The 70970-nt window shown below is 52.6% G+C and overlaps 1 protein-coding gene across 1 annotated transcript; it reads left to right on the top strand.

Annotated features, from left to right (window-relative positions):
* Nucleotides 1-24028: 24028 nt before the first annotated feature.
* Nucleotides 24029-65566, top strand: fgf17 (fibroblast growth factor 17). Its single transcript, XM_085970890.1, has 5 exons — nt 24029-24225; nt 24373-24409; nt 50662-50839; nt 51639-51745; nt 64991-65566. Exons 1-5 carry the CDS (start codon nt 24194-24196, stop codon nt 65282-65284), a joined length of 648 nt encoding a protein of 215 aa, XP_085827016.1. The 5' UTR covers nt 24029-24193; the 3' UTR covers nt 65285-65566.
* Nucleotides 65567-70970: the final 5404 nt, after the last annotated feature.

The raw sequence follows: 70970 nt of genomic DNA, 5'->3' as shown, positions 1-70970 counted from the left end.
TACTGAGGGAGTGCCGCACTGTCGGAGGGGCAGTACTGAGGGAGCGCCGCACTGTCAGAGAGGCAGTACTGAGGGAGCGCCGCACTGTCGGAGGGGCAGTACTGAGGGAGCGTTGCACTGTCAGAGGGGCAGTACTGAGGGAGTGTCGCACTGTCGGAGGGGCAGTACTGAGGGAGCGCCGCACTGTCAGAGGGGCAGTACTGAGGGAGCGCCGCACTGTCGGAGGGGCAGTACTGAGGGAGCGTTGCACTGTCAGAGGGGCAGTACTGAGGGAGTGCCGCACTGTCGGAGGGGCAGTACTGAGGGAGCGTTGCACTGTCAGAGGGGCAGTACTGAGGGAGTGCCGCACTGTCGGAGCGGCAGTACTGAGGGAGTGCTGCACTGTCGGAGGGGCAGTACTGAGGGAGCGTTGCACTGTCGGAGGGGCAGTACTGAGGGAGTGCAGCACTGTCGGAGGGGCAGTACTGAGGGAGTGCCGCACTGTCGGAGCGGCAGTACTGAGGGAGTGCTGCACTGTCGGAGGAGCAGTACTGAGGGAGTGCTGCACTGTCGGAGGGGCAGTACTGAGGGAGCGCTGCACTGTCGGAGGGGCAGTACTGAGGGAGCGTTGCACTGTCGGAGGGGCAGTACTGAGGGAGTGCTGCACTGTCGGAGGGGCAGTACTGAGGGAGTGCCGCACTGTCGGAGGAGCAGTACTGAGGGAGCGTTGCACTGTCGGAGGGGCAGTACTGAGGGAGTGCTGCACTGTCGGAGGGGCAGTACTGAGGGAGTGCCGCACTGTCGGAGGGGCAGTACTGAGGGAGTGCTGCATTGTTGGAGGGGCAGTACTGAGGGAGCGCTGCACTGTCAGAGGGGCAGTACTGAGGGAGTGCTGCACTGTCGGAGGGGCAGTACTGAGGGAGTGCTGCACTGTCGGAGGGGCAGTACTGAGGGAGCGCTGCACTGTCAGAGGGGCAGTACTGAGGGAGTGCTGCACTGTCGGAGGGGCAGTACTGAGGGCGCACCGCACTGTTGGAGGGGCAGTACTGAGGGAGCGCTGCACTGTCGGAGGGGCAGTACTGAGGGAGTGCCGCACTGTCGGAGGGGCAGTACTGAGGGAGTGCTGCATTGTCGGAGGGGCAGTACTGAGGGAGTGCCGCACTGTCGGAGGGGCAGTACTGAGGGAGCGCTGCACTGTCAGAGGGGCAGTACTGAGGGAGTGCTGCACTGTCGGAGGGGCAGTACTGAGGGAGTGCTGCACTGTCAGAGGGGCAGTACTGAGGGAGTGCCGCACTGTCGGAGGGGCAGTACTGAGGGAGCGCCGCACTGTCAGTGGGGCAGTACTGAGGGAGCGCTGCCCTGTCGGAGGGGCAGTACTGAGGGAGCGCTGCACTGTCAGAGGGGCAGTACTGAGGGAGTGCTGCACTGTCGGAGGGGCAGTACTGAGGGAGTGCTGCACTGTCAGAGGGGCAGTACTGAGGGAGTGCTGCACTGTCAGAGGGGCAGTACTGAGGGCGCACCGCACTGTTGGAGATGCCGTCTTTCCGATGAGACGTTAAACCGAGGCGCTCTCAGGTGGAGGTATAAGATACCCATGGCCACTATTGTGAAGAAGAGCAGGGGGGAGTTCTCACTGGTGTCCTGGGGCCAATATTTATCCCTCAACCAACATCACCTGAAACAGATTATCTGGGCATTGCTATTTGTGGGAGCTTGCTGTGCATGAATTGGCTTTTGCATTTCCTACATTAACAACAGTGACTGTGCTTCATTGGCTGTGAAGAACTTTGGGACGTTCTGAGATTGTCAAAGGCGCTGTAGAAATGCAGGTTCTTTCTTTTATCACCCTGTGTGACCAAACCCTGTGTTTTATTTAATTCATTCACGGGATGTGGGCGTCGCTGGCGAGGCCGACGTTTATTGCCCGTCCCCTAGTTGCCCCCTTGAGAAGGTGGTGGTGAGCTGTGGGTGAGAATGTAGGTTCAATCCCCGATCCAGGAGCGGAGCACGTAATCTAGCCTGACAGTGCAATGTAATACTGAGGGAGTGCTGCACTGCCGGATGTGCCGTCTTTTGAAATGGAGCTTAAACCTGTTCAGGTGGATGCTAAAGACCACGTAGAACTATTGGAAGAAGCTCCGGGAGTTCTCCCAGTGTCCTGGTTGATATTCCTCCCTCAAACACAACGAAAAAAAACAGGTCAACTGGTCATCTGTTCACTCGTGGTTTTGTGGGCAAAAAAAGAGCGGCATGTCCCTCGAGGCACTGATTCCACTTCATAAATAATCCATTCGTTGCAGAGCGCTTTGGGATATTGTCAGTGCGAGATCCTTCTCTCTCGAGTTTAAACCTGGCATCGGCAGAAACCTGGGAGCAGGTGAGCTGTCTGCCTGCTTACCTGGAGAGCTATAGGAGAATGAAGACAGGCGGACAAAACTTAAAAGAAAATACTTGGGCTTTCACACTTGAGGGGGCTCTACAGCTGTGAGGTATCAAATTCAGAAGTTCTAACACTGGCTCCTGGAGGTCAGAGGTCACACAGAAAGTGGACAATGCCGCCCTTTTCCTGCTGAAGGTTGTCCAATTGTTGAAAGCGATGCCTTATCTTATTTACAATTGCCCAAACAGCTCCACAGGTGAGAGACCGTTAAAGGACCCAGCACAATCCAGGGCCATTCCTCAGGTGACATGGTCACCTACAATCACAACACTGTTGGAAATTAAAGCTCGGGTTTAGATAAAGAGCATTAGATTAGGTCAAAAATGTGTTTTGAGAGCAGGGGATTAAGGCAACCGGCTGTAAAAGGAGAACATGGAAGGAAGGACCCTATTCTTGCGGCCTTTGAGGAAAGGCTAGTTTGTCAACATCAATAGGTCAATAATTTTGTGCGTGTGTCTCTGTTTCAACCCCCTTCTCTCTCTCTCTCTCTCTCAACCCTTTCTCTTTCTCTCTCTCTCCTCCTTTCTCCATTCTACCTTCCCATCCTATCTGAAAGATTTTGTTTGCTTTCAAAACTCAACTTTTTGAAAAAGATAATGAAGGTAGATAGATTATAGATAGAAACATAGAAGATAGGAGCAGGAGTAGGCCATTCGGCCCCTCGAGCCTGCTCTGCCATTCAATGAGATCATGGCTGATCAACCAAATTCAGTACCCTGTCCCTGCCTTCTCCCCATATCCCTTGATCTCCTTAGCCTTAAGAAATATATCCAACTCTTTCTTGAATATATTTAATGAACTGGCCTCCACCGCCCTCTGTGGTAGTGAATTCCACAGGTTCACCACTCTCTGGGTGAAGAAATTCCTCCTCATTTCAGTCCTAAATGGCTTACCCCTTATCCTTAGACTATGACCCCTGGTTCTGGACTCCCCGGCCATCAGAAACATCCTTCCTGCATCTAGTCTGTCCAGGCCTGACAGAATTTTATAGGTTTCGATGAGATCCCCTCTCAATCTTCTAAACTCCAGTGAGTATAAGCCCAATCGACACAATCTCTCCTCATATGTCATTCCTGCCATCCCAGGTATCAGCCTGGTGAATCTTCGCTGCACTCCCTCCATGGCAAGAACGTCCTTCCTCAGGTAAGGCGACCAAAACTGCACACAATACTCAAGGTGCGGTCTCACCAAGGCCCTGTACAACTGCAGCAAGACATCCTTGTTCTTGTACTCGAACCCTCTTGCTACAAAGGCCAACATACCATTTGCCTTCTTAACCGCCTGCTGCACCTGCATGCTTACCTTCAGTGACTGGTGCACAAGAACACCCAGGTCTCTTTGCACTTCCCCTTCTCCCAATCTATTGCCATTCAAATAATAATCTGCCTTCCTGTTTTTGCCACCAAAGTGGATAACCTCACATTTATCCACATTATAGTGCATTTGCCATGTTTCTGCCCAATCACCCAACCTGTCCAAATCGTACTGGAGTTTCACGACATCCTCCTCACAGCATACCCTCCCACCCAGCTTTGTGTCGTCTGCAAATTTGGAGATATTACATCCAATTCCCTCGTCCAGATCATTAATATATATTGTGAACAGCTGGGGTTCTAGGACCGATCCTTGCGGTACCCCACTAGTCACTGCCTGCCACTCGGAAAACGACCCGTTCATTCCAACTCTTTGCTTTCTGTCCGCCAACCAGTTCTCTATCCAAGTCAATACCTTGCCCCCAATCCCATGTGCCTTAATTTTGCATGCTAATCTCTTATGCGGGACCTTATCGAAAGCCTTCTGAAAGTCCAAATATACCACATCCACTGGTTCTCCCTTATCTATTTTACCAGTTACATCCTCAAAAAATTCCAGTAGATTAGTCAAGTATGATTTACCTTTTGTAAATCCATGTTGACTTCGTCCGATCCTAGATAGATTATAGATAGAGCTTTTTTAAGAGGGTTAGATTGTAGATAGCTAGAGAGATAGATTATAGATGGAGAGAAACAGCTAAATTATCGATAGAGAAATATTATAGAGACAGATTATAGATATAGGCCTAGAAATTCAGTTTGGGCCCGCCAGCTGGTTTGCGCCCAAAAGTTAGCGCTGGGCGGGGAGCCATTTGCGACCATCAGAAATTCAGTTTTTGCGCCCCAAGTCGGAACCGGGCGCTATTCCAGGGTGTCGCCGCCCCCGCTTGGGGCGCTGAAACTGAATTTCAGCGCTGTAGGCGCCGCTGCGCCACCCGATGCGGTGCGGCAGGCTGCGGTACTGCAGGCCTCCTCCTTCTCTTAAGGTGGAGGTGCCTGCAACGGGGAGATCGCCGCTGGATTGTGCTGGCAAATGAGCCCGGCACCACGGAGAAGTGCCGGGCTCGCGGAAAGCAGCCGGCAATGCCGTGGGGGGGGGGATGGTGGAGGAGGCCGGGGAAGGAGGTGCGGGCAGGCGGCCGCCGAAAAAGCGGCCGGCCGCACCTCCACCTTTATGCGCCCCACTAAGGCTGCAGTAAGGCCCTGGTCTCCGGATGTAAGTAGCGGCCGCCACGGAGGAGGCGGCGGCAACTGAATATGGGATTCGGGCCGGCATCGGGGCGGAACCGGGGCACTGCGCACACCGATGATGTCATCGGTGCCGGCGCAGCGCTACCGGCTACCGCCGCCATTACCGCAGCGCTGAATATCAGCGCGAACTCCTCTATTGGCGCAAAAGCCCTCTTTGGGCGAAAACTGGGCGCAAAGCCAACCGAATTTCTAGGCCATAGATTATAAATTGGAGAGATAGATGTAGATGGATGGAGGGATAGATAGATGGACAGATAGATTATAGATGGACAGATAGATTATAAATGGAGAGAGATGATGACAGATTGCTGGAAATCACTCAGCATCCAAAAAAAACAAAAACATTTTGGGTGTAGACCCTTCATCAGAATTGAAAACCTTTCATTTATCGAGCTTTGTATCACACCTCAGAAACATCTCAAAACTCAAATCCCAAAAGTGCAGTTATTATACATGTAAATATGGTAGGAATTTTGTGTAGAGCAAGACCCCACAAACAGCAATAGGAAAGATGGAGAGTTTATCTGTTTCATTTGAGGAAGGAATAATGTCTGGAGACCTCCTTGCTCGTCCTCAAATAGTGCCACGGGATTCTGAACATTCACCGGAGCAAGCGGCCCAGAAAGACAGGGCAGCCCTGTTCTGTCCCCCCGACAGTGCAGCGCTCCCTCAGTACAGCTCCTCCGACAGTGCAGCGTTCCCTCAGTACTGCCCCTCCGACAGTGCGGCGCTCCCTCAGTACTGCCCCTCCGACAGTGCGGCGCTCCCTCAGTACTGCCCCTCCCACAGTGCGGCGCGCCCTCAGTACTGCCCCTCCGACAGTGCAGCGCTCCCTCAGTACTGCCCCTTCGACAGTGCTGCGCTCCCTCAGTACTGCCCCTTCGACAGTGCTGCGCTCCCTCAGCACTGCACTGGAGTGTCAGCCTGGATTATGTGCTCAAGTCTCTGGAGTGGGGCTTGAACCCACGACCTTCTGAGTCAGAGGCGAGAGTGCTACCCACTGAAACAAGGGAATTATTTCAAATTTGAAGTATTACCCTGATATATTTGTTCTATATTCACTATTTCCCAATTATGCTCTCTAGCTCTGCTTTTAAGTTTTTTCATTTGAATTCCTGGGATGTGGGCGCCACTGGCAAGGCCGACATTTATTGCCCATGTCTGGTTGCCCCTTGAGAAGGTGGTGGTGAGCCGCCTTCTTGAACCGCTGCAGTCCGTGTGGTGAAGGTGCTCCCACAGCGCTGTTAGGGAGGGAGTTCCAGGATTTTGACCCAGCGACGATGAAGGAACGGCCGATATATTTCCAAGTCAGGATGGTGTGTGACTTGGAGGGGAACTTGGAGGTGGTGGTGTTCCCATGCGCCTGCTGCCCTTGTCCTTCTAGGTGGAAGAGGTCGCGGGTCTGGGAGGTGCTGCCGAAGAAGCCTTGGCGAGTTGCTGCAGTGCATCTTGTAGATGGTACACACTGCAGCCACGGTGCGCCGGTGGTGGAGGGAGTGAATGTTTAAGGCGGTGGATGGGGTGCCAATCAAGCGGGCTGCTTTGAGTGCCGGTATGGCAACTGCACCGCCATAGACCGCAAGGCTCTACAGACGGTAGTGAAAGCTGCACAACATACTATAGGAATTAAACTACCTGCTGTGCAGGATATCTACCCCGAGAGGTGCCGGGGGAAGGCCCTGAGAATCACCAAAGACACGAGCCACCCCAGCCACAACCTCTTCGCCCTGCTCCCGTCCGGTAAGAGATACCGAAGCATACGGTCTCGTACCAGCAGGTTTCGAAACAGCTTCTACCCCCAGGCCATAAGACTCATGAATGAATAATTTATTATTATTTATTACTGTTGTTTTATTTATTAATACTGTATTTCTATTAGTATTTTTATAATTGTTATGCCATATTTATTCCAATGTTGGGAGGACTCGTAAAAATCAACATTTCATTGTGCAGTACACACGTCTGCTGCATATATGACAAATAAAATTGAATTGAATTAAATTGAATTGGATTGAGTGCTGAAAGGGTTAACAACTCAAAGAAGCCCTCTCGATTTTCCATATTGAGTTCTGCAATATCCTTTGTTTCTTTTTTAATCTTCTGCGGAAGTGGAAGTGGTGGTTCTCATTTTCAAATCATTTCACCGCCTTGCAGTATTTTGCTGGGTTACAGGAAGGGCTCCTCTCGATGAATGAATTCCTGACAGATACAAAGCTCGCCAGCGCTGCGTAGGAGTCGCCAACTCTGATTGGACATATTCCTGGAGGCTTCATCACACGACCTTTAACCCTCAAACAACCTTCCCCCCCCTCCCCCCCCCATCTCCAATATTTCTATAAATATTAAACCAAAATGGAAAGTGCGCTTATTGCCCCGGTGATTTTTCTGCCGGGTTTTTGCTGGCGGCCGGTGTCCCGGAGATTATCCTTCAATTCCTGGAGACTCCAGGCCAATCCTGGAGGGGTGGCAACCCCTAATCACGGCACTCAACGCTGCAAGTCGGCAGCCCAGTGGCACTTAAAGAGTTAACGGAGTCACAAGAGGAGAAACAGGAGCCGAAACTCGACAGGTCATCCCGTACACCTCCTCCCCCCTCCCACCCGCACCTCCCACGTGTCACTTGCAGAGACTGAGCTCCGCTAATTTGTCCCAGGGTGCCCTCTGACCTCCCCCAGAGCAGACCTCCCATCACCCTGGCAAGCGGCAGCTCGCTGGGCTTGACTGACAAGTGTGCGGATACCTGCCTGGAAATGCCGTTTATACAGCCAGAATATACAAACAGATTGGGCCAAGAGATTCCCTTTATCTAAATACATTCTTTCTGGCTGTCTGTCACCACACAGACTGTGGATTCGCACTTTGAAGAGGGGTCCCCTTCCTGGCTTGAGGGACAGGTGAGATGAAAAGGAATGGAGGAGGAGGGGGGTGGCTGGGTGTCGCGCTGGGAATTTACAGCACGGCCTGCTGAGTCAGATTGCTGCCATACTTTCTGTGGAGGGTCTTCCATCTCCTCCTTCCCATCTCCCTCCCTCCCCTCCCCTCGTCACCAAACCAACTGCCCGATCCCGTGGAGCCTGTCAGTTCTGGATTGAAAGTAAATCAGCCGGCAAGTGGAATTAAAGCAAGACCCCCACCGCACCACCCCCCACCCCACCCCGGCCGGGGAGCAGGATGATCTAAAGGGGTAAGCTCCAAATAGCCAAGAAAGATGAGGGCAGCAGGTCCATGGTGGGGTGGCAGGGGCAATCAGGCTAATCCCCCCACCCCCAACCATCTGTACCTCAGCTTCTCTAACTTTGTTTCCCTGGCAGGAATCTGACACGCTCCAAATCCACTTTAAACAGAACTTCAGATCTTGGTCTGTGAAACCTTCTCTAAAGTAGTGTGTATCGCACTCACACTCACACTCACACACACCCACTCACACTCACACTCACTCACACTCACTCACTGACTCACACTCACTCACTGACTCACACTCACTCACTCACACTCACTCTCACACTCACACACACTCACTGACACAAACACACACACTGACTTACTCACACACACACACACTCACACACACTGACACACACACACACACGCTCACACTCATTCACACACTCTCACACTCACTCACACACTGACACACTCACTCACACTGACTCACTTGCACACACACTCATTCGCAGACTCACTCACGCACGCACACACTGAAACACTGACACACACACTGACACACTCACTCACACACACACACTCACTTGCACACACACTCACTCACTCGGGCACACACTCTCACACACTTACTCACACACACACTGACACACTCACTCTCACTTGGACACACACTGACTCACTCACTTGCACACACTCACTCGCACATTCACACACACACACTTGCACACTCACTCGCACATTCACGCACACTCACCTCACACTCATACACACACACTGACACACACACACACGTGCGCACACACACGCATACACACCCTAAGAAACCTTGCGGCTCACTTTTGGAGAAATGCAGTCATCTGTAGCTCGGTCTCCTTGGTAACAGTTTCTTGCAATTCAATAACACTCCTCACCTGTCGACATCGCAAAGCACTTTACAGGGAGGTGCTAGCAGGATGGGGGAGCGGGTTGGAAGCGGGGGGCTGTCTTGAAACCCCCACCACAAATTCCCTACCCGTTACTGATTTCAACCCCTCCCCGGCTACTGTCTGAGGCTCATCCAGACCTCACAATCTTGGTGTCCTATTTAACACTGAGCTGAGCTTCCACAGATACACACACGTCAACAGGAGGAGGCTATTCAACCCCTCGAGCCTGCTCCGTCATTCAATCAGATCATGGTCGATCTGCACCTCAATTCCACCTCGATACCCTTACCTAACAAAAAGCTATTGATCTCAGTCTTGAAAGTTTCAATTGGCCCTCAGTATCCACGACCTTTTGAGTTCCAGATTCCCACTGCCCTTTGTGTGAAGAAGTGCTTCCTGATTTGACCCCTGAATGGCCTGGCTCTAATTTTAACATTGCCTGCTTGTTCTGGATTTACCCACCAGAGGAACACACAGTAGACAGGAACTCTGCAGCGCTAAACCCTCCTCGCCCAAGTGCGAATGAGGGTGGGTGGGTAAACATGGCACCTGATGTGACACCGAGCGCTGGAGACCGGGAGCTGGGAATGGGCTACATTTCCTCCTTTGTGTGGAGTTGGGCCACTTCAATGTTCAGTGGTCAGAGGTCAATGGTCAGTGGCCAGAGGTCAATGGTCAGTGGCTCCTCTTCAGCCAGCCCTCTGGATGTGAACTGGGATGATTGTCGGACATGGTCATGGTCCCCACCTTTGCAGCCAGTGAACCCACCAAGTCCTAGAGAGTCAGCGGCTGCACAAAAGAAGGGATAGAATAAAAAGACGAATGAAATGTTGGCCTTGATCTCGAGGGGGCTGGAATACAAAGGGGAGGAAGTGATGTTGCAGCTGTACAGAGCCTCGGTCAGACCCCACCTGGAGTAACCGCGTTCAGTTCTGGGCCCCGCCCCTCAGGAAGGATATATTGGTCTTGATGGGGGGGGCAGCGCAGATTCACCAGAATGATACCCGGGGCTAAAAGGGTTAAATTACGAGGACAGGTTGCACAGACTGGGCTTGTATTCCCTCGAGATTAGAAGATTAAGGGGCGATCTAATCGAGGTGTTTAAGATGATTAGAGGAGTTGATGGGGTCGAGAGAGAGAAACTATTTCCTCTGGTGGGGGGAGTCCAGAACAAGGGGGCAGAACCTTAAAATTAGAGCCAGGCCATTCAGGGGTGATGTCAGGAAACACTTCTTCACACAAAGGGTGGTGGAAATCTGGAACTCTCTCCCCCAAAAAGCTGTCGAGGCTGGGGGGGGTCAATTGGAAATTCCAAAACTGAGATCGATAGATTTTTGTTGGGTGAGGGTATTAAGGGTTACAGAACCAAGGCGGGGAGATGGAGTTAAGACACAGATCAGCCGTGATCTAATTGAACGGCGGGACAGTCTCGAGGGGCTGAATGGCCTCCTCCTGTTCCGGTGTTTATGTTGCCCTGGGATTTTAGGTCATTCTGTAGTGGGGGTGGGGTGGAGGAACTGGGAGAGGGGGAGTTGAGTCAGTAAAATTGGCAGCATTATGTTTAAAGATGGATGTAAATGGAAGGGTGCAATGTGATCGGGATTGACTGACATCCCAGAAAAGCTGACCTGATAACTGAAGTTATACTGTTCAAGAGCTCAAATAAACTGCATGAGGGATAATTGTCCAGGCCCGGTGTGCTGCAAGAATGAAATCTATAAGATCACACGGTGGGAAGAGGCGGTGGTTGGAGAATTCGGATCAAACTGCTGCCTGCTTAGTAAGGATTATACCACTGACGTCATTCCATCACAAGGCCTTCGACAGAATGCCTCCAGTTCGGGCAATGGACATGGCAGCCATGGTAACAGGAGCCTTTTCCAGCCTGCCCAATGGAGTGGGCCTGGGCCGGGGCCTGAATCTGTTCCGATCGGGGACTGCGAATTCCTGAGGAGTGAGTACAATTTCCACAAACACTCTCGCAGCTCCAGCCTCCTTGTCATGTGCATCACTGACGTCAAAGTCCTATATTCAGCGGAAGGGTAGGGGTGAGTTCGAGTCACACAGTCGCCGTGTGCCTCTCTCTCTCTCTCTCTCGCTCTGTCTCCCTTCTGCACATTCTAGCCGCTCCCCCCACTCTCGTCTGACTGAGCACCCCCACCCACACGCCCCAGCCCCCATCCCTGCACAACTCTGCCTCCCACAACCCTATCCCCTTCTCAGGAGCAGGAACCCTGGCATTTCCCCTCTCTCTAACCCAGGGGCCACTGACAGTGAACAAGAGAGGGACAGAGAGAGAGAGAGACAGAGGGAGAGGGAAAGTGGGAGACAGAGAGAGAGAGAGACAGAGAGAGAGAGAGAGAGACAGAGTGAGAGAGAGAGACAGAGTGAGAGAGACAGAGGGAGAGAAAGTGGGAGACAGGGAGAGACAGAGAGAGAGGAAAAGTGGGAGACAGAGAGAGAGAGAGAAAGTGGGAGACAGAGAGAGAGAGAAAGAGAGAGAGAGACAGAGAGGGAAACTTAGCCACAACAGTTTTGAGTCCCATGGCGATGTATATTTGTAGATTTGTTGTGACTGCTATTCCCTTTTTTGGGACAATCTCTCTTCTTCTGACCAGAGATTGGCTGCGTCACGGATTTTTTCCTTTGACTCGCATTTTGTGTGTGGCTCCCGCAGCATATCCGGCTATTTTAGGCCGCCCCAGTTATTTGTCAGGAATCCCATTGAGGAAGCTGTTTGATCCCAGGGAATGAGCCCGGGTCACTGCATTCCCTGAAGTGAAATTAAGCGACGTTTTCTTTTAAGATTCCCTCTGCCCCCCGCCCTCTAACAAGGGGAAGGGAAGGGTCCATCGCCTCCTGTCCCTGGCCCCTTTGCCACTCGGTCTCTCTCAGCCCCCGCCGTAGAAAATGCAGCGTTCCTGCCTGCTCTTTGGGATCCCTGGATAGGAGACAGGAGGCGCGGCTGGGAGGCGGTTGTGTTCCCTCTGATGATAAAGTGCGCGCGGTGGAGTATCAGGGCACAGTGGTACAGTTCCACCACCCACTGACAATCCCGCGACGGTGTGGGCAAGAGCCAGCGGCCATACTTCAGAGGGTGGCTGGGCAGAGGGCAAGATGAAGGCCCATTGGCAGCTGTGCATTCCTGTCAATAGGTCAGAGTCACTTGGAGTCAGCTTCAAATGATGTGAGATTCAATTGCTTTTCTGTTCCCCCCCCCCACCGCCCCCCCCACCCCCCCCCCCCCGTCTGCTTGTAGAGTCTTTGAAGATACAGCGAGGGGGGAAACAAGATTTAACAATGCTGCCAATCTACTGGAAGACAGCCCAAAGGAGTGCCCTGCAGGCTCCGCACCCGACCCCTCTCCCATTGGAGGATCTGAGGAAGGGGCATAGGTAGGGTGCAGAGGAGATTCGCCAGGATGTTACCTGGGCTGGAGTGCTTCAGCTATGAAGAGAGACTGGAGAGGCTGGGGTTGTTTTCCTTAGAGCAGAGAAGGGTGAGGGGGGACCTGATTGAGGTGTACAAAATTATGAGGGGCATAGATAAGGTCGATAGAAAGGAACTTTTCTCCTTAGTAGAAGGGTCAATAACCAGGGGGCATAGTTTCAAGGTAAGGGGCAGGAGGTTTAGAGGGGATTTGAGGAAAAACGTTTTCACCCACAGGGTGGTTGGAATCTGGAACTCACTGCCTGAAAGGGTGGTAGAGGCTGGAACCCTCACAACATTCAAGGAGCATTTAGATGAGCACTTGAAACGCCATAGCATACAAGGCTACGGACCAAGTGCTGGAAAATGGGATTAGAATAGACAGGGCTTGATGGCCGGCGCGGACACGATGGGCCTCTTTCTGTGCTGTATAACTCTACGACTCTAAGTACATAGGAACAGGAGGAGGCCATTCAGCCCCTCGAGCCTGTTCTGCCATTCAATGAGATCATCGCTGATCTGTGACCTAACTCCATATACTCGCCCCATATCTATTGGTTAACAAAAAGCTATCAATCTCCGATTTAAAATTAACAATTGACCCAAGCATCAATTACCGTTTGCGGAAGAGAGTTCCAAACTTCTACCACCCTTTGTGTGTAGAAGTGTTTCCTAATTTCACTCCTGAAAGGTCTGGCTCTAATTTTTAGACTCTGCCCCCTAGTCCTAGACTCCCCAACCAGCGGAAATAGTTTCTCTCTATCTACCCTATCTGTTCCCCTTAATATCTTGAAAACTTCGATCAGATCACCCCTTAACCTTCTAAATTCCAGAGAATACAACCCTAATTTGTGTAATCTCTCCTCATAATTTAACCCTTGGAGTCCGGGTATCATCCTGGTAAACCTACGCTGCACTCCCTCCAAGGCCAATATATCCCTCCTAAGGTGTGGTGCCCAGAACTGCTCACAGTGCTCCAGGTGTGGTCTAACCAGGGTTTTGTACAGCTGCAGCTTAACTTCTACCTGGGCAACAAGAGGATTGGCTCAGCCACCATCAGGCCTGGTTTGTGTTAGGCCTTTAACTGATGGCCGTTCCAGCTGACCTCGTGGGCCCGGAACCGAGGTTGGATTTTCACCTTCTGGGTCAAAGTGCAAGGGTGAGTTCTGCATGGTGTGGGGGAAAGGGAGGGAGGAAGCAAAATCACCCCGTAGACCATCAAAAGGGAGGGAGGATTTGAAACAAAACCTTATTTCCATAAAATCTCTCTGGCACTGTTGCACCTCAATAAAGAAAGACAGAACTTTCTATCGTGCTGGAATCTCACAGTTAATATCATAGCTAAGGACAGAAGATCTGACTTCACATGTGAAGTGTCAGCCCGTGGCTCAGTGGGCAGCACCCTCGCCTCTGAGTCAGAACGTTGTGGGTTCAAGTCCCCACTCCAGAGACTTGAGCATAACATCCAGGCTGAGGGAGCGCCGCACTGTCAGAGATGCCGTCTTTCAGATGAGACGTTAAACCGAGGCCCCGTCTGCTCCCTCAGGTGGACGTAAAAGATCCCACGGCACTATTTCGAAGAAGAACAGGGGAGTTCTCCCCGGTGTCCTGGGGCCAATATTTATCCCTCAATCAACATCACTAAAACAGATTATCTGGTCATTATCACGTTGCTGTTTGTGGGATCTTGCTGTGTTCAAGTTGGCTGCTGTGTTTCCACATTACAACAGTGACCACACTTCAAAGGTACTTCATTGGCAGTAAAGCGCTTTGGGGCATCCTGAGGTTGTGAAAGGCGCTATAGGAATGCAAGTTCTTTCTTTTCTCGCATTTATATTGTGCCTCTAACATAGGAAACGTCCTAAGGTGCTTCACAGAAGATGGCAGTGTTAGGAGAGATAGCCCAAAAAAGCTCAGTCAAAAAGATGAGACGGAGGAGGGAGAGGCGGAGGGACTGCTTAAGATGACAGAGGGCTGGAGGGGATGGAAGGAAGGGAGAGGTTGCAGGGAGGTTGCTGGTTGAAGCCTTGGAGTCAACAAATGTCGGCTTATTCTGTTGACAGTAAAAGAAAACAGGAATCAGCGTGGTGTAGATTTGGATTGATGCACTGGAATCTTGAATACATCTGGTATGAGACCCATCCCAAACTCTCCCCCCCCCACCCCCACCCAACTCCACCCACCAATTAAAACAGGAAGAAATTAAGCATCAGGACTTAGCAGAAGGTAACGTAAGGTCATTTCCTCTGGATCCTTAAGCCATACCTGTGGAATTTCTGGTAAGCCCTGTGACCTGACCCTATGAGACAGTCATTACCTGGCTGCAAAAGTCCACAGCCATTTCTCATCTTGGCCCCTTGTGAGACTGCAGATGGACACAAGGCCCTGTCTCCATGACTGACCAGGTGAATGAGAGCCTTCAAGTGGTAAAGAATGGCTGATCCCAGGGCAGGGCAGGTCGTGTAAAGTGATATTGGATCAAAGGGGAGGTTTGTGTGTGTCACTTATTCTTGGTCTTTGATTGAAAAGATGAACTTCTCTTGGTGATAATAGAAGCTGAACGGTTACAGTGACTTCATCAACAAGAGCAACAGCACATCAACATCTGCCACAGCAACATCTGCCACGTCAACATCTGCCACGTCAACATCTGCCACAGCAACATCTGCAACAGCAACATCTGCCACAGCAACATCTGCAATAGCAACATCTGCAAATTCAACATCTGTAACATCAACATCTGCAATAGCAACATCTGCCACAGCAACATCTGCAACAGCAACATCTGCCACAGCAACATCTGCAATAGCAACATCTGCAACATCAACATCTGTAACAGCAACATCTGCAATAGCAACATCTGTCACAGCAACATCTGCAACAGCAACATCTGCAACAGCAACATTTGCAACAGCAACATCTGCAACAGCAACATCTGTCACATCAACATCTGCCACATCAACAACTGCAACATCAACATCTGCAACATCAACATCTGCCACAGCAACATCTGCCACAGCAACATCTGCCACAGCAACATCTGCAACAGCAACTTCTGCCACAGCAACATCTGCAACAGCAACATCTGCAAGATCAACATCTGCCACAGCAACATCTGCAACAGCAACATCTGCAATAGCACCAATAACATGAACTGCAACAACAGCATTGAGTAAGCAGCACGAACTCGCATTTACAGATGGCCTCTAGTCTAGTCCCCTGCTGATTCACAGAGAAATGGCAGATGTTGAGGAGTGTTAGGAGAGATGGCTGAAAGCATGGGAGGAACAATGGGTTTGGAGGAAGCTTTTAGAAATGGTAGTTGGGTGGGGGGGTGCGGGGCTAGGGGCGGCAGTGGTAAACCTGAGGGGTTTAGGCAGGGAGCACAGGAGAGTAGGGCGGAGATGATTGGAAGTGAGTTAATGGCACAGAGCCAACAGCATATTCGATTCACACGGCGGAACTGCTCCTAATCCTGACTTCATGGTGCATACCTCGATAGATGTTTGAGGTACAACGTTTGGAAAAATGTGCAAAGCTTAGGCCCCTCCATGGCTCCATGGTAAATGCATTGGACATTAAGGTACTCAGCTGTGTAGACCAGGAGGGTCCCAGCTTTCATTCCTAGGCTGTGCCAGTCTCAGGTGATATGGCAGTGGGCTACTACACTTGGCCACATAGGCTAGAATGGGTAAAACCCAACCAGGACCGCTGCTTCTGATGGTGGTTAGTAACCTCTGCTGAAAGTGTGTGCTAGGCAAGGGCAGGGTTGGGCCAGCTGTGATGGCTCCCGAAGTCAAACAGCCACTAACGCTTGCTGTCTAGAATGAAGAGTGGTCACTGGTGTGAGGTGTCAGAGAACCATGGGTTATTATGCATTCTCGGGATGTGGGTGGTCGCTGGCAAGGCTGACATTTATTGCCCATCCCTAGTTACAGCCTCACTGTAGCAGCAGAATAATACATGGTATAAAATGCCTGTCCTCGTAAAACTCACTACCAGACTTACCGTGTGCAATGCCATGGAAGATCCCAGGCATGAAACTTCACCATAGATGGAAAACAATCTTTAAAAGAAGAGAGAAAGAACACCAGTCATTAACCTGCAGACTTAAATTTACAGCTGCAATTACTCTCACTGACCTCGGATGTTGATAAATAGCTCTAAATATTTCGAGCATAGGAACACAGGAACAGGAGGAAGCCATTCGGCCCCTCGAACCTGTTCCGCCATGCAATTAGATCATGTGTGTCTTAACTCCATCTCCCCGCCTTGGTTCTGTAACCCTTAATACCCTTACCCAACAACAATCTATCAATCCCAATTCTGAAATTTTCAATTGACCTCCGGCCTCAACAGCCTTATGAGGGAGAGAGTTCCAGATTTGCACCACCCTTTGTGTGAAGTGCTTCCTGACATCACCCCTGAACGGCCTGGCTCTAATTTTAAGGTTCTGCCCCCTAGTTCTGGACTCCCCCCACCAGAGGAAAGAGTTTCTCTCTATCTATCCTATCGACTTCTTTAATCGTCTTAAACACCACAATTAGATCACCCCTTAATCTTCTAAACTCAAAGGCAGAAGGGATGGCTACTGTAGGACACGGAACAACAACAACTTGCATTTATATAGCGCCGTTAAAGTAGTAAAGGAACAGGCTAGAATTGCAGCTGGGCATAAAAGCCATTCTCCAGATCCCAGTGAGCAAGAGTGGAGGCAAGTGTCAAATTCACTTTGAAAATTATCCACTTAACAAATTGGAAGATACTCATTTTGCAACTTGAGTTGCCATGGAGATTCAATTCTTAAACCAAGGGTTAAATGAAGACAACGTTTTTGCCGCTTAGTTTGGTAACCTGATGGGTCCGATCTCACGCCCTTTATAGAATCTGCCTGATCTTCATTCGACTGATTTCAGCGCCAGTGGGATGGCGATGACATCTCCCTTGGCTCCAAACCCACAGTTGGGTCCCCAACGCCACGCTCGACCCATAATGAGAATCATTGAGCAGCTGCATCCAATGCAAGCACAGTTTCTCAGAGATGCCAACAGACGTTGCGACGTTACACCGAGGCCCCCCCGGCTCCACTAGGTGTATTGAGGTGGCTCAAGCACGTGGGGCGATCCCGTCCGAGCTTTCCCCCGTTCGGACGGAATTCCTCATCGGCGCCCAGCCCCGAAACTCCCCTCGGGAACCGGCGCCTCACAACTTGAGCCGTCTCGAGGAAATACCCTCCGTGCCTTTTCATTCCGCACGGAGGTGTTTCCTGTACGGGCTGCTCCTGCACACTCTCCACTTTGCCATCTTCGCCTGCCGTCCGGACACGCCTTGGCGTGCCATCTTGTCGTCCGGCGGAGGCAGAGGTCCCCAATGGAGGGCTCTCTACGCGGGAGTCCTCCCTTGTTCTATCGGGGACTTGGCCTGGAGGGTGTTGCACGGAGCGGTCCCGTGCAATATGGTTTTAGATAGGTTCACGGACTCCCAGGCCGCCTGCATTTTCTGCGGCCTGGAGGAGTCCGTGTTTCACGTTTACATGGAATGTGAGAGGTTGCAGCCCCTCTTTCATTACTTGAGGGGGCTGCTCCTCGATTTTTGGCTGCACTTCAGTCCCACGCTCTTGATCTACGGTCACCCGGTGCGGAGGGGAGCGGGCTGGTTGGAGGACCTCCTCGTAGGACTGCTCCTGGGCCTAGCTAAAAAAGCCATCAATTGGTCCAGGCAGCGGGCGGTCGAGGGGGTCGTCCAGCCAGATTGCCTCCCTCTCTTCCGCGGCCATGTTCGCGCCCGGGTGGCCCTGGAGATGGAGCACGCGGTGTCCGCCGGCACGCTTGAGTACTTCCGCGACCGGTGGGCGCCGCGGGGACTGGAGTGCATCATCACCCTGACCAACACAATTTTAATTTAAGTTGTTAAGGTTCATTTAAAGTTTTATTAGTTACAGTTTATTTGTTTAAGCACCAAATCAAAAGAGTACACCGAGGCCCCGTCTGCTCTCGGGTGGACGTAAAAGATCCCACGGCCGCCATTTCGAAGAAGAGCAGGGGAGTTCTCCTGCTCGCCCGAGGTCATGAAAGGTGCTGTATAAATACAAGTCCCTTCTTTCGTCTAACAGCACCCTGACTCTGTCAAACAATATAAATGGGAGGTGACAGTGTCGGCCATGGCTCAGTGAGTCGCACTCTCGCCTCCGAGTCAGAAGGTGTGAGTTCAAGCCCCACTCCAGAGACTTGAGCACAAAATCTAGGTTAACACTCCCAGTGCCACCTTTCGGATGAGACGTTAAACCGAGGCCCCGTCTGCCCTCTCGGGTGGATGTAAAAGATCCCACGGCCACTATTGGAAGAAGAGCAGGGGAGTTCTCCCCGGTGTCCTGGGGCCAATATTTATCCCTTAACCAACATCACTAAAACAAATTATCCGGTCATTATCACATTGCTGTTTGTGGGATCTTGCTGTGCGCAAATTGGCTGCCGCGTTTCCCACATTACAACAGTGACTACACTTCAAAAAGTACTTCATTGGCTATAAAGTGCTTTGGGACGTCCTGAAGCTATGAAAGGCGCAGTAATAATGCAAGTTCTTTATTTGACTCACCATATTACAGAATCCCTTTCACTGTAGTTTTGAATGAGTTATCTTACAGGCACAGTCTGCTGGCTACTGTAGGACACTGAACAACAACAACAACTTGTATTTATATAGCGCCTTTAAAGTAGTAAAACATCCCAAGGCTCTTCACATGAGTATTATAAAACAAAATTTGACACCGAGCCACATAAGGAGATATTAGGGCAGATGACCAAAAGGTTTTAAAGAGCATCTTAAAGGAGGAGAGGGAGGCGGAGAGGTTTAGGGAGGGAATTCCAGAGCTTGGGGCCTCGGCAGCTGAAGGCACGGCCGCCAATGGTGGAACGATTAAAATCGGGGCTCAAGAGGCTAGGTTTAGAGGAGCGCTAATATCTCGGGGGGTTGTGGGGCTGGAGGAGGTTACAGAGATAGTGGGGGGGCGAGGGCCACGGAGGGATTTGAAAACAAGGATGAGAATTTTTAAATCGAGGCGTTGCTTAACCGGGAGCCAATGTAGGTCAGTGAGCAGAGGGGGTGATGGGTGAAGGGGACTTGGTGCGAGTTAGGACACGGGCAGCAGAGAATTGGATGAGCTCTAGTTTACGTAGGGTGGAACTGAAGCAACTGTATTGATACAGTAGGGCTCCAATAAATCGGGCAACATGTGGGCTAGCAACAGAAAATGACTCTGGAAGCAGCTGGATTGTTGGAAAAGCCCAACTGATGTCCCTCAGGGAGGGGGAAGCTGCCGCTGACACCTTTCCACTCACTCTGAACAAACTCTTGGTCCACTCCTGTTAGTTGTCCCTTTCCCACTACAAACGGCGTTATATAAGCGGAAACATAGGAGATAGGAGCAGGAGTCGGCCATTCGGCCCCTCGAGCCTGTTCCGCCATTCAATGAGATCATGGCTGATCATCCAAATTCAGTACCCGGTCCCTGCCTTCTCCCCATATCCCTTGATCACCTTTAGCCTTAAGAAATATATCTAACTCCTTCTTGAATATATTTAATGAATTGGCCTCAACTGCCTTCTGTGGTAGAGAGTGCCACAGGTTCACCACTCTCTGGGTGAAGAAATTCCTCCTCATCTCAGTCCTAAATGGCTTACCCCTTATCCTTAGACTGTGACCCCTGGTTCTGGACTCCCCCGCCATTGGGAACATCCTTCCTGCATCTAGTCTGTCTAGTCCTGTTAGAATTTTATAAGTTTCAATGAGATCCCCTCTCATTCTAAACTCCAGCGAGTATAAGCCCAATCGACCCAATCTCTCCTCATACGTCATTCCTGCCATCCCAGGTATCAGCCTGGTGAATCTTCACTGCACTCCCTCCATGGCAAGAACATCCTTCCTCAGATAAGGCGACCAAAACTGCACACAATACTCAAGATGTGGTCTCACCAAGGAAGTTGTTACAGTGAGGCCAGGGAAGACGACCGAAGCAGGAGAGAAGGGGAAAAAAAGGAAAGTTTCATTTAGTCGTGTAATTCTTTGCGCTGGTTTGATTTTTTTTTAAAGCAGGGCTGGAGAGGAGCTGTGTCTTTGTGTGAATGTGGATTGGGACCCCGATGGTCAGTACAGGACCCATCCTGTACCAGCACATCAAGCCCTCCCCATCGCCTCTAATATATAATAAAAAGGTTTCTTTTTCATTCAGCTGGTTTGCTCTGAGGCTGGAAGGAGAAGTTTTTATGCGATTACTCTTAATTGTGTTATTAGCCAAGCCATTGGTTTTTAACACTCTCGCCCCCTTTGGTGAAGTTTGATGTTATTTCGCATTACTTAAGCTGATAAGAAGAAATGAATGAGGCTTGTTACAAATGTTTTGTGTGCCTGCTCTTAGGAGCTACTGCATAATAATGGTGAGTAAACACAGTCTAGCGGTCATTAGTGGATGGCTATTGTTGCTGTGCGATGAGCTTTCTTCATGTATTTACAGTGTAGCTGTGTATTGATGGTGTGTGACCTGGAGAGACTTCCCATAGCTTTTGAAAGCTCGTGTCTACTGTTTCGAACTGGCACCAGGAGAGACCGTGAATGCTGCTGGACTGTCCTCCAAACCCAACCGCTTTCACTGGTGTCCTTCAGGGAAGGGAATCGACCAACCACCCCTGCCCAGTCTGGCCTGCGCGTAACTGCAGTCCCGCACTATCACACTCGATCTGCTCTGATGGATGGGCCACATTGTCCGCATGCCCGATATGAGACTCCCAAAAGAAGCGCTCTACTCGGAGCTCCGACACGGCAGGATAGCCCCGGGTGGGCAGAGGACACGGTTTAAGGACACCCTCAAAGCCTCCTTGAAAAAGTGCAACATCCCCACCGATACCTGGGAGTCCCTGGCCCAAGACCGCACAAAGTGGAGGAGAAGCATCCAGGAAGACGCCAAACACCTTGAGTCTCTTCGCCGGGAGCAAGCGGAAGCCAAGCGCAGGCAGCGCAAGGAGCGCACGTCAACCCAAGCACCCCACCCACCCGCCCCTTCAACCACCGTCTGCCCCGCCTGTGACAGAGACTGTAGGTCCCGCATTGGACTCATCAGTCACCTGAGAACTCATTTCTAGTGTGGAAGCAAGTCATCCTCGGTTCCGAGGGACTGCCTAAGAGAGAGAGAGTGGTTGATGACTAAGGTCCTCTCTGAAACTGGCCTAGCAAACCAGTTCATAGAATCACACCGCACAGAAGGAGGCCATTCGGCCCATCCTGGCTGTGCCAGCTCTTTGAAAGAGCTCTCTGATTAGTCCCACTCCCCCGCTCTTTCCCCGTAGCCAATATTTCCGCTAAGCAGGAAGGCTGCACACCTGCAAGGTCCCGCGCAGGCCGCTCGACGGTTTTTCCACTGTAGCTACCGCGCATGCGCCGAAATTTGAATGGGCCACGCATTGGGGGAGGCAGGCGGCGCATGAGGCGGCCCGGCTTACGGGGGACGTTCCCCATCACCCTGCAAATTTCTCCTTTTCAAGCATTTATCCATTTCCCCTTTAGAAAGTTACTATTGAATCTGCTTCCACCGCCCTTTCAGGCAGCGCATTCCAGATCACAACAACTCGCTGCGTAAAAAACATTCTCCTCATCTCCTCCTGTTTTTTTTGCCAATTCCCTTCAATCCGTGTCCTCTGGTTACCGACCCTCCTGCCACTGGAAACAGTTTCTCCTTATTTACTCCATCAAAACCCTTCATAAGTTGTAAAGCAATTGCTATCAAGTTGAAGAACAAGGCCCACAACCACTTTCTCAGGGTAACTAGGGATGGCCAATATAAATGCCGGCCTTGCCAGCGACGCCCACAAATTTGAAAAATGAACATTTTCGCATCGTGTAGTGTTCTTGGCTCAGACAACGATCTCGGGGCAACTTCACATTTCTTCCGACCTCGTCAGGTAATAAATGGAACCTCAAAGTCACCCAAAGTGCGCTCTACCTGCAACGGCCTGAACCCACCTGTATTTCAGGGTCCAGGTTATATAAATGGTCCAGATGCTCCCACAGGACAGGCTGACCCCCCCCCCCCCCCGGGTAGGGTCCAGCGCACGGAGGTGAGGGAGGACAGACCATTGGCTCCCTGTGGCCCGCAAGCAGCTCGCTTCAAAACTCTTATCCTTGCTTTCAGATCGCCTTCATGACCTCGCCCTGCCCCACTCCGGTGGCGATATTAAGCCATTTAAAATGAAGGGGTTAAGGCATCTATAGTGGGCAGAGGAATGTCATACAAATGCGTTCAGTGTTTGTCCGCGATTACCAAGGAGGAAAGAACTTGTGTTTGAGGATGCCATGCACGTCTTCCGGACGTTTCAAAGTGCTTTACAGCCAATGAAGTACTGTTTTTTGGAGTGTCGTCACGGTTGCAATGTAGGAAACGCGGCTGCCAATTTGCGCACAGCAAGCTCCCACAAACAGCAATGTGATATTGATCTGTTTTAGTGCTGTTGGTCGAGAGATAACTATTGGGCCCCAGGACGACGGAGAGAACTTCCCCCTGGTCACCTTCGAAATAGAGCCATGGGATCTTTCTTGTCCACCTGAGAGGGCTTGGGACTGGAGACCCAGCTCGGTATCAGAAAGAGCACCGAGAGGTTTTTGCACTGACGGGTTCGGTCTGTGTGAACAGACAAGTAGGAACAGAGGGTGGAAATAGGGGTAAACTAAGAAAGGGGGGCATTTAATCCATTAAGACTAGAAGATTGCGTTTACTTCATTTGATTCACCATCGACCACACGATTCAGAAATGCCAGTGCTGACGGTTCAAGGCGAACTCTACTTAACACTGTTAATGAATTTCAGTGTTGTGATAACTTGACTGAAATGGATAAAAGGAGGACGCGATTGCCTGGCATTTGGCAAGTGTTTACTGAGGGCTGTTCTCAGTGGATTGGTATCAGGACAAGTCATTAACCCACCACAGGAGCCAGTAGCCAAGAGGCTTTTAATTCAACAAGTGACAGAGACAGAGAGAAAGACTGTATCTCCCTGGTGTCCACCTCCCCCATCCCTCCCTCCCTCGCACTCTATCCCTCCAGTCCCTCCAAGCTCTCTCTTCAAACCATCTCTTGCCAGCCTGAGGGACACATTCACCTCTCTCTCTCTCTCACCAATGGACTAAATGCAAGAAGAGGCGCAAATCTGGACAGCTTAAAAAAAGAACTTTCTATTCAAAGACTCGGGACTCCCTCTGACATTTGTCACCGTGGGCAAGATGAGAATGCAGCTCCAGGAGCCTAGAAATAACGGCGAGACAGTGTGCAAAGCCAGGGCAAGACCCTAATAAAATGCACCGTTGATGTTGGGAGGTTCGGCTTGAAGATTAGAAGAAAGTGCAACGAATTTTTTGTTTCCAATTGATATATATTTGGGATTTGCACCCTTCCGCTTTGTTGCAACAGGAGGCGGGGAGGGGTGGCTGGGGGGGGAAGCATTTAATTCCCATTGCTTGAGCCCATTGCTGGACATCACTGAGTGGGTCACAGGCTGCATTAAAGGCGCAGGGTTCCTCCAGCCCCCCCGCCCCGGGCCTCTGTCGAATTACTGCCGGCGGACACGAAACAAGAAAAAAAAAAGGCAGGCAGCCAAAGCTCGGGCTCCAGGAGTCACTGAGAGCAGCAAATAGAACAGAGCATCAGCGATGCATCCGTTAGCGTCTCAGTACATTTATCTGTAAGCGCCTCTGCTCTCATTTCAAGACGCATTTGCAATTAGCAGTTCTGCAGTAATTTAAATCTGATTTTATAATAGAAAGCAATTTGTAAAATATGGTCAGCTTTGTAATATTTATATCTGATTTTGCCATTATTTCTGTGATAGATGCCTACAGTTCCTGTTACTGAGCTTCCAAGCCCAGGTAAGTACACGATATACTTTATTATAATTTGGTATTGGGGCATTTTTAAGGTTTTTTAAAGTGACAGTGCCCTTTCTGATGTTGCACCTTAACTGTCCTCTTTTAAGCCCCTTGAACTTTTAAGCCCATTTTAAACTTTTTGCAAAGTAAGTTTAAAGTTCCTCCTTATTCTAATAGGAGATTAACTCCACTTCTTTCGCTGGAGGAAGGTTTGAGATTGCGTTTATACCGTGTCAGAGCCCTCGGGAGCGCGCAGCGAAGCGATTCGGTGCTGGACTTGCCTTGAATGCGAGGTGACGGTTGTTATGTAGGCGGGCATGTGGGCGCCATACGCGGGCACGGCTAGAACCTGCGGATAGCGAGTTTGCCCGGAGGCGGGAGGGAAAGAAAGATAAAATAAAATAAATGGGAAGAAAGAATGAAGGGGGGGGGGGCGGAAAGAAAAGCAACGTTGATGCAAATCTTCTCGGCATTTAATGTTTCCCGGCTAACGCTCTGAAAATCCTGGGCCTGAATTCCCGATATGCGCTTCCAGCGTGTAAAAATAATGTGGCGGGAGCGCGAAAGATTTACTTTGGGCTTTTTATTTGTGTGAAAACTGATGCGTTTAAGAATGCGTAGTGGGAGTGGGAGTGGGGGACAAAGCATGGTGATCTATAAAGGGATCGGATCAATATTAGCCAGCCTCTCCCAGTTAATCTCCGGTCTGCCGGCAGATTCATAGGAACAGTGGCAGCGCGGCTATTTAAAGGACATTGTTTTAAGAGCGTCATTTGCAAATGGACAGGACTAGCATTGAGCCGGCGGATGATTTAGTGCGGAGTTCTGCACACATTACACGCGGTTATAATTATATAGGCTGAAGTTGCTTAAAGAATATACAACGTGAATTGACAATCAATCGTGGTTTAAAAACAATCATCTGTGACTGCAAAAAGGGGAAAAGTTGGTCAGCAATTTATTAAAAAGTGTCTTTCTTTAAACTCCCTTTTAACTGGGAACTTAATCTAATTAATCTAATCCAATCGGGTTTAACGTGAGCATAATATGGGCAAGGGGAGAGAGCAGGAGAGTGTCTGCTGATTAAATCTACAGTATTCTTTGTATCAGCTGTGATAACATCAAACTCAACTTCACAGCAGGCGTGTTAGACGTAACACGTTAAAGAACTTTTCTCAATTTATTACACAAGTCATTTATTCTAATTGGACTTATTTAATGAAAGAAAGACTTGCATTTCTATAGCGCCTTTCATGTCCTCAGGACGTCCCAAAGCGCTTTACAGTCAATTTGTTACTTTGTTGGAGTGTGGTCACTGTTGTAACGGAGGGAACGTGGCAGCCGGTTTGCACACAGCAAGCTCCCACAAACAGCAGTGTGATAATGACCAGATCATCTGTTTTAGTGATGTTGATTGAGGGATAAATATTGGCCCCAGGACACCGGAGATAATTCCCCTGCTCTTCTTTGAAATAGTGCCGTGGGATCTTTTACACCCACCTGAGAGAGAAGCCGGGGCCTCGGTTTAATGTCTCATCCAAAAGGCGGCACCTCCGACAGTGCAGCACTTCCTCAGTACTGTCCCTCTGACAGTGCAGCGTTCCCTCAGTACTGCACCTCCGACAGTGCAGCGCTCCCTCAGTACTGTCCCTCCGACAGTGCAGCGCTCCCTCAGTACTGCCCCTCCGACAGTGCAGCGTTCCCTCAGTACTGCACCTCCGACAGTGCAGCGCTCCCTCAGTACTGTCCCTCCGACAGTGCAGCGCTCCCTCAGTACTGCCCCTCCGACAGTGCAGCACTTCCTCAGTACTGTCCCTCTGACAGTGCAGCGTTCCCTCAGTACTGCACCTCCGACAGTGCAGCGCTCCCTCAGTACTGTCCCTCCGACAGTGCAGCGCTCCCTCAGTACTGCCCCTCCGACAGTGCGGCGCTCCCTCAGTACTGCCCCTCCGACAGTGCGGTGCTCCCTCAGTACTGCCCCTCCGACAGTGCAGCGCTCCCTCAGTACTGCCCCTCCGACAGTGCAACGCTCCCTCAGTACTGCCCCTCCGACAGTGCGGCGCTCCCTCAGTACTGCCCCTCCGACAGTGCGGCGCTCCCTCAGTACTGCCCCTCCGACAGTGCGGCGCTCCCTCAGTACTGCCCCTCCGACAGTGCGGCGCTCCCTCAGTACTGCCCCTCTGACAGTGCAGTGCTCCCTCAGTACTGCCCCTCCGACAGTGCGGCGCTCCCTCAGTACTGCCCCTCCGACAGTGCGGCGCTCCCTCAGTACTGCCCCTCTGACAGTGCGGCGCTCCCTCAGTACTGCCCCTCTGACAGTGCAGTGCTCCCTCAGTACTGCCCCTCCGACAGTGCGGCGCTCCCTCAGTACTGCCCCTCTGACAGTGCGGCGCTCCCTCAGTACTGCCCCTCTGACAGTGCAGTGCTCCCTCAGTACTGCCCCTCCGACAGTGCGGCGCTCCCTCAGTACTGCCCCTCCGACAGTGCGGCGCTCCCTCAGTACTGCCCCTCTGACAGTGCAGTGCTCCCTCAGTACTGCCCCTCCGACAGTGCAGCGCTCCCTCAGTACTGCCCCTCCGACAGTGCGGCGCTCCCTCAGTACTGCCCCTCTGACAGTGCGGCGCTCCCTCAGTACTGCCCCTCTGACAGTGCGGTGCTCCCTCAGTACTGCCCCTCCGACAGTGCGGCGCTCCCTCAGTACTGCCCCTCCGACAGTGCGGCGCTCCCTCAGTACTGCCCCTCCGACAGCGCGGCGCTCCCTCAGTACTGCCCCTCCGACAGTGCGGCGCTCCCTCAGTACTGCCCCTCTGACAGTGCAGTGCTCCCTCAGTACTGCCCCTCCGACAGTGCGGCACTCCCTCAGTACTGCCCCTCCGACAGTGCAGTGCTCCCTCAGTACTGCCCCTCCGACAGTGCGGCACTCCCTCAGTACTGCCCCTCCGACAGTGCGGCGCTCCCTCAGTACTGCCCCTCCCACAGTGCGGCGCTCCCTCAGTACTGCCCCTCCCACAGTGCGGCGCTCCCTCAGTACTGCCCCTCCCACAGTGCAGTGCTCCCTCAGTACTGCCCCTCCGACAGTGCAGCGCTCCCTCAGTACTGCCCCTCCGACAGTGCAGCGCTCCCTCAGTACTGGGAGTGTCGGCCTGGATTTTGTGCTCAAATCTGTGGAGTGAGATTTGAATCTTCTGACACAGAGGTGAGAGTGCGACCCACTGAGCCACAGCTGACACCTAATAAGCTGCAGGATCCATTTGGGATGGGTTGCTGGAGAAAATGTGTCCCTCTGCTGCTCTCTGCCTATCACCCCCAGTCATTCACACTGGCCTCACCCCCAATCATTCATACTGGCCTCACCCCCAATCATTCACACTGGCCTCACCCCCGATCATTCACACTGGCCTGACCCCCGATCATTCACACTGGCCTCACCCCCGATCATTCACACTGGCCTCACCCCCAGTCATTCACACTGGCCTGACCCCCGATCATTCACACTGGCCTCACCCCCGATCATTCACACTGGCCTCACCCCCAATCATTCACACTGGCCTCACCCCCGATCATTCACACTGGCCTCACCCCCGATCATTCACACTGGCCTGACCCCCGATCATTCACACTGGCCTCACCCCCGATCATTCACACTGGCCTCACCCCCAGTCATTCACACTGGCCTCACCCCCGATCATTCACACTGGCCTCACCCCCGATCATTCACACTGGCCTGACCCCCGATCATTCACACTGGCCTCACCCCCGATCATTCACACTGGCCTCACCCCCGATCATTCACACTGGCCTCACCCCCGATCATTCACACTGGCCTCACCCCCAGTCATTCACACTGGCCTCACCCCCGATCATTCACACTGGCCTCACCCTCGATCATTCACACTGGCCTCACCCCCGATCATTCATACTGGCCTCACCCCCAATCATTCACACTGGCCTCACCCCCAATCATTCACACTGGCCTCACCCCCAATCATTCACACTGGCCTCACCCCCGATCATTCACACTGGCCTCACCCCCGATCATTCACACTGGCCTCACCCCCAATCATTCACACTGGCCTCACCCGCAATCATTCACACTGGCCTCACCCCCAATCATTCACACTGGCCTCACCCCCGAGGCCCGTTTCATACCCTAACCCTTCACCTTCCCGCGACCCATTTCCCTTCCTACCACTCCCGTCACTACCCCTACCTTTCCCCTTGATCCTCTCCGCTTGTTCCGCTGCCACTCACTCATCCACAATACCCCACTCCCACTCACTCCCCCAAAGCAGCCCCCTGACCCCCAACCGGTTTTCCTCCTCCCCTCCCCCTCCTACATTCCTTTTCTATCTTTGTCCTCAGAGGCTTTGTTTTCTTTAAAAATTCAACATATTAAAAAAATCAAATTAGAATGAGGTAAAAACAAACTTGCCAGCCCACCTTTCTCTCTATTCGTGACTGTCTCTTTCTCTGATGCCAGTCTTTCTCTCTCTCTTTCTCTGATACCAGTGTTTCTCTCTCTCTCTCTCTCTGATGCCAGCCTCTCTCTCTCTCTCTCTGTCTCTGATACAGTCTCTCTCTCTCTTTCTCTGATACCAGTGTTTCTCTCTCTCTCTCTCTCTCTCTGATGCCAGCCTCTCTCTTTCTCTCTCTCTCTTTCTGATAGTCTTTCTCTGATGCCAGTCTCTCTCTCTCTCTCACACACCACTCTCTATCTTTCTCTCCTAGTTTAATTACTTTCTTAACAAAAGCTGCAGCAGGTGCAATAATATACTCTCACTTTTTTCTCTCACACACACAGCCTCTTTAAAAAAATTCAATATAAATTTACCTCAGTAAAGCTTTTGAAATTTGCCTCTTTGTTTTTCAAAATTATTTGAAGAAAAGCTAGGAATCATGGAGATGTTTCGCAATGCTGCATCACCCCCCCCCCACACACACATACACAGAATAATTCAATGGATAAACTTAAACACATTGTTCTGAAATAGGTAATTTAAAAAAATTGTTGTTTAAACCTTTATTTTAGACAATAGAAATTTCAGGTACTGAGAAATAAATGGTGGATAAAAAATGTTCAGAAAGCATTTTGAATGCGAGATAGCAGATATGTGTGTGTATATACATATACAGGGTATTTAGACTCCCACTTCCACACCCCGCAAACTTCAGCTCATCCAAAACTCTGCTCCCCCGTGTCCTAACTCGCACCCAGTCCCGTTCACCCATCACCCCCTGTCCTCTGCCCCCGTGTCCTAACTCGCACCAAGTCCCGTTCACCCATCACCCCCTGTGCTCACTGCCCCGTGTCCTAACTCACACCCAGTCCCGTTCACCCATCACCCCCTGTCCTCTGTCCCCCGTGTCCTAACTCGCACCCAGTCCCGTTCACCCATCACCCCTGTCCTCTGCCCCCCGTGTCCTAACTCGCACCAAGTCCCGTTCACCCATCACCCCCTATGCTCACTGCCCCGTGTCCTAACTCACACCCAGTCCCGTTCACCCATCACCCCCTGTCCTCTGCCCCCCGTGTCCTAACTCGCACCCAGTCCCGTTCACCCATCACCCCTGTCCTCTGCCCCCGTGTCCTAACTCGCACCGAGTCCCGTTCACCCATCACCCCCTGTCCTCTGCCCCCCGTGTCCTAACTCGCACCAAGTCCCGTTCACCCATCACCCCCTGTGCTCACTGCCCAGTGTCCTAACTCGCACCAAGTCCCGTTCACCCATCACCCCCTGTGCTCACTGCCCCATGTCCTAACTCGCACCGAGTCCCGTTCACCCATCACCCCCTGTGCTCACTGCCCCGTGTCCTAACTCGCACCGAGTCCCGTTCACCCATCACCCCCTGTGCTCACTGCCCCGTGTCCTAACTCGCACCCAGTCCCGTTCACCCATCACCCCCTGTCCTCTGCCCCCGTGTCCTAACTCGCACCCAGTCCCGTTCACCCATCACCCCCTGTCCTCTGCCCCCGTGTCCTAACTCGCACCGAGTCCCGTTCACCCATCACCCCCTGTGCTCACTGCCCCGTGTCCTAACTCACACCCAGTCCCGTTCACCCATCACCCCCTGTGCTCACTGCCCCGTGTCCTAACTCACACCCAGTCCCGTTCACCCATCACCCCCTGTTGCTCACTGACCTACATTGGCTCCCGGTCCGGCAACGCCTCAATTTTAAAATTCTCATCCTTGTGTTGAAATCCCTCCACGGTCTCGCCCCCTCCCTATCTCTGTAACCTCCTGCAGCCCCACAACCCTCCGAGATCTCTGTGCTCCTCCAATTCTAGCCTCTTGCGCATCCCCCGATTTTAATCGCTCCACCATTGGCTGCCGTGTCTTCAGCTGCCTGGGCCCTGAGCTCTGGAATTCCCTCCCTAAACCTCTCCGCCTCTCTCTCCTCCTTTAAGACGCTCCTTAAAACCTGCCTCTTTGGCCAAGCTTTTGGTCGCCTTTCCTAATATCTCCTTATGTGGCTCAGTGTCAAAATTTGTCTGCTCACGCTCCTGTGAAGCGCCTTGGGATGTTTTACTACATTAAAGGTGCTATATAAATGCAAGTGGTTATTGTTGAGATAAAAAGGGGCATAATGATCGCCTGAAGTGAGAATAGGAAATGCCGGAGATGCAAGGCAGTTGGCAAGTGGAAGAGAAAAAGACAGGTTAATGTTTCCGTTGGGGCTCCTCCATCAGAACATTTACATTCTCTCCTTTCGTGGCAGTGTGCAGCAGTTAGCTGTTCCTGAAGGTGGGGGTGAGGTGCCACGTGATGAATGATTGTCACCGAGGACACCCATCCGAAAGCTCTTTGAGTACCTGGACTTGGCAGGAAACTGATGCATGCGGGAAATGTTTGTTCTGGCCGCTGTGTGTGTGTGCATTGTAAATGCATTCACTCGGAACCTATTTACGATTTCACAACCCGTAGCAACCAAGGCAATTCGACCCCCTATTGTTTGGAAACCGTGGAGAGGATTCTGAGCTCAGGATGTTTGAACATAAGTTTCATCATCAGGGCTTTGTCACCTGTCGGCCCAGGCCAGGTAAGGGCGGCCAGCTCGCTTCTCTGAAGGGCATCAGTGAACCACTTGGGGTTTTTAATGACAATCCAACAGCTTTCATGGTCACGCCAGTTTTACTGAAATCAATTTCACAATTAGCCGTTGTGGGATTTGACTCGTGACCTTAGGGTTGCTAATCCAAGACCATAACCCACTAAAACTCTGAAGGCACTGAACCTGGCCCCAGTGGGTATTCTCCGTGTGTGAGCTAGATGGTGAGCGTGTTGGTGGGACTACTTGGACGGCATCGCCACCAGTGCAGTTCCACCAAGAGGCACAGTGGACATGGGCGCTGTTCAGCAGGGATGGCGCGGGAGTGATTAGGAGCAGGAACCCCGACCAGCGGTTTCGCTAGGCTGAGGCAGACAACTGCTGCAGCGGCTAAGATCAGCGAACTGAAGGCCGAGCCAGAGTCAAACCTGGAACCTGCTGGAACTTCCCTAGGTCTGCCTTTACCAACTGGGACCGCTTTATACCCAGTGCTATTGCTGATTGTGCGAGCTTGCTGCCACGTTCCCGACATTACAACAGCGACTACACTTCGGAAAAAGAAGTGCTTCACTGGCTGTAACGCACTTTGGGGCGTCCTGAGTTTGTGAAAGGCGCTATAGAAATGCAGGTTTGTTCCTTCTTTCTTTCCTAGTGGCGGTGATTAAAAAGAAAGACTTACTTTTCTCCAGCGCCTCTCACAATGTCCCAAAGCGCTTTACAGCCAATAATGTACTTTTTGAAGTGTAGTCACTGTTGTAATGTAGGAAACGCAGCAGCCAATTTGCGCACAGCAAGCTCCCACAAACAGCAATGTGATAATGACCAGATCATCTGTTTTTGTTATGTTGGTTGAGGGATAAATATTGGCCAGGACTCCCCTGCTCTTCAAATAGAGGCCATGGGATCTTTTTCATCCACCTGAGAGAGCAGACGGAGCCTCAGTTTAACATCTCATCTGAAAGACGGCACCTCCGACAGTGCGGCACTCCCTCAGTACTGCCCCTCCGACAGTGTTGCGCTCCCTCAGTACTGACCCTCTGACAGTGCGGCGCTCCCTCAGTACTGCCCTTCCGACAGTGCAGCACTCCCTCAGTACTGCCCCTCCCACTGTGCAGCGCTCCCTCAGTACTGCCCCTCCGACAGTGCTGCGCTCCCTCAGTACTGCCCCTCCGACAGTGCAGCGCTCCCTCAGTACTGCCCCTCCGACAGTGCTGCGCTCCCTCAGTACTGCCCCTCCGACAGTGCAGCGCTCCCTCAGTACTGCCCCTCCGACAGTGCAGCGCTCACTCAGTACTGCCCCTCTGACAGTGCAGCGCTCCCTCAGTACTGCCCCTCCGACAGTGCGGCGCTCCCTCAGTACTGGCACTGGGAGTGTCAGCCTAGACTTTGTGCTCAAGTCTCTGGAGTGGGACTATGCACTCACAACTTTCTGATTCAGAGGCGAGGGTGCTACCCACAGAGCCAAGGCTGACAGACAATATAATACAAGAATATAATGTGTATTGTTTAGATTTGTTTAACGAGCTAATGCCTCATTAAGGGAACTTTTGAAGAGGTGTTGCTAAACCCAACAATCAATCAGCATCCAGTGGAACGATGCAGCCGTCCCAGTAACGGCAGCTCATCCAGTGTCATTGGGATCTCCGCAAGCTGTCGGGTGGGGAACATCCCTGGGGATTTCCCTTCCTCCGCGGACAATATTCGCTGTGTTAATGAATCGGACACACGACTATCAGGGACAGAAAAAACAACAGTGAAAGTTATCCATAATCCCGTGCAATTGAAATATTTTAGTTTAAAAGAGCAGAAAAGACTACCTCGGTCCAGCCGCCTACCTCGGTCCAGCCGCCTACCTCGGTCCAGCCGCCTACCTCGGTCCAGCCGCCTACCTCGGTCCAGCCGCCATCTCTGTCTGTCTGCAGCTATCGATTTATTCATTCATATATCTATGTAATCACTTGTCTCAATCTGCCTCTCCATCAATCCATCAATGTCTATCAATTTATCTAGGTATCCACTTATCTCTCTATCTATTGATCCATCTCGATCTATCCAGCTATCTTAGTTCGTCTGACTATCTATCCATCTTTATTGATCGATTCATCTACCTGTGTCAATCTACATCTGTATTAATCTATCTGTATCTCTGACTACTATCCTTCTTTATCTATCTCTATCCATTCATCGGTTTCTGTCTGCCTATTTATCCACCTATTTTTAGACAAATATCTAAATCTATCCTTCTATCTATTAATTAACCTCTGTCTATCTGTATTTATTTGTCTGTCTATATATCTGTATTTATAATCATCTATCTTCCTATATTTATAGCTCCAATTCCATCTAGTTATTTATCTCCCTGTATCTATTTCTATATCTATCCATATTTTTCTATATATATCTATATATATATCCCTATCTATCTAACTATCCCACATCTCTCTATCTATCTATCTGTATATCTATCTCTCTAGGACTGAGATGAGGAGGGATTTCTTCACTCAGAGGGTGGTGAATCTTTGGAATTCTCGACCCCAGAGGGCTGTGGAGGCTCAGTCGTTGAGTATATTCAAGGCCGAGATACTGGGGGAATCGAGGGATTTGGGGATCGGCCAGGAAAGTGATGAGGTAGAAGATCAGCCAATATCTTATTAAATGGCGGAGCAAGGTCGAGGGGCCGAATGGCCTGCTCCTGCTCCTATTTCTTATATTCTTATGTTCTCTCTCTGTCTCTCTCTATCTATCTATCGGTAGTACCGGTACTGAGGGAGTACCTTCACCACACGGACTGCAGCGGTTCAAGAAGGCGGCTCACCACTACCTTCTCGAGGGCAATTAGGGATAGGCGATAAATGCTGGCCTCGCCAGCGACGCTCGCATCCCACGAACGAATATATTTTGAAAAAATGGTCTGTGAAGTCATGGGTGATAACAGCCACTCTGAAGGAATAACCATCCTACTCACAGGGTGGTGCTGCATCAGCTGGTGACTGTCAGCATATATTTCTGCATATGCGAACAGGTTTTTAAAGATAATATTCCGTCCAAAAACGGGTGCCTTAAACTTGCTTGTTAGACAGTTTTCGGGAGGGGCAGGGGCCACGCTGTCCCAGAAGGACTGCTACCTGCCTCTCCGCCGCCCCCCCCACCCGTCGCCAGCAATGCTATCTACTCGCTTTTTTGCAAGTCACTCCTGCAAAGCCGCTGTGAGCCTTTCCATATTTGCAAGGCCGGCTGCTGGCCCTTGGCATGAGCCGCAGCCTTTAATGAAAGGTGTAAAAATAGTGACATTCTTAAAAAGCAAGGCTGGGAATGCCTCCCAGGAAGAGTCACAAAGATCTCGCTCTCTCGCTCTCTCTCCCTGTGGGTTATTTCAGGATCTGCCCCCACCGTGCTGAGGTCACTGCACAGAGATGCCTTGGTGGCAAATGTGGAAAGTGCTAAGAGGTGTTTGTGTTGGCAGGTCACCGCATTGAAAGAAAGACAGAACTCGCAACTATATAGCGCCCTTCACAACCTCGGGACATCCCAAAGGCAATGGGACATCGCCGCCAATGAAGCACTATTTGAAGAGTCGTCACTGTTGTAATGCGGGAAACGCAGCAGCCAATTTGCGCACAGCAAGCTCCCACAAACAGCAATGTGATAAATGACCCGATCATGTTTTAGGTGTTGGATGAGGGATAAATATTGTCCCCAGACACCGAGGAGAACTCCCCCTGCTCTTCTTCAAATAGTGGCCGTGGGATCTTTTAAGATGCGGTGCTGCCTCACTGCTAATGTCAGCGTAGATTGTGGGCTCAGGTACAGGAGTGGGACTTGAACCCACGACCTTCGGACAGAAGATGTGAGGGCCAAGTGTTACTAACTGAGCCAATCCTGTGTTTCCTCTTTGTGTGCGTGCCTGGTTTGCCCACACTCAGCACCAGCTCACCCTGGCATTGGTAACTGGGAGGAACCCTGGGTTTAGCACAACTCTAGTGCACCAACACGGTAAGGCATGGGACAAACTTGTTTGCCGGTATGTAACAGCATCTAATGTAACCCAGTGTGGGACAAGTGATAAGTCCAGCCAAGTGATACCCTCAGAATAAACAAATAGATGTCAAACTAGGTGGCTATCCATCGATCTAGCTCTCCCTATTTATTAGTCTATGTGCCTGTCTATCTATCCATTCATCTATCTATTCGCCTGTCTATCTGTCTTAGACTATCTATCAACCCATCTCTCTCTATCTACCTATGTGTCCATCTCTGTCAATCTGTCTATATCTCTCTGTCTCTCTCTTTATGTAGAAGTTTTGACAGTATCCATCAGACTTCAAACTATTAAAAATATATTTTAAAAAGTGAAATTCACGCTGGGTTCTTTGTCCGACATAGAAATTTACAAACACCTGACAATCTTCAGCTTTGCCTCACCGAACAGCAATTAAACTCCTATTGAGGCCACTTGCGAGCTATGGGTTTACTGGGTGGGCAATCAGCATCTCCAAGCTCCATTCTAAACAGAACAGGCGTGTGGCATCACTGGGCTGTGTAACTGCCACCGTTTAGGATTAGCTTGTTTCCTTGTGCAGATTGTTCCTAATAGAAGAGAACGATTCCTGTTCCGAGTCTGCAGTCGTCTCTTTGGTTCCTTTTTGATTTTATGTGCAGTGTTTGCTATTCCTTTAATATACAAAGCACTTTCCAAACTTAACAACAATTTGCATTTACATAGCGCCTTTGATGTGGGAGAACGTCCCATGGCACTTATTAATAATATACTTTCCTGGGATGTGGGCGTCGCTGGCAAGGCCGGCATTTATTGCCCATCCCTAGTTGCCGTTGAGAAGGTGGTGGTGAGCCGCCTTCTTGAACCGCTGCAGTCCGTGTGGTGAAGGTGCTCCCACAGTGCTGTTAGGGAGGGAGTTCCGGGATTTTGACCCAGCGACGATGAAGGAACGGCCGATATATTTCTAAGTCAGGATGGTGTGTGATTTGGAGAGGAACTTGGAGGTGGTGGTGTCCCCATGCGCCTGCACACTTGTCCTTCTAGGTGGTGGAGGTTGTGAGTTTGTGAAGTTCTAACAGTTACTTAACTAGGCTTACTAGATAAACTAGGTATTTATTATTCTCTCCTTGGGGGTAATTTAAACTTACATAAGAACATAAGAACATAAGAAATAGGAGCAGGCCAATCGGCCCCTCGAGCCTGCTCCACCATTCAATAAGATCATGACTGATCTGATCCTAACCTCAAATCTTCTATCACTCTCCATCCCACCCGAACCCATGTGATCTCCCGGCAGAGGCGAAAAACCAGATAAAAACCCAATGGCCAATTTGGGAGAAAAAATCTGGGAAATTCCTCTCCGACCCATCTAGGTGATCGAAACTCTTCCAGGAGATCACTCTGTCCCTATATTTTCTACAGTACTTACCTTCTGTAAAGGCGATCTCCACCCCAGCCAGGAACAGGAATAAAACCATCTCCTGAAATCTAACACAGAATTAGAACACAAGAAGTAGGAGCAGAACCAGGCTACACGGCCCCTGGGCCCACTCCACTACCCACAGGGCCATGACCATTCCGAACCTAGACTCATGTCCAATTTCCTGCCCGCTCCCCGTAACCCTTAATTCCCTTTACTTCTAGGAAACGATCTATTTCTGTTTTAAATTTATGTAATGATGTAGCTTCTACAGCTTTTTGGGGCAGCATATTCCACAAACCTACCACCCTCTGAGTGAAGAAGTTTCTCCTCATCTCAGTTTTGAAAGAGCAGCCCCTTATTTTAAGATTATGCCCCCTAGTTCTAGTTTCACCCATCATTGGGAACATCCTCACCGCATCCACCCGATCAAGCCCCTTCACAATCTTATATGTTTCAATAAGATTGCCTCTCATTCTTCAGAATTCCAATGGGTAGAGTCCCAATCTACTCAACCTCTCCTCATATGACCACCCCCTCATCCCCGGGATTAACCGAGTGAACCTTCTTTGTACTGACTCGAGAGCAAGTATGTCTTTTCTTAAGTATGGACACCAAAACTGTATGCAGTATTCCAGGTGCGGTCTCACCAATACCTTGTATAACTGCAGCAATACCTCCCTGTTTTTATATTCTATCCCCCTAGCAATAAAAGCCAACATTCCATTGGCCTTCTTGATCACTTGCTGCACCTGCATACTAACTTTTTGAGTTTCGTGCACCAGGGCCCCCAGATCCCTTTGTACTACAGTACTTTCCAGTTTCTTGCCATTAAGATAATAACTTGTTCTATGATTTTTCCTGCCAAAGTGCATAACCTCACACTTTCCAGTATTGTATTCCATCTGCCAAATCTCTGCCCACTTACTTAGCCTGTCTATGTCACTTTGCAGGTTTTTTATGTCCTCCTCACTCACTACTTTCCCTCCCATCTTTGTATCATCTGCAAACTTTGATATGTTACACTTGGTCCCCTCCTCCAAATCGTTAATATAGATTGTAAAGAGTTGGGGACCCAGCACTGACCCCTGCGGAACACCACTAGTTACTGATTGCCAGTCTGAGAATGAACCATTTGGCTGATAGTATAAGGCTGACGATATCGAACTCATCGCCCATTATACTGTACGTCCCGCGCGATTTCTCCTTCCATGGAAAGGACAATTGACTGGGTGTATAAAGGGCGGCTAATTGGATATCGACCGCAGTTCAGATTACAGCCCTCGTCTATCGGTCTTCACCTGAAGGCACAACCCGAGTCAGCGGACTACAAGTGGGATGGGGGTGCATTGGGGGAACTGCAGAGAAGAGCAGAAAGTCTGATCCAGGTGTAAAGGGGCTGATCCCCGAGCAGGAACTAGAGAAGTTTAAGCTCTGCATACTAGAGAGAGGATGGTTAAAGGGGAGGGATGGGGGAGTGGGGTGAGTGGGGAGGTTCTTGGTGAGATACAGACAGGTAGAATTCACGAATGCACGTGCTGGTGGTCAGCCATCACCCACTGTACCACGATAACTGGCGCAGGGCGTTTTTAGTATATTGAATAGTGTCGCTGTGGCAGAGGTAAAGTGAACCCGAGAGATTACTTTGAGCCATCTTAAGAGGGGTGGACAAAAGGTTAGTGACATGAATCAGCCATTCATGAAAGAAAGACTTATGAAATAATACTGAGCGGCCTGCGGGTGGCGCTGTCCAGGGAGAGTGTAAATACTCAGGCACGGGCCCAGCTTGCGCAGGACATTCTTAACAGGAACTAGTGAAGGACACAAATAGACCTCCATGTTGTAAAACAGTTGATTAAAGCTTTGTTTAACGCTTAGACCAAGTGCCTAGTAGTTTTCTTACGTCAGTTAGTGACAAGTAAACTTCAAACCGGTAGAATACAGAACGGGTTATAATTGTTGGGAATGATCAGTTTGAGGACACGAGGGGTCGTTCAAAAGGCACTTGAGTTGCTCCCAAGGTAAAAGAAAGACTTGCATTTCTCCAGCGCCTTTCACCACCTCAGGATGTCCCAAAGCGGCCAATGAAGTACTTTTGAATGGTGGAGCAGGCTCGAGGGACCAAATGACCTTCTCCTGCTCCTACATCTTATGTTTTTATGTTCTTATCAGTGACTCTCTGCACACGATATTCGTCCGTCTGCAATATTAACTTTCCCATTTATTTTAAATGGGCTAACGACTCTGTTACACTGGTGAGCAGAGGAATGTCACATGTTCGCGCTACGTATTTGTTTGTTAATTATCAGACTTGTACCTCACTGTGATGGTGAAAGATTTTGATTGTCGCATGTACAGGGTGTGCTGTTTCTGTCCAATGATATACAGCGGGGCTCCCAGTCGGATTTTAGTGAAGCAATTAAGGGGAGAGGGATGTGAAAGTTTCATGCAATTCTACTGTAGGTGCTCCTTACCCACAGTAGGCTTCTCGTGGTAGCTAATGGATTATCATGCTTGAGGGACTTCAGTCATGCGGAGAGACTGGAGAAGCTGGGATTGTTCTCCTGAGAGCGCGGCTGGGCGCGTCGCCCGCCAGAGTCGAATAGCCTGCCGACACTCGCCGTCTCGTCTCGCAGGTGAAGCGGGAGAGGAGGGCGACGGTTAAGGGGAGATTTAATAGAGGTTCAAAATCATGAGGGGTTTTGATAAGAGTAAATAAAGGGAAACTGTTTCCATTGACTAAAGCACTTTGGGACATCCTGAGGTCGTGAAAGGGTCTATAGAAATGCAAGTCTTTCCTTCTAAAGTCAATGAGACTCTCTCAGTTTGTCATCTTTTTAACGGATGGCACTATTGTGGGCGAGAATAGCAGCTTTGCACTTTTTTTTAGGGGGCTGGCTACATTGGGAGATGGTTCGCCCGTATCCGCAGACAGTGGGCGAGACTCAAAATGTCAGCTGGGAATATCGGTCCTTTGTCGCTGACATTTGATAACTTGAAAATAAATTTCTGGTTCTCTCCAATCACTCACCCAGTAGATGCAGCAAACAACTGGGTCATGTGAAGAAAGACTTGCATTTCTATAGCGCCTTTTACCACCGCAGGACGTCCCAAAGGGGCTTCACAGCCAATGAAGTACTTTTTGGAGTGTAGTCATTGTTGTAATGTAGGAAACACGGCAGCCAATTTGAGAACAGCAAGATCCCACCAACAGCACTTTTCACCATCTACAAGGTACAAGTCAGGATTGTGATGGAATACTCGCCACTTGCCTGGATGAGTGCAGCTCCAATAACACTCAAGAAGCTCGACACCATCCAGGACAAAGCAGCCCGCTTGATTGGCACCCCTTCCACCACCTTAAACATTCACTCCCTCCACCACCGGCGTACCGTGGCTGCAGTGTGTACCATCTACAGGATGCACTGCAGCAACTCGCCAAGGCTTCTTCGACAGCACCTCCCAAACCCGCGACCTCTTCAACCTAGAAGGACAAGGGCAGCAGGCGCATGGGAACACCACCACCTCCAAGTTACCCTCCAAGTCACACACCATCCTGACTTGGAAATTTATCGCTGATCCTTCATCGTCGCTGGGTCAAAATCCTGGAACTCCCTCCCTAACAGCACTGTGGGAGTACCTTCACCACACGGACTGCAGCGGATCAAGAAGGCGGCTCACCACCACCTTCTCAAGGGCAACTAGGGATGGGCAATAAATGCTGGCTTTGCCAGCGACGCCCACATCCCATAAACAAATAAAAAAAAGATGTGATAATAACTAGATAATCTGTTTTAGTGCTGTTGGTTGAGAAGTAAATATTGGCCCAGGACATTGGGGAGAACTCCCCTGTTCTTCTTCGAATAGTGCCATGGGATCTTTTACACCCAGCTGAGAGAACAGACGGGGCCTCAGTTTAACGTCTCATCTGAAAGTCGGCACCTCCGACAGTGCAGCGCTCCCTCAGTACTGCACCTCCGACAGTGCAGCGCTCCCTCAGTACTGCACCTCCGACAGTGCAGCGCTCCCTCAGTACTGCACTGGAGTGTCAGCCTAGATTTTGTGCTCAAGTGTCTGGAGTGGGACTTGAACCAGACTTAGAGGCGAGAGTGCTGCCCACTGAGCCACGGCTGACCTCAGCCTGCATTGCTGGGGGAGGGGGTGGGGGGGCGTTACAATTGACGTCCGTGCCTGGGGCAAGGAGGAGGGAATAACCCAGCTCTCAACTGCTACACTGCGACCCCAGCTGGAAGTTGCGCACGAGGCCGGGAATCACGGCTCGAACGTGATGCCTCCCATGGCCTGCCAGGCATCACCATCCAGGTTCGCGCATGACGACTGGACACTTAGGAGGCATTCCCGAGGGTGCCAACCCCCTGGAAGCATAGCTCAGAGGGGGAGAAATCGGGAAGAGAGAAGTGAATAGTGTCAGCTGTGGCTCTGTGGGTAGCACAGTCGTGCTCTGAGTCAGAAGGTCGTGGGTTCAAGTCCCACTCCAGGGACTTGAACACAAAAACCTAGGCTGACACTCCAATGCAGTACTGAGGGAGCGCTGCACTGTCGGAGGGGCAGTACTGAGGGAGTGCTGCACTGTCGGAGGGGCAGTACTGAGGGAGTGCTGCACTGTCGGAGGGGCAGTACTGAGGGAGTGCTGCACTGTCGGAGGGGCAGTACTGAGGGAGCACTGCACTGTCGGAGGGGCAGTACTGAGGGAGCGCCGCACTGTCGGAGGGGCAGTACTGAGGGAGCACCGCACTGTCGGAGGGGCAGTACTGAGGGAGCACCACACTGTCGGAGGGGCAGTATTGAGGGAGGGCCGCACTGTCGGAGGGGCAGTACTGAGGGAGCGCAGCACTGTCGGAGGGGCAGTACTGAGGGAGCACCACACTGTCGGAGGGGCAGTACTGAGGGAGCGCTGCACTGTCGGAAGGGCAGTACTGAGGGAGTGCCGCACTGTCGGAGGGGCAGTACTGAGGGAGTGCCGCACTGTCGGAGGGGCAGTACTGAGGGAGTGCTGCACTGTCGGAGGGGCAGTACTGAGGGAGCGCTGCACTGTCGGAGGGGCAGTACTGAGGGAGTGCCGCACTGTCGAAGGGGCAGTACTGAGGGAGCGCCGCACTGTCGGAGGGGCAGTACTGAGGGAGCGCTGCACTGTCGGAGGAGCAGTACTGAGGGAGCGCCGCACTGTCGGAGGAGCAGTACTGAGGGAGCGCCGCACTGTCGGAGGGGCAGTACTGAGGGAGCGCTGCACTGTCGGAGGGGCAGTACTGAGGGAGCGCCACACTGTCGGAGGGGCAGTACTGAGGGAGCGCTGCACTGTCGGAGGGGCAGTACTGAGGGAGCGCTGCACTGTCGGAGGGGCAGTACTGAGGGAGCGCTGCACTGTCGGAGGGGCAGTACTGAGGGAGCGCTGCACTGTCGGAGGAGCAGTACTGAGGGAGCGCCGCACTGTCGGAGGGGCAGTACTGAGGGAGCGCTGCACTGTGGGAAGGACAGTACTGAGGGAGCGCTGCACTGTCGGAGGGGCAGTACTGAGGGAGCGCCGCACTGTCGGAGGAGCAGTACTGAGGGAGCGCTGCACTGTCGGAGGAGCAGTACTGAGGGAGCGCAGCACTGTCGGAGGAGCAGTACTGAGGGAGCGCTGCACTGTCGGAGGGGCAGTACTGAGGGAGCGCTGCACTGTCGGAGGAGCAGTACTGAGGGAGCGCTGCACTGTCGGAGGGGCAGTACTGAGGGAGCGCCGCACTGTCGGAGGGGCAGTACTGAGGGAGTGCTGCACTGTCGGAGGGGCAGTACTGAGGGAGCGCCGCACTGTCGGAGGGGCAGTACTGAGGGAGTGCTGCACTGTCGGAGGGGCAGTACTGAGGGAGCGCCGCACTGTGGGAAGGACAGTACTGAGGGAGCGCCGCACTGTGGGAAGGACAGTACTGAGGGAGCGCCGCACTGTGGGAAGGACAGTACTGAGGGAGTGCTGCACTGTCGAAGGGGCAGTACTGAGGGAGCGCCGCACTGTCGGAGGAGCAGTACTGAGGGAGCGCCGCACTGTCGGAGGGGCAGTACTGAGGGAGCGCTGCACTGTCGGAGGAGCAGTACTGAGGGAGCGCTGCACTGTCGGAGGGGCAGTACTGAGGGAGCGCTGCACTGTCGGAGGGGCCGTCTTTCAGATGAGACGTGAAGCCGAGGCCCCGTCTGCCCTCTCAGGTGGATGTAAAAGATCCCGCGGCACTATTTCGAAGAAGAGCAGGGGAGTTCTCCCCGGTGTCCTGGGGCCAATATTTATTCCTCAATCAACATCACTAAAACAGATGATCTGGTCATTATCACATCGCTGTTTGTGGGAGCTTGCTGTTCGCAAATTGGCTGCCGCGTTTCCTACATTACAACAGTGACTACACTTCATTGGCTGTAAAGCACTGTGAGACGTCCGCTGGTCATGAAGGGTGCTATGTAAATGCAAGTCTTTCTTTCTGTGCAGCGCGAAGCTCGCAAAGGGTTAACCGGTTCCTGAGCAGCTCCCTGAGAGTTGGCCCGCCCTCACTCCCTCCCCCGCTAACCCCGGTGCTAACCCGTGTTGTAAATTCATCACGGGAAAGCTTTTTTTAGTCCAGATATAAATAGTTTCAGTATCCAACACTTATCTCTGGGCAAAAGGTTAAAATTAGCGGGAACGGCTGTGCATTTTGCAAAAGCGAGATCCCTGCTCGAAAGCTGCGGAATTCTGCTGCCCAGTCGCCAGTTTTAGGTCAGTGTCGAGCTCGATGGGGACACGCGCGGTATTTGACCCGAGCCTTTAAGGCACGAATCCTTTTGAAGTGGATTTGGAGTCGCTGTTGGTTTTATTAGTTTCATTTTTTCTGGAGGCAGGTTTTGAAAATAATAAACCAGAGCACTCCCATCGTCTGTTGCCTGCTGGGGTACGGTTTCCATCGACACCCGTCGCCCTCTTCTCCCTCTTCACCTGCGAGACGAGACGGCGAGTGTCGGCAGGCTATTCGACTCTGGCGGGCGATGCGCCCAGCTGCGCTCTCAGTCCTGTCGTGATCCAGTGCCCGCACACGGGGCTCGCTGGGTAGCATGACCAGAAGAGGGCGGCCTGGCTGATTTCCCACCCGCCCCCCCTTCCCTTCCTAGCCCATGTACGTTGACGCCATTTGCAGTGTACATGGGCTGTCGAGGGAAGGAAATCAGCCAGGGTCAAGTGGAGTTGAGGCCAAAATCAGATCAGCCATGATCTTATTGAATGGCGGAGCAGGCTCGAGGGGCCGATTCCTGCTCCTATTTCTGATGTTCTAACCCTTCTGATTTTGTGGTGGATGTGATGAGCTAACTCGGCCCTTGACCGGGAATGGCAACTGGGATCTTTTGCTGCAAGTAGTTCGGCTGCTCAATGAGCCAAGAGGAAGTTGAAAATCTTATTTTATGGCATTTGAGGATGCGCGTAACACTGCACTGCTTAGCATCAGGAAGAAGGGGCCAGAGATACAAGAGCGGGCAGGAGAAACTTCTTCACACACTCAGTTGTGAGGCTGTGGGATTCACTGCCGGGGTTAGTGGTTGAAGCAGAATCTATGGCAACGTTGAAGATGGGATTGGATAGGAACAGGGGTTGCCAAGTCTGGTTGGACTTTTCCCTGGAGGTTTCATCACCTCGAGCTGCCTCACCCGGTCAAACAGCCCTGTTTTCCCATTTCCAATATTTTTGCAACAAAGAAAGTGAACAAAACACACAGGCCTAGAAATTGAGTTTGCGCTGCGCCAGGGCTTTAGCGCCGGAAGTTAGCGCCGGCGCTAAAGCCCTTTGCGCGCGCCAAAAATTCAGTAGCGCCGCGCCCAAATGGCTGCCGGCGCTACTGAAGGGTTTTAGCGCCTGAAAACTGGCGCAACGCGCCGCGCTATTCCGGCGCTGCGGCGCCCGCTGCGGTGCGGCAGGCTCGGGAAGTGCAGGCCTCCTCCTTCCGTTAAGGAGGAGCTGCCTGCACCCGGCCGCGGCCCGCGCAAATCTCATCAAAAATGAGCCCGGCACCTCGGACAAGTGCCGGGCTTGCATCTGTTCCGGGGGGGGGGGGGCGGGGGGAGAAGTCCGGGGAGGGAGCTGCGGGCAGGCGGCCGGCGGGAAAGTGGCCGGCCGCCGCGCCTCCTTAAAGCGCCGGCGCAGACTCCGGCAACACTCGTTTGCCGGAGTCTTAGTTGCGGCTGCCACTGGCGAGGCGGCCGCAACTGAATTTCGGCTTGGGGCCGGGTTACCACGGCAACCGGGACGCTGCGCACACCGATGACGTCATCGGTGCTGGCGCAGCGCTACCGGTCTACCGCCGCGGAAGGGCGCCAGGCAATTTAGGAACCGGCGCCAATTGCAGCGCTAGGCCCTCTAGCGCCGCAAAATCGGTGCTAAGGGCACTGAATTTCTAGGCCACAATGTTTTTTTAATGCTCCCGATGATATTTCTCCCGCAGCAGTGACCGGCAGATTCCTCTTTAATTCCTGGAGACTCCAGGACAGTCCTGTAGGGTTGGTGGATAGAGGAAGAGGAGATGTAGGGATATGGGAATGGGGCGGGTAAATGCAATTCAGACTATTTGCTCGTGTGGTGGTTAAATGCCAACATGGACCGGTTGGGCTGAATGGCCTGTTTCCGGGCTGTAACATTCATGGGAGCATCATCACCTCCAAGTTCCGTTCCAAGTCTCACCTTGTCCTGAATTGGATATGCATTAGTCATTGACACGGGGTCAATATCCTGCAATGCCTTACCTAACAGCACTGTGGGAGCACCTTCACTGCACGGACTGCAGCGCTTCAAGAAGGTAGCTCACCACCAGCATCTCAAGGGGCAGCGAGGGATGGGCAATAAATGCTGGCCTTGCCAGCAACGCCCACATCTCAAGTACAAATTTATAAAATATTATATTTCACTCTGCAATAGATGCACCAAATGTTGCCAGTTGCCACTCCCTCCAGTGCAGTACTGAGGGAGCGCCACACTGTCGGAGGGGCAGTACTGAGGGAGCGCCGCACTGTCGGAGGGGCAATGCTGAGGGAGCGCCGCACTGTCGGAGGGGCAGTACTGAGGGAGCGCCGCACTGTCGGAGGGGCAGTACTGAGGGAGCGCCGCACTGTCGGAGGGGCAGTACTGAGGGAGCGCCGCACTGTCGGAGGGGCAGTACTGAGGGAGCGCCGCACTGTCGGAGGGGCAGTACTGAGGGAGCGCCGCACTGTCGGAGGGGCAGTACTGAGGGAGCGCCGCACTGTCGGAGGGGCAGTACTGAGGGAGCGCTGCACTGTCGGAGGGGCCATCTTTCAGATGAGATGTTAAACCGAAGTCTGCCCTCTCAGGTGGATGTGAAGGGTCCCATGGCGCTATTGGAAGAAGAGCAGGGGAGTTCTCCCCGCTGTCCTGGGGCCAATATTTATCCCTCAACCAACATCACTAAAAGAGATTCACTGATCATTTATCACATTGCTGTTTGTGGGATCTTGCTGTGCGCAAATTGGCGGACGCGTTTCCTACATTACAACAGTGACTACACTCCAAAAAGTACTTCATTGGCTGTGAAGCTCTTTGGGACGTCCTGAGGTGGTGAAAGGCGCTATAGAAATGCAAGTCTTTGTAGTTTTGTGTGTTTGTAACATTGTCAGTTATTACACTTTACAAATGTGTGAAGCAGACAAACCTGCAACAGGACGAGGGGACGGACGCTATCAAAATACTTGTATTTAAAGTCCAAACATCTCAAAGTGCGGCACAGGAGAAATTGCTTTGAGGTGTGGTGACTGTTGTTGTGGCGGCAAAATCGTCACGCACCAGGCCGCGTTGCCGGCCTCTATTCACACCGTCGCCAACAATAAGCTCTCGAGCGCTTCACTGCCGCTGTGACCAGCGAGTGTGTGTCTGGTCTCTCCCGTGCCAGGAATCGTAGAGCTGTCCCCCAGTTCCTTCCCACGTCACCATGTGTTAATGCAATCACACGCGGGCTGCATGACAGACTGCCCATCACTGCTCTTGAAGTGCGGTGGCTGTTGTCCAGTCGGCAAATGCACAGCAAGATCCCACAAACAGTAAATGAACCAACGAGGGCGGAATGTTGGCCAGGGCACCGGGGCAACTCCTTGCTGTACTTACACTAGCGCCATGGGATCTTTTACACCGGCCCAAAACAGCCACACGGTGGTGGGGGGAGGGGCGGGGGGTCACTCGCTTTAATGTCTCTTCTGAAGAGGAGTAAATTCTGGACAAGGTCCGAGCTGCCAACAGGAACCTCAGTAGAAGGGGACGGGCGTCCAAAATCGGGCTCCAACACTCCAGCACTAATTCTCCAATCTGCACTCCCATCCAGCAAGGCCCCCTCACTGGGAGAGCTGAATTTAGCATAAAGAACTTTGCACACTGCCTCCGCACTAAATTCTCTGCTGTTGAGAAATGTTTTCTGACTTCCCGTGGCAGCTTTTCTATAATATATTTTAAAATCTTTTGTCTGAACACATTTCCTCTCTGCAAAACCTTACTTTCCGTTGTTACATTTATAATCACACTTTAGTGTCAACTTTTCCAATTATAAATTCCTGTGTTTACATTTACAATGGGAACTGGCTATGTAAACATGTCACGGTGTAATTACACCCTCCCACCAGTGGTGGCGCTGTAGCACCTCAGTTTTGCATCTCCCAGCTCCTCAGCCTCTACTGCTTCGACCAACCCTATTTCCCAAACTGTTGTAAGTTTTACTATTTAACGATCAAGAATATTAAATCAAAGTATCGCTCAAAATCAAGAACAGGGTTACGATTTTAAAATGGAGACTGAACTACGGGCTGGTCCAATTATCACCCCTGCCCTCTGACCTCGCTTCACCTGAAGGCCACACTTGGTCTCGACTCGGCCTGTGCACCACCACCCGAGGTCAACCGGTGAACTTCAACAAAAAAAGTCAGGAACGGAAGCAACTTTGGCCAACACAGCAGGTTGGCAGGAAACGGAGACTTCATCTGCGTCGCGGAAACCCAACCTACCGCAGGGTGCCTGGCCGGTGCGCCTTAAACCTGCGGTCGGATGTGGATGTATCCGGTGACGGCTATTAATAACACTGCGCAGAAACTCCCACAGCGCCAATTATAGAGCTTTGAGACAGTAGTGTCCGAATCAGAAAGGGAAATAAACCTTATGTTAAAATAACCCAATGTACTGAAAAGCCTAGAGTGAGTGTAAGCCTCTCGGTACTGCTCGACTGCCTTCCAAAACCTTTCCTACTTCTGTTAGCTTCTATTGTTCAATCCAGGAAGAAAGATTGGTTTGCGTCTCAGCTTTGAAAAACAAAAGCGGGTAATCTCGGCCTGCAGGCCTCGCTGCTAGTTGAAGCCAGTGCCCCGTGTATGGTATTTAGTCACGTGGACCCTGGAAGCCCCCAGGTTAGGCCCCAGGATGCCCCAGGCCTCCGGGTGAGATTGCCGAATGGAATCTGTGAATATTTATGTGCTGCGGATACGTGTCCACAGGAGAATAGGTGGAGGCTCGGCTCAGTTAGGGCCATGGAAAAAATGTTAGAGAGGAGGGACTTTTTTTTTTCCAAACGATAAAAATAGAAAAGGCTGCAAATGGATAGCGGGGCCGTCGGTTGTTCCTACACCGGCCTGCAGACCACCGAGGGAGAACATTTCCAAAGGAAACCTCCTGTGCTCAGCTCAGCTAATTTTAAACCTAATCTGCTTCAGTCCTGGAGCCACGTTCAAAGATAGATAGAGAGAGAGAGAGGGAGGGATAGATAGATAGATAGAGAGGGAGGGATAGATAGATAGAGAGGGAGGGATAGATAGATAGATAGAGAGAGAGGGAGGGATAGATAGAGAGAGGGATGGAGGGACAGAGTGATAGATAGATAGATAGAGGGATGGAGGGATAGATAGATAGATGGATAGATAGATAGATAGATAGAGAGGGATCGATAGATAGAGAGAGAGGGATAGATAGATAGATAGATAGATAGAGGGATAGAGTGATAGAGGGATAGAGTGATAGATAGATAGAGGGATAGAGTGATAGAGGGATAGAGGGATGGAGGGACAGAGTGATAGATAGATAGATAGAGGGATGGAGGGATAGATAGATAGATAGAGAGAGAGGGATAGATAGATAGATAGAGAAGGATCGATAGATAGAGAGGGATAGATAGATAGATAGATAGATAGAGGGATAGAGTGATAGAGTGATAGATAGATAGAGTGATAGAGGGATAGAGTGATAGAGTGATAGAGGGATAGAGTGATAGATAGATAGAGTGATAGAGTGATAGAGGGATAGAGTGATAGAGTGATAGAGTGATAGAGTGATAGATAGAGAGAGAGGGAGGGATAGATAGATAGAGGGATAGAGGGATAGAGAGATAGATAGAGGGATAGAGTGATAGATAGAGTGATAGAGAGATAGATAGAGAGAGAGGGATAGATAGATAGATAGAGGGATGGAGGGATAGATAGATAGAGAGATAGAGAGATAGATAGATAGAGAGATAGATAGATAGAGGGATAGAGTGATAGATAGATAGAGTGATAGATAGATAGAATGATAGAGTGATAGAGAGGGAGGGATAGAGGGATAGATAGATAGATAGAGGGATAGAGTGATAGATGCAGACTTCCATTTCTACAGCACCTTTCACAGCCTCAGGACGTCCCTCACTGCTGCACAGCCAATGAAACATTTTTTGACGTGTAGTCACAGTTGTAATGTAGGAATACATTATGTATTTCTGTATTAACTACATTATGAATAAAGTGGGTTACATAGAAATACACAGAAATTACAATAGAGAAGCAGGCCCATTGGTGCAACACCACGATAAGGAGATGATCTGGTCATTATCCCATTGCTGTTTGTGGGATCTTGCTGTGCTCATATTGGCTGCCGCGTTTCCCACATTACAACAGTGACTACACTTCAAAAAAAGTACTTCATTGGCCGTAAAGCGCTTTGGGAAGTCCTGAGGATGAGAAAGGTGCTTCATAAATGCAAAATCTTTCCTTCCGACTTCTCTTAGTTTTGAAGAGGCTTTTAAAAACTATCAGCACTTTCAGTCACCTGCCCACGTCTTCCATTACTGCTATGGCCTCCTCTATGAAGCGCTTTGGGGGCGATTACTCCACTCAACGCGCTGTGTAAATGCAAGTTGTGGTTGGATTCAGCCTCGCTTTTTTCCCGGTTTTGCCGATGGCCGTGGGATAACCGTGACGGGTCCTCACACAGCTGGGGTCGCCAGCCCTCCAGGATTGGCCCGAAGTCTCCTGGAATTAACGATTAATACCCTGGACACTGCCAGGAGCAAAACCCGGGAGAGAGATCATCGGGTGGGGGGCATTAGAAAGACGTGTTTTTATTGTAATTTTCTTTGAACACTTTTGTTAATTACTTATAAAAATATGGTGGAATAAATGCTGTTTTGACTGAGAGCCAAGAATCATCCAATTGGTTAGCGAAGAGTCTGTTTGCTTTCGGATTGGCCATGGGGTGGGGGGGGGGGGGGGGCGGAGCGCTGCGAGGATGGACACACTGGCCGACCAATGGCGGGAGAGAGGGGGCGGGGCGGCTAGAGATGGAAGGTCATGTGATGAAACCGCCAGGAGTACGTCCAACCAGAGTTGGCGACCCGACGCTCAGTGCAGACTGGCGGTGGGATGGGGGGCGGGGACGATTAACGCACGCCGTGCGATCCACGATGGCGCCCCCCCACTCCCCCAGATCGCTGGGCTCCGGCACAGTAAAAGCAAATTGATTTTATTTCTCCCTTTGTAAACAAAAGGGGGAGAATCAATCGTCTCCTAATTTTAATCAGCACGTGAGGGACCACGCCAGGAACACTGACCAGCTGAGCCGGCGGCACATCCGCGTCTACCAGCTCTACAGCCGCACCAGCGGGAAGCACGTCCAGATCCTTGGCAAGAGAATCAACGCAACCGCCGAAGACGGGAGTAAATACGGTAAGAAAGTCCGCTAGTATCGGCCACTCCTATTGGTATTTTATTAACCGCAAGTCCCGGTCAGGATGGAGATGATTGGGTAATTCCCACGGCTGTAACCCACGGCTGTATTATGGAACTATCCTCCAATCACTGCACTTTGCTGATTTAAATAGACTCTGTTTGCTGTAAAATAGACTCTGTTTACTGTTTGCTGAGTAAATAGATTCTGTTTACTGTTTGCTGTAAAATGGACTCTGCGTGCGGAAAGCCCCGCCCTGCCTCCAACTCATTGGCTGACACAGAGGTGTCAGTACTCCATTTTATTGAACCTGTTCCCTGACATTGCTAACCACACCCTGATCAAACTACTAGACCAGGTATCTGCTCTCAGCCCTGACATTCAGACTGTTTATACCAAGAATAACAGATACCCGGGAGAGAGTTACAGGCTGGAATCTAATCGGGGGGTTCAGGGGGTTTATATTTAGAATAACAGATACCCGGGAGTGAGTTACAGGCTGGAATTTAATCGAGGGGTTCGGGGGGGTTATGTATAGAATAACAGGTCTTTAATCCTTGGTTATGGGAGGGTCATTTTATGAATTCACTCTCCCCATGGTGGGGCTTTGCCTACGTTCATAATTCATGAATGGTGGGGTGGGGCGATGGGGTCAGTGAAGCTACAGTGTCTTCTCTCCATTTATTTTGAGGAGGATTAGAAAACCCTCTAGGTGAATACCCCATCATCTCAGCAGATGTTGCTGCGACTCCTCTCTGATGAAGACCGTTAGTTTAACGGAGGATTCTCTTCTTGCAGCTAAACTGCTGGTGGAAACGGACACGTTCGACAGTCGAGTGCGAATCCGGGGAGCGGAGACGGGACACTACATCTGCATGAACAGAAGGGGGAAACTTGTGGGAAAAGTAAGTGCCTGAGCAAAGCTTGGTCTGTACAGTTGCCGGGGGCTATGAGTGTGGCGCCAAGTCCGTGAGGGTCCGCGAGGGTCTGTGAAGTCGGGGCAAACCCCCACAGGATTGATCAGTGCCGGCCGAGTCAGAGGGTCGTGGGTTCAAGCCCCACTCCAGAGACTTCAGCACACAATCCAGCCCGACACTCCAGCGCAGTACTGAGGGAACGCCGCACTGTCGGAGGGGCAGTATTGAGGCAGTGCTGCACTGTCGGAGGGGCAGTACTGAGGGAGTGCCGCACTGTCGGAGGGGCAGTACTGAGGGCGCGCCTCACTGTCGGAGGGGCAGTACTGAGGGAACGCCGCACTGTCGGAAGGGCAGTACTGAGGGAGCGTCGCACTGTCGGAGGGGCAGTACTGAGGGAGCGCAGCACTGTCGGAGGGGCAATACTGAGGGAGCGTCGCACTGTCGGAGGGGCAGTACTGAGGGAGCGCCGCACTATCAGAGGGGCAGTACTGAGGGAGCGTCGCACTGTCGGAGGGGCAGTACTGAGGGAGTGCTGCACTGTCGGAGGGGCAATACTGAGGGAGCGTCGCACTGTCGGAGGGGCAGTACTGAAGGAGCGCTGCACTGTCGGAGGGGCAGTACTGAAGGAGCGCTGCACTGTCGGAGGGGCAGTACTGAGGGAGTGCTGCACTGTCGGAGGGGCAGTACTGAGGGAGTGCCGCACTGTCGAAGGGGCAGTACTGAGGGAGTGCTGCACTGTCAGAGGGGCAGTACTGAGGGAGCGCCGCACTGTTGAAGGGGCAGTACTGAGGGAGCGCCGCACTGTCGGAGGGGCAGTACTGAGGGAGCGCAGCACTGTCGGAGGGGCAATACTGAGGGAGCGTCGCACTGTCGGAGGGGCAGTACTGAGGGAGCGCCGCACTGTCAGAGGGGCAGTACTGAGGGAGCGCCGCACTGTCGGAGGGGCAGTACTGAAGGAGCGCTGCACTGTCGGAGGGGCAGTACTGAAGGAGCGCTGCACTGTCGGAGGGGCAGTACTGAAGGAGCGCTGCACTGTCGGAGGGGCAGTACTGAGGGAGTGCTGCACTGTCGGAGGGGCAGTACTGAGGGAGTGCCGCACTTTCGAAGGGGCAGTACTGAGGGAGTGCTGCACTGTCAGAGGGGCAGTACTGAGGGAGCGCCGCACTGTCGAAGGGGCAGTACTGAGGGAGTGCTGCACTGTCGGAGGGGCAGTACTGAGGGAGCGCTGCACTGTCGGAGGGTCAGCACTGAGGGAGTGCTGCACTGTCGGAGGGGCAGTACTGAGGGAGCGTCGCACTGTCGGAGGGGCAGTACTGAGGGAGCGCCGCACTGTCGGAGGGGCAGTACTGAGAGAGCGCCGCACTGTCGGAGGGGCAGTACTGAGAGAGCGCCGCACTGTCGGAGGGGCAGTACTGAGGGAGCGCTGCACTGTCGGAGGGGCAGTACTGAGGGAGCGCCGCACTGTCGGAGGGGCAGTACTGAGGGAGCGCCGCACTGTCGGAGATTTTAAACCAATGCCCCATCAGCGCTTTCAGGTCGGTGTAAAAGATCCGATGGCACTGTTTCAAAGAAGAGCAGGGGCGTCGTCCCCAGTTTCCTGGACCGATATTTATCCCTTAACCAACACCACTAAAAACAGATGATCTGATCATTATGCTGGCTGTGATGGCCAATTTACACACAGCAAGATCCCACAAACAGCAATGTGATAATGACCAGATCATCTGTTTTAGAGATGTTGATTGAGGGATAAATATTGGTCCAGGAAACTGGGGATGACTCCCCTGTTCGTCTGAGATGACCATCTCCATCCATCCGGCCAGATTCAAAGGTCAGCAGAGAGGAGCAGGAACCCCAGCTGATTTTCAATATTCTCTTTCCTATCTTACGAGATGCTGAGGTCCACTGCCTCGGCGCGTCTCTCCCCTTGGAACCTTTCAGTGAGGCTTCCCGTCCCCTCAGATTGGGAAGGGGTCATTTTACTAATCTGCAGTCCGGGGACGGCCACGATCTAATTGAATGGCTGAGCAGGCTCGAGGGACTGAGTGGCCTCCTCCTGTGGGTTACGGTTTCAGGCATTGGGTAGTGGTTTTTATGAAGCAATTGTCTTCAGCTCCCATCACAAACTCCGTTCCCTAGCCACCGATTCCATTCCCCTCCCCTGTCTGAGGCTGCACCAGACTGTTCGCAAACCCGGCTTCCTATTTGACCCTGAGCTGAGCTTCTGACCCCCATATCCTCTTTATCCCTATCTCTGTAACCCCCTCCAGCCCCCACAACCCTCCGAGATCTCAGTGCTCCTCCAATTCTGGCCTCTTGCCCATTCCCGATTGTCATCGCTCCACCATTGGCGGCCGTGCCTTCAGCTGCCTGGGCCCTGAGCTCTGGAATTCCCTCCCTAAACCTCTCCGCCTCTCGCTCTCCTCCTTTAAGGCGCCCCTTGCACCATTAGAACACCCCATAGCAGAACAGGCTCGAAGGGCCAAATGGCTTTCCCCTGCTCCCATTTCTTACATTCCTAAAACTTACCTCTTTGACCAATCTGTCTTAATATCTCCTTATGTGGCTCGCTGTCAGATTTTGTCTGATTTAGGCTCCTGTGAATCGCCTTGGGACATTTTACTACGTTAAAGGCGCTGTATGAATGCAAGTTGTTGTTTGTGGGACTTATTCTTGCAGAAGTGCCGGGCTGGTAACTTGCGGGACCTTGCTGTGCGCCACTAAAACAACAGGGACCACGTTTCAGAAAGTGTTTTGTTGGCTGTGAGCGCTGTGGGACGTTGTGTGGGTGTGAGGCGCTGTGGGACGTTGTGTGGGTGTGAGCGCTGTGGGACGTTGTGTGGGTGTGAGGAGCTGTGGGACGTTGTGTGGGTGTGAGGAGCTGTGGGACATTGTGTGGGTGTGAGGAGCTGTGGGACGTTGTGTGGGTGTGAGGCTCTGTGGGATGTTGTGTGGGTGTGAGGCTCTGTGGGATGTTGTGTGGGTGTGAGGCGCTGTGGGACGTTGTGTGGGTGTGAGGAGCTGTGGGACGTTGTGTGGGTGTGAGGAGCTGTGGGACGTTGTGTGGGTGTGAGGAGCTGTGGGACGTTGTGTGGGTGTGAGGCTCTGTGGGACGTTGTGTGGGTGTGAGGCTCTGTGGGATGTTGTGTGGGTGTGAGGAGCTGTGGGACGTTGTGTGGGTGTGAGGCTCTGTGGGACGTTGTGTGGGTGTGAGGCGCTGTGGGACGTTGTGTGGGTGTGAGGAGCTGTGGGACGTTGTGTGGGTGTGAGGCGCTGTGGGACGTTGTGTGGGTGTGAGGAGCTGTGGGACGTTGTGTGGGTGTGAGGCTCTGTGGGATGTTGTGTGGGTGAGGAGCTGTGGGACGTTGTGTGGGTGTGAGGAGCTGTGGGACGTTGTGTGGGTGTGAGGAGCTGTGGGACGTTGTGTGGGTGTGAGGAGCTGTGGGACGTTGTGTGGGTGTGAGGAGCTGTGGGACGTTGTGTGGGTGTGAGGCTCTGTGGGACGTTGTGTGGGTGTGAGGAGCTGTGGGACGTTGTGTGGGTGTGAGGCTCTGTGGGACGTTGTGTGGGTGTGAGGAGCTGTGGGACGTTGTGTGGGTGTGAGGAGCTGTGGGACGTTGTGTGGGTGTGAGGAGCTGTGGGACGTTGTGTGGGTGTGAGGAGCTGTGGGACGTTGTGTGGGTGTGAGGAGCTGTGGGACGTTGTGTGGGTGTGAGGAGCTGTGGGACGTTGTGTGGGTGTGAGGCGCTGTGGGACGTTGTGTGGGTGTGAGGAGCTGTGGGACGTTGTGTGGGTGTGAGGAGCTGTGGGACGTTGTGTGGGTGTGAGGCTCTGTGGGACGTTGTGTGGGTGTGAGGAGCTGTGGGACGTTGTGTGGGTGTGAGGCTCTGTGGGATGTTGTGTGGGTGTGAGGAGCTGTGGGATGTTGTGTGGGTGTGAGGCGCTGTGGGACGTTGTGTGGGTGTGAGGCGCTGTGGGACGTTGTGTGGGTGTGAGGCGCTGTGGGACGTTGTGTGGGTGTGAGGAGCTGTGGGACGTTGTGTGGGTGTGAGGCGCTGTGGGACGTTGTGTGGGTGTGAGGAGCTGTGGGACGTTGTGTGGGTGTGAGGCGCTGTGGGACGTTGTGCGGGTGTCAGGAGCTGTGGGACGTTGTGTGGGTGTGAGGAGCTGTGGGACGTTGTGTGGGTGTGAGGAGCTGTGGGACGTTGTGTGGGTGTGAGGAGCTGTGGGACGTTGTGTGGGTGTGAGGAGCTGTGGGACGTTGTGTGGGTGTGAGGCGCTGTGGGACGTTGTGTGGGTGTGAGGAGCTGTGGGACGTTGTGTGGGTGTGAGGCGCTGTGGGACGTTGTGTGGGTGTGAGGCTCTGTGGGACGTTGTGTGGGTGTGAGGCGCTGTGGGACGTTGTGTGGGTGTGAGGAGCTGTGGGACGTTGTGTGGGTGAGAGGTGCTGTGGGACGTTGTGTGGGTGTGAGGAGCTGTGGGACGTTGTGTGGGTGTGAGGAGCTGTGGGACGTTGTGTGGGTGTGAGGCTCTGTGGGACGTTGTGTGGGTGTGAGGAGCTGTGGGACGTTGTGTGGGTGTGAGGCTCTGTGGGACGTTGTGTGGGTGTGAGGAGCTGTGGGACGTTGTGTGGGTGTGAGGAGCTGTGGGACGTTGTGTGGGTGTGAGGAGCTGTGGGACGTTGTGTGGGTGTGAGGCGCTGTGGGACGTTGTGTGGGTGTGAGGAGCTGTGGGACGTTGTGTGGGTGTGAGGAGCTGTGGGACATTGTGTGGGTGTGAGGCTCTGTGGGACGTTGTGTGGGTGTGAGGCGCTGTGGGACGTTGTGTGGGTGTGAGGAGCTGTGGGACGTTGTGTGGGTGTGAGGCGCTGTGGGACGTTGTGTGGGTGTGAGGAGCTGTGGGACATTGTGTGGGTGTGAGGAGCTGTGGGACGTTGTGTGGGTGTGAGCGCTGTGGGACGTTGTGTGGGTGTGAGGCTCTGTGGGACGTTGTGTGGGTGTGAGGAGCTGTGGGACGTTGTGTGGGTGTGAGGCTCTGTGGGATGTTGTGTGGGTGTGAGGAGCTGTGGGACGTTGTGTGGGTGTGAGGAGCTGTGGGACGTTGTGTGGGTGTGAGGAGCTGTGGGACGTTGTGTGGGTGTGAGGCTCTGTGGGACGTTGTGTGGGTGTGAGGCTCTGTGGGACGTTGTGTGGGTGTGAGGCGCTGTGGGACGTTGTGTGGGTGTGAGGAGCTGTGGGACGTTGTGTGGGTGTGAGCGCTGTGGGACGTTGTGTGGGTGTGAGGAGCTGTGGGACGTTGTGTGGGTGTGAGGAGCTGTGGGACGTTGTGTGGGTGTGAGGCTCTGTGGGACGTTGTGTGGGTGTGAGGCGCTGTGGGACGTTGTGTGGGTGTGAGGCTCTGTGGGACGTTGTGTGGGTGTGAGGCTCTGTGGGATGTTGTGTGGGTGTGAGGAGCTGTGGGACGTTGTGTGGGTGTGAGGCTCTGTGGGACGTTGTGTGGGTGTGAGGCGCTGTGGGACGTTGTATGGGTGTGAGCGCTGTGGGACGTTGTGTGGGTGTGAGGAGCTGTGGGACGTTGTGTGGGTGTGAGGCTCTGTGGGACGTTGTGTGGGTGTGAGGCGCTGTGGGACGTTGTGTGGGTGTGAGGAGCTGTGGGACGTTGTGTGGGTGTGAGGCTCTGTGGGACGTTGTGTGGGTGTCAGGAGCTGTGGGACGTTGTGTGGGTGTGAGGCGCTGTGGGACGTTGTGTGGGTGTGAGGAGCTGTGGGACGTTGTGTGGGTGTGAGGAGCTGTGGGACGTTGTGTGGGTGTGAGGAGCTGTGGGACGTTGTGTGGGTGTGAGGCTCTGTGGGATGTTGTGTGGGTGTGAGGCGCTGTGGGACGTTGTGTGGGTGTGAGGCGCTGTGGGACGTTGTGTGGGTGTGAGGAGCTGTGGGACGTTGTGTGGGTGTGAGGCTCTGTGGGACGTTGTGTGGGTGTGAGGAGCTGTGGGACGTTGTGTGGGTGTGAGGCTCTGTGGGACGTTGTGTGGGTGTGAGGAGCTGTGGGATGTTGTGTGGGTGTGAGGCGCTGTGGGACGTTGTGCGGGTGTCAGGAGCTGTGGGACGTTGTGTGGGTGTGAGGAGCTGTGGGACGTTGTGTGGGTGTGAGGAGCTGTGGGACGTTGTGTGGGTGTGAGGAGCTGTGGGACGTTGTGTGGGTGTGAGGAGCTGTGGGACGTTGTGTGGGTGTGAGGCGCTGTGGGACGTTGTGTGGGTGTGAGGAGCTGTGGGACGTTGTGTGGGTGTGAGGCGCTGTGGGACGTTGTGTGGGTGTGAGGCGCTGTGGGACGTTGTGTGGGTGTGAGGAGCTGTGGGACGTTGTGTGGGTGTGAGGTGCTGTGGGACGTTGTGTGGGTGTGAGGAGCTGTGGGACGTTGTGTGGGTGTGAGGAGCTGTGGGACGTTGTGTGGGTGTGAGGCTCTGTGGGACGTTGTGTGGGTGTGAGGAGCTGTGGGACGTTGTGTGGGTGTGAGGCTCTGTGGGACGTTGTGTGGGTGTGAGGAGCTGTGGGACGTTGTGTGGGTGTGAGGAGCTGTGGGACGTTGTGTGGGTGTGAGGCGCTGTGGGACGTTGTGTGGGTGTGAGGCTCTGTGGGACGTTGTGTGGGTGTGAGGAGCTGTGGGACGTTGTGTGGGTGTGAGGAGCTGTGGGACGTTGTGTGGGTGTGAGGCTCTGTGGGACGTTGTGTGGGTGTGAGGCTCTGTGGGACGTTGTGTGGGTGTGAGCGCTGTGGGACGTTGTGTGGGTGTGAGGCGCTGTGGGACGTTGTGTGGGTGTGAGCGCTGTGGGACGTTCTGTGGGTGTGAGGCGCTGTGGGACGTTGTGTGGGTGTGAGGCGCTGTGGGACGTTGTGTGGGTGTGAGGCTCTGTGGGACGTTGTGTGGGTGTGAGGAGCTGTGGGACGTTGTGTGGGTGTGAGCGCTGTGGGACGTTGTGTCGGTGTGAGGCGCTGTGGGGCGTTGTGTGGGTGTGAGGAGCTGTGGGACGTTGTGTGGGTGTGAGGAGCTGTGGGACGTTGTGTGGGTGTGAGGAGCTGTGGGACGTTGTGTGGGTGTGAGGAGCTGTGGGACGTTGTGTGGGTGTGAGGAGCTGTGGGACGTTGTGTGGGTGTGAGGAGCTGTGGGACGTTGTGTGGGTGTGAGGAGCTGTGGGACGTTGTGTGGGTGTGAGGAGCTGTGGGACGTTGTGTGGGTGTGAGGAGCTGTGGGACGTTGTGTGGGTGTGAGGAGCTGTGGGACGTTGTGTGGGTGTGAGGAGCTGTGGGACGTTGTGTGGGTGTGAGGAGCTGTGGGACGTTGTGTGGGTGTGAGCGCTGTGGGACGTTGTGTGGGTGTGAGGCGCTGTGGGACGTTGTGTGGGTGTGAGCGCTGTGGGACGTTGTGTGGGTGTGAGCGCTGTGGGACGTTGTGTGGGTGTGAGGCGCTGTGGGACGTTGTGTGGGTGTGAGGCTCTGTGGGACGTTGTGTGGGTGTGAGGCTCTGTGGGACGTTGTGTGGGTGTGAGGCGCTGTGGGACGTTGTGTGGGTGTGAGGAGCTGTGGGACGTTGTGTGGGTGTGAGGAGCTGTGGGACGTTGTGTGGGTGTGAGGAGCTGTGGGACGTTGTGTGGGTGTGAGGAGCTGTGGGACGTTGTGTGGGTGTGAGGAGCTGTGGGACGTTGTGTGTGTGTGAGGAGCTGTGGGACGTTGTGTGGGTGTGAGGAGCTGTGGGACGTTGTGTGGGTGTGAGGCTCTGTGGGACGTTGTGTGGGTGTGAGGAGCTGTGGGACGTTGTGTGGGTGTGAGGAGCTGTGGGACGTTGTGTGGGTGTGAGGAGCTGTGGGACGTTGTGTGGGTGTGAGGCGCTGTGGGACGTTGTGTGGGTGTGAGGAGCTGTGGGACGTTGTGTGGGTGTGAGGCGCTGTGGGACGTTGTGTGGGTGTGAGGGGCTGTGGGACGTTGTGTGGGTGTGAGGCTCTGTGGGACGTTGTGTGGGTGTGAGGCTCTGTGGGACGTTGTGTGGGTGTGAGGCGCTGTGGGACGTTGTGTGGGTGTGAGGAGCTGTGGGACGTTGTGTGGGTGTGAGGCGCTGTGGGACGTTGTGTGGGTGTGAGGAGCTGTGGGACGTTGTGTGGGTGTGAGGAGCTGTGGGACGTTGTGTGGGTGTGAGGAGCTGTGGGACGTTGTGTGGGTGTGAGGCTCTGTGGGACGTTGTGTGGGTGTGAGCGCTGTGGGACGTTGTGTGGGTGTGAGGAGCTGTGGGACGTTGTGTTGGTGTGAGGAGCTGTGGGACGTTGTGTGGGTGTGAGGCTCTGTGGGACGTTGTGTGGGTGTGAGGAGCTGTGGGACGTTGTGTGGGTGTGAGGAGCTGTGGGACGTTGTGTGGGTGTGAGGCTCTGTGGGACGTTGTGTGGGTGTGAGGCTCTGTGGGACGTTGTGTGGGTGTGAGGCTCTGTGGGACGTTGTGTGGGTGTGAGCGCTGTGGGACGTTGTGTGGGTGTGAGGCGCTGTGGGACGTTGTGTGGGTGTGAGCGCTGTGGGACGTTGTGTGGGTGTGAGCGCTGTGGGACGTTGTGTGGGTGTGAGGCGCTGTGGGACGTTGTGTGGGTGTGAGGCTCTGTGGGACGTTGTGTGGGTGTGAGGCTCTGTGGGACGTTGTGTGGGTGTGAGCGCTGTGGGACGTTGTGTGGGTGTGAGGAGCTGTGGGACGTTGTGTGGGTGTGAGCGCTGTGGGACGTTGTGTGGGTGTGAGGCTCTGTGGGACGTTGTGTGGGTGTGAGGAGCTGTGGGACGTTGTGTGGGTGTGAGGAGCTGTGGGACGTTGTGTGGGTGTGAGGAGCTGTGGGACGTTGTGTGGGTGTGGGCGCTGTGGGACGTTGTGTGGGTGTGAGGAGCTGTGGGACGTTGTGTGGGTGTGAGGCGCTGTGGGACGTTGTGTGGGTGTGAGGCTCTGTGGGACGTTGTGTGGGTGTGAGGAGCTGTGGGACGTTGTGTGGGTGTGAGGAGCTGTGGGACGTTGTGTGGGTGTGAGGCGCTGTGGGACGTTGTGTGGGTATGAGGCGCTGTGGGACGTTGTGTGGGTGTGAGGAGCTGTGGGACGTTGTGTGGGTGTGAGGAGCTGTGGGACGTTGTGTGGGTGTGAGGCGCTGTGGGACGTTGTGTGGGTGTGAGGGGCTGTGGGACGTTGTGTGGGTGTGAGGCTCTGTGGGACGTTGTGTGGGTGTGAGGCTCTGTGGGACGTTGTGTGGGTGTGAGGCGCTGTGGGACGTTGTGTGGGTGTGAGGAGCTGTGGGACGTTGTGTGGGTGTGAGGCGCTGTGGGACGTTGTGTGGGTGTGAGGAGCTGTGGGACGTTGTGTGGGTGTGAGGAGCTGTGGGACGTTGTGTGGGTGTGAGGAGCTGTGGGACGTTGTGTGGGTGTGAGCGCTGTGGGACGTTGTGTGGGTGTGAGGAGCTGTGGGACGTTGTGTGGGTGTGAGGCGCTGTGGGACGTTGTGTGGGTGTGAGGCTCTGTGGGACGTTGTGTGGGTGTGAGGAGCTGTGGGACGTTGTGTGGGTGTGAGGAGCTGTGGGACGTTGTGTGGGTGTGAGGCGCTGTGGGACGTTGTGTGGGTATGAGGCGCTGTGGGACGTTGTGTGGGTGTGAGGAGCTGTGGGACGTTGTGTGGGTGTGAGGAGCTGTGGGACGTTGTGTGGGTGTGAGGAGCTGTGGGACGTTGTGTGGGTGTGAGGCGCTGTGGGACGTTGTGTGGGTGTGAGGCGCTGTGGGACGTTGTGTGGGTGTGAGGAGCTGTGGGACGTTGTGTGGGTGTGAGGTGCTGTGGGACGTTGTGTGGGTGTGAGGCGCTGTGGGACGTTGTGTGGGTGTGAGGCGCTGTGGGACGTTGTGTGGGTGTGAGGCGCTGTGGGACGTTGTGTGGGTGTGAGGAGCTGTGGGACGTTGTGTGGGTGTGAGGAGCTGTGGGACGTTGTGTGGGTGTGAGGTGCTGTGGGACGTTGTGTGGGTGTGAGGCGCTGTGGGACGTTGTGTGGGTGTGAGGAGCTGTGGGACGTTGTGTGGGTGTGAGCGCTGTGGGACGTTGTGGGTGTGAGCGCTGTGGGACGTTGTGTGGGTGTGAGGCTCTGTGGGACGTTGTGTGGGTGTGAGGCGCTGTGGGACGTTGTGTGGGTGTGAGGAGCTGTGGGACGTTGTGTGGGTGTGAGGCGCTGTGGGACGTTGTGTGGGTGTGAGCGCTGTGGGACGTTGTGTGGGTGTGAGGCTCTGTGGGACGTTGTGTGGGTGTGAGGAGCTGTGGGACGTTGTGTGGGTGTGAGGCTCTGTGGGACGTTGTGTGGGTGTGAGGCGCTGTGGGACGTTGTGTGGGTGTGAGGAGCTGTGGGACGTTGTCTGGGTGTGAGGAGCTGTGGGACGTTGTGTGGGTGTGAGCGCTGTGGGATGTTGTGTGGGTGTGAGGAGCTGTGGGACGTTGTGTGGGTGTGAGGAGCTGTGGGACGTTGTGTGGGTGTGAGGAGCTGTGGGACGTTGTGTGGGTGTGAGGCGCTGTGGGACGTTGTGTGGGTGTGAGGAGCTGTGGGACGTTGTGTGGGTGTGAGGAGCTGTGGGACGTTGTGTGGGTGTGAGGCTCTGTGGGACGTTGTGTGGGTGTGAGGAGCTGTGGGACGTTGTGTGGGTGTGAGCGCTGTGGGACGTTGTGTGGGTGTGAGGCGCTGTGGGACGTTGTGTGGGTGTGAGGAGCTGTGGGATGTTGTGTGGGTGTGAGGCTCTGTGGGACGTTGTGTGGGTGTGAGGTGCTGTGGGACGTTGTGTGGGTGTGAGGAGCTGTGGGACTTTGTGTGGGTGTGAGGCTCTGTGGGACGTTGTGTGGGTGTGAGGCTCTGTGGGACGTTGTGTGGGTGTGAGGAGCTGTGGGACGTTGTGTGGGTGTGAGGAGCTGTGGGACGTTGTGTGGGTGTGAGCGCTGTGGGACGTTGTGTGGGTGTGAGGAGCTGTGGGACGTTGTGTGGGTGTGAGGAGCTGTGGGACGTTGTGTGGGTGTGAGGAGCTGTGGGACGTTGTGTGGGTGTGAGGAGCTGTGGGACGTTGTGTGGGTGTGAGGCGCTGTGGGACGTTGTGTGGGTGTGAGCGCTGTGGGACGTTGTGTGGGTGTGAGGCGCTGTGGGACGTTGTGTGGGTGTGAGCGCTGTGGGACGTTGTGCGGGTGTGAGGAGCTGTGGGACGTTGTGTGGGTGTGAGGAGCTGTGGGACGTTGTGTGGGTGTGAGGAGCTGTGGGACGTTGTGTGGGTGTGAGCGCTGTGGGACGTTGTGTGGGTGTGAGGCGCTGTGGGACGTTGTGTGGGTGTGAGGAGCTGTGGGACGTTGTGTGGGTGTGAGGCGCTGTGGGACGTTGTGCGGGTGTGAGGCGCTGTGGGACGTTGTGCGGGTGTGAGGCTCTGTGGGACGTTGTGCGGGTGTGAGGCTCTGTGGGACGTTGTGCGGGTGTGAGGCGCTGTGGGACGTTGTGTGTGTGTGAGGCTCTGTGGGACGTTGTGTGGGTGTGAGGAGCTGTGGGATGTTGTGTGGGTGTGAGGCGCTGTGGGACGTTGTGTGGGTGTGAGGAGCTGTGGGACGTTGTATGGGTGTGAGGCTCTGTGGGACGTTGTGTGGGTGTGAGGAGCTGTGGGACGTTGTATGGGTGTGAGGCTCTGTGGGACGTTGTGTGGGTTTGAGGAGCTGTGGGACGTTGTGTGGGTGTGAGGAGCTGTGGGACGTTGTGTGGGTGTGAGGCGCTGTGGGACGTTGTGTGGGTGTGAGGAGCTGTGGGACGTTGTGTGGGTGTGAGGAGCTGTGGGACGTTGTGTGGGTGTGAGCGCTGTGGGACGTTGTGTGGGTGTGAGCGCTGTGGGACGTTGTGTGGGTGTGAGGCGCTGTGGGACGTTGTGTGGGTGTGAGGAGCTGTGGGACGTTGTGTGGGTGTGAGGCGCTGTGGGACGTTGTGTGGGTGTGAGGAGCTGTGGGACGTTGTGTGGGTGTGAGGCGCTGTCGGACGTTGTGTGGGTGTGAGGCGCTGTGGGACGTTGTGTGGGTGTGAGGAGCTGTGGGACGTTGTGTGGGTGTGAGGCGCTGTGGGACGTTGTGTGGGTGTGAGGCGCTGTGGGACGTTGTGTGGGTGTGAGGAGCTGTGGGACGTTGTGTGGGTGAGGAGCTGTGGGACGTTGTGTGGGTGTGAGCGCTGTGGGACGTTGTGTGGGTGTGAGGCTCTGTGGGACGTTGTGTGGGTGTGAGCGCTGTGGGACGTTGTGTGGGTGTGAGGCTCTGTGGGACGTTGTGTGGGTGTGAGGAGCTGTGGGACGTTGTGTGGGTGTGAGGCGCTGTGGGACGTTGTGTGGGTGTGAGGAGCTGTGGGACGTTGTGTGGGTGTGAGGAGCTGTGGGACGTTGTGTGGGTGTGAGGAGCTGTGGGACGTTGTGTGGGTGTGAGGAGCTGTGGGACGTTGTGTGGGTGTGAGGCGCTGTGGGACGTTGTGTGGGTGTGAGGAGCTGTGGGACGTTGTGTGGGTGAGGAGCTGTGGGACGTTGTGTGGGTGTGAGCGCTGTGGGACGTTGTGTGGGTGTGAGCGCTGTGGGACGTTGTGTGGGTGTGAGGCGCTGTGGGACGTTGTGTGGGTGTGAGGAGCTGTGGGACGTTGTGTGGGTGTGAGGCGCTGTGGGACGTTGTGTGGGTGTGAGGCGCTGTGGGACGTTGTGTGGCTGTGAGGCGCTGTGGGACGTTGTGTGGGTGTGAGGCGCTGTGGGACGTTGTGTGGGTGTGAGCGCTGTGGGACGTTGTGTGGGTGTGAGGCGCTGTGGGACGTTGTGTGGGTGTGAGGCGCTGTGGGACGTTGTGTGGGTGTGAGGCTCTGTGGGACGTTGTGTGGGTGTGAGGCTCTGTGGGACGTTGTGTGGGTGTGAGGCTCTGTGGGACGTTGTGTGGGTGTGAGGCGCTGTGGGACGTTGTGTGGGTGTGAGGCGCTGTGGGATGTTGTGTGGGTGTGAGGCGCTGTGGGACGTTGTGTGGGTGTGAGGCTCTGTGGGACGTTGTGTGGGTGTGAGGCGCTGTGGGACGTTGTGTGGGTGTGAGGCGCTGTGGGATGTTGTGTGGGTGTGAGGCGCGATGTAAATGCAAGTCTGTTCTGTCTTTCTGTAAGGAAAACGTGGCGGTAAATTTTAAAAGCAGCGTTGGTCTTTTTTTCCCCCCCAGCTGGTCGGAAAGGGCAAGGATTGTATTTTTACGGAAATATTGTTGGAGAATAACTACACGGCGCTGAGGAACACCAAATACCAGGGTTGGTACATGGCCTTCACCAGGAGGGGTCAGCCCAGGAAAGCGACAAAGACCAGGCAGAACCAGCGAGAGGTCCACTTCATGAAAAGGCTCTTCAAAGGGGAGCCGCTCTTCCCGAACCGGGACCGGCAAAGGCACTTTGAGTTTATAAATTACCCCGTCACCAAAAGGACTCGGAGAACCCGGCTTCCCAGACGGCACCGAACCTAGAGGAGGACAGCTGCTGTGACTTTCAATATTTTTTAAATAAGATGTTTTATTTTTTTATACTTCGTTTTAATGGGTAGACGGTGGAACATAAGCAGGTTTTTCAAAAAAAAAACACAAAAAATTATTAAATAAAAAAAATAAACGAAACAAGGTTGTAAAAATAAAAGGCTGTTCGATGCGTGCTCGATTGTAAATGTCAAGGACTGGTGTTGTGTCTAATTTCATAGCTAGCACATTGGTGAGCTCTCCAAGGCCCTGATTAGATATATAAAGAAAGGACTTGCATTTCTATAGTGCTTTTCACATCCCCAGGACGTCCCAAAGCTCTTGACAGTCAATTAGGTACTTTTGAAGTTGCTGTAACATGGGCACTGTTCTGAAGAAAATCCTGCCATTGACGGCCAACTTTCGGATGAGACGTTAAACCGAGATCCCATCGGCATTCTCAGATGGACATAAAAGATCCCACGGCCACTATTTTGAAGAAGAGCAGGGGGGGAGTTCTCCCCGGTATCCTAGGTCAATATTTATCCCTCAATCAATATTACTAAAACAGATTATCTGGTCATCATCACATTGCTGTTTGTGGGAGCTTGCTGTGCGCAAATTGGCTGCCGCGTTTCCTACATTACAACAGCGACCACACTTCAAACTCCACTTCATTGGCTGCGAAGCGCTTGGGACCTCCTGAGGTGGTGAAAGGCGCTATAGGAATACGAGTCTTTCTTTCTTTAGTTGCACCTTTAGTGGTGGTTTTGGTGAGGCCTCAACAGAATAGAACACAAGTTAATACCAGGAGGTGCCTTTATAATACCTCACTTACTCTTCACAGAGTTAATGGTGAGAAAGGAGTGCTGGGAGACTTGGCTATTCCAACGCACTCCTGGCTGGCCTCCCACGTTCTACCGTACGTAAACTTGAGGTCATCCAAAACTCTGCTTCCCATGTCCTAACTCGCACCAAGTCCCGTTCACCCATCACCCCTGTGCTCGCTGATGTGCATTGGCTCCCAGTTAAGCAGCGCCTCGATTTTAAAATCCTCATCCTTGTTTTCAAATCCCTCCATGGCCTCGCCCCTCCCTATCTCTGGAGCCTCCTCCAGCCCCACAAGACCCCCCAAGATCTCTGCGCTCCTCTAATTCTGGCCTCTTGAGAATCCCTGACTATAATCGCTCAACCATTGGTGGCCGTGTCTTCAGCTGCCGAGGAATTCACTCCCTAAACCTTGCTACCTCTCCTCCTTTAAGACGCTCCTTAAAACCTCCCTCTTTGACCAAGCTTTTGGTCACCTGCCCTAATTTCTCCTTATGTGGCTCTGTGTTAATTCTTTGTCTTATAACACTCCTGTGAAGCGCCTTGGGACATTTTACTACGTTAAAGACTCCATATAAATGCAAGTTGTTGTTGCTGCTGTTGAGAGAGAGGTGGAGAGGCGAAAAAGTTTAGGGAGGGAATTCCAGAGCTTAAGGCCCAGGCAGCTGAAGGCACGGCCGCCAATGGAGGCCACTTCAGAACCCCAACCATTTACCAGTGACGGGGGGAAATTCCCATCTCATTTAAATATGTATGGGGGGGGGGATCCATTTCCCAGCATTCCAACCTTGCACCACACCCATTGCAAAGTGGGCGTGCAAGGTTGCTAGGCAACGGTTGAGTATGCTGGAAGCCACAGAAAGGAGACAGTAATATAAAGGGAGATCTATTTTACTAATTAATTCACCATTTTTTCCTGTTGCTGCCACTGGGGTTCTTAATATGGAATTATAGAATAATTAACAGGGAAACGTCAAATATTTTGCCCCCAAATCATTGAGAGAACCAATGGGTTTCCCAATGGGAATTTCCTTGTCTGATGTTTGTTTATAAGACGAGGACGTATGTAGGGATACCCGGCAGGTCTGGGCGCTCGCGAGATGCTCTATGTCCACCCCTTTGGTACCCGCACTCCCCTCCTCCCCCCCCCCCCCAATTTCAAGAGCCCTCAAACGAGGGGTTGGGCGCTGGGTTGCCCCGTCACTTGCCTACATACTCATGCCTACATCTTTACTTTCTTTTCCCTTTACTTAAAAAGAAATCATTCTCGGGATGTGGACGTCGCTGGCAAGGCCGGCATTTATTACCCATCCCTAGTGATCCTTGAGAAGGTGCTGGTGGGCCTTCTTGAACCATTTTTCGCGGTTTTGATTCAGCTGGGCCCACTTTAGACGGCAGTTAAGAGTCAACTGCGTTGGTGTGGGACTGGAGTCATATGTAGGCCCAGACCGGGTAATGACGGCAGGTTTCCTTCCCTAAAGGACATTAGTGAACCAGTTGAGTTTTTTACAACAACCTGACAGCTTCATGGTCATTTTAGCCCCTCTTTTCTTAAGTTCGCTGCCCCTTCAGCCTGGTAATGGGCTGAGATCCACGTTAGCCCATTGTGGCGCTCCCCTTGAATTGTCCCCCTCCCTTTAAATTCCATCTGCATACTTTGCTCCCAGTCACCAGTGGGCTCCCTGCGGCAATCCGAATCTGCGTTTGCAGTTACACGAATGAGCTAACCTCTGGAAACTGTGTACAAAAACACACTCCTCGCTTGAGTCTATCTCAACCCACCAAAGGCCAACTAGGTCCAAACAACCCCAATAGGGAAACACCTGGGCTTATCAATCAGGCTTTTCTTTGTACGATATGAATGAAATAAATAAAACCCGCCCTGAAACGAATGAACTTGAGGCTGGCTTGTGTAAGGCTATTTAACTATGGGGGTATCGCGGCCATGTGGAATCCTATCTACACGCCCGCACACACATATTCCAGTAGCGATCGGGAGTGGCCGATTTTTCCCCTCCCTAGTTCAGGGCACTGAGGCTAATTGCAGCACCCCAGGAGATCAGCTGACTTGACACAGAGCAGGGGTTGGACCGGGAGCAGTGGGGCGGGGGGGCCTTACGCTGCGCACGGCAAAGCGCTAAGTGGGTGATTGGCAACCTGTCGCCTCAAGTTGTACACTTTGGGCTGGATTTTGATTGAGGAGGCGTGTAGGAGGCAGTACTACAACTTTCGGGGTTGTAGTCCCGCCTCCATCGAGTTGTGGCCAACCCACGCGATTTTCACTTGATTGACCTTGTTGAGCCCACCCAGGCCAATTAAGGGCCACCCGGCAACAGGCGACGTCACAGATTGATATTTCATCTGTCAAAAGCTTTTGACAGATGAAATATCAGCATTTGACAGTTGTTTGAAGCTGTCAAACACTGACAATCTGTACTCTAAGTTAATTCCTTCCTCTCAGGCTGATTTAGAGATCTCTCCAGAACAGAAAGCAGAGGCTGCAGATTTTGACAGCTCGCGGCCATTCTGCTTTCTGTGCCGGTGAGATGAGGGACTCCCGAGACCTGAAGGAAGGAAGGCTGTAAAGGTAAGTAAAACTTCTTTAAACATTTTACACACACCAAACACACTTACATAAGAACATAAGAAATAGGAGCAGGAGTAGGCCAATCGGCCCCTCGAGCCTGCTCCACCATAGATTATGAAAGTAAATTAGCAAAAAATATAAAAACAGACAGCAAAAGTTTCTATAGTTATATAAAAAGAAAAAGGGTGGCTAAAGTAAATGTTGGTCCCTTAGAGGATGAGACCGGGAAATTAATGGTGGGAAACATGGAGATGGCAAAAACACTGAACAATTATTTTGTATCAGTCTTTACAGTAGAGGACACTAAGAATATCCCAACACTGGACAAACAGGGGGGGAACTAAATACGATTAAAATCACTAAGGAAGTGGTACTTGGTAAAATAATGGGACTCAAGGCGGATAAATCCCCTGGACCTGATGGCTTGCATCCTAGGGTCTTGAGGGAAGTAGCGGTAGGGATTGTGGATGCATTGGTAATAATTTTCCAAAACTCACTGGACTCAGCAAAGGTCCCGGCAGATTGGAAAACTGCTAATGTAACACCCTTATTTAAAAAGGGTAGTAGGCAGAAGGCTGGAAACTATAGACCTGTTAGCCTAACATCTGTGGTTGGTAAAATGTTAGAGTCCATTATTAAGGAGACAGTAACAGGACATTTGGATAAACATAATTTAATAGGACAAACTCAGCATGGTTTCATGAAGGGGAAGTCATGTTTGACAAATTTGCTGGAGTTTTTTGAGGAAGTAACATACAGGGTGGATAAAGGGGAACCAGTGGACGTAGTGTATTTAGACTTCCAAAAGGCATTTGACAAGGTGCCACACAAAAGATTATTGCTCAAGATAAAAAATCACGGGATTGGGGGTAATATTCTGGCGTGGGTGGAGGATTGGCTCTCTAACAGAAAGCAGAGAGTTGGGATAAATGGTTCGTTCTCAGATTGGCAACCAGTAACTAGTGGTGTTCCGCAGGGGTCAGTGCTGGGTCCCCAACTCTTTACAATCTATATTAACGATTTGGAGGAGGGGACCGAGTGTAACATATCAAAGTTTGCAGATGATACAAAGATGGGACGGAAAGTAGTGAGTGAGGAGGACATAAAAAAACCTGCAAAGGGACATAGGCAGGCTAAGTAAGTGGGCAGAGATTTGGCAGATGTAATACAATACTGGAAAGTGTGAGGTTATGCACTTTGGCAGGAAAAATCATAGAGCAAGTTATTATCTTAATGGCAAGAAACTGGAAAGTACTGTAGTACAAAGGGATCTGGGGGTCCTGGTGCACGAAACTCAAAAAGTTAGTATGCAGGTGCAGCAAGTGATCAAGAAGGCCAATGGAATGTTGGCTTTTATTGCTAGGGGGATGGAATATAAAAACAGGGAGGTATTGCTGCAGTTGTACAAGGTATTGGTGAGACCGCACCTGGAATACTGCATACAGTTTTGGTGTCCATACTTAAGAAAAGACATACTTGCTCTCGAGTCAGTACAAAGAAGGTTCACTCGGTTAATCCCGGGGATGAGGAGGTGGTCATATGAGGAGAGGTTGAGTAGATTGGGACTCTACTCATTGGAGTTCAGAAGAATGAGAGGCGATCTTATTGAAACATATAAGATTGTGAAGGGGCTTGATCGGGTGGATGCGGTGAGGATGTTCCCAATGATGGGTGAAACTAGAACTAGGGGGCATAATCTTAAAATAAGGGGCTGCTCTTTCAAAATTGAGATGAGGAGAAACTTCTTCACTCAGAGGGTGGTAGGTTTGTGGAATTTGCTGCCCCAGAAAGCTGTGGAAGCTGCATCATTAAATAAATTTAAAACAGAAATAGATAGTTTCCTAGAAGTAAAGGGAATTAAGGGTTACGGGGAGCGGGCAGGAAATTGGACATGAGTCTAGGTTCGGAATGGTCATGGCCCTGTGGGTAGTGGAGTGGGCCCAGGGGCCGTGTAGCCTGGTTCTGCTCCTACTGTGTTCTAATTCTGTGTTAGATTTCAGGAGATGGTTTTATTCCTGTTCCTGGCTGGGGTGGAGATCGCCTTTACAGAAGGTAAGTACTGTAGAAAATATAGGGACAGAGTGATCTCCTGGAAGAATTTCGATCGCCTAGATGGGTCGGAGAGGAATTTCCCAGATTTTTTTCTCCCAAATTGGCCATTGGGTCTTTATCTGGTTTTTCGCCTCTCCCGGGAGATCACATGGGTTTGGGTGGATGCACAGTGATAGAAGATTTGAGGTTAGGATCAGATCAGCCATGATCTTATTGAATGGTGGAGCAGGCTCG

The sequence above is a fragment of the Somniosus microcephalus genome, chromosome 30 (assembly GCF_052327205.1).
Source record: "Somniosus microcephalus isolate GS21.2 chromosome 30, FLI_Smic_1.0, whole genome shotgun sequence".
NCBI classification, from domain to species: Eukaryota; Metazoa; Chordata; class Chondrichthyes; order Squaliformes; family Somniosidae; genus Somniosus; species Somniosus microcephalus.
The sequence above is the reverse complement of the archived record's forward strand: the minus strand, read 5'-3'. Positions and strand labels throughout refer to the sequence as shown.

Bases quoted from the DNA above. Each gene is read 5' to 3' on its own strand.
- fgf17 (XM_085970890.1), top strand. From the start codon at position 24,194: ATGCATCCGTTAGCGTCTCAGTACATTTATCT. The intron at 24,410-50,661 runs GTAAGTACACGA...TGTAAACAAAAG, and splicing joins TACTGAGCTTCCAAGCCCAG to GGGGAGAATCAATCGTCTCC. The intron at 50,840-51,638 runs GTAAGAAAGTCC...CTCTTCTTGCAG, and splicing joins CGAAGACGGGAGTAAATACG to CTAAACTGCTGGTGGAAACG.